Raw genomic sequence first — 65,787 nt, forward strand, 5'->3', positions numbered from 1 at the left:
CAAATTGCCATTTAACTCACTATGAGAGAATCATTTTGGCAGCAGAAAATGTTTCCATTAAGCGATGTAATACACTAAACCCATCTTACCTTTTGCCGAATCCAGAGGGAGATGATGAGGGCAAATTTTACCACAACTGTGCTAGCATTACCAAGTTTTTGCACAAAACCGAGACCTGACAAACTAGATGTACCGAATCTGACCGCACTCTTTTTGTTGATGGGTCCTGCCTAAGAGACCGACATGGTATCTTAAGAGCCGCTTATGGTGTATGTACTCTGATTGGAGTCTTGGAAGCGTCCTACCTGTGCCATGTAACTTCTCCACCAGTAGCCAAACTGATTGCCCTGACAAGAACTTGCTGTAATTAAGAAGGTTCACGAGTCACCATTTACTCTGAGAGTTACTATGGGTTCAGAGTGTGTATGACTTAGGATGTCTGTGGTCACAGCGAGGTTTCATGACCTCTTCTGGTTCTCCTGTTTTGGCACTGCATAAGTTGATTGACTGGCAAACAACCCACAGTTCCACGCACAACCATGTAGAATAATGACTTGGAACATTGCTGGATTAAGGGGCAAAATGGGGAATGAAATCTGGATTGACTACTTAAAAACTTTTGACATTGTGGCCTTACAGGAAACATGGGACCAATCGAACTGTTTTTCGCTCGACAGATATGTACATTTCTTTATCCCTGCCCCAGGTAGTCGGGCGGGAAGATCTAAAGGTGGTCTACTAAGTCTGTTTAAAATAGAGTTAAAAGGAAAGTTGACTCAGCTTGACTCAGGATGTAGCAATTGTTTAATTGTGGAAATGAATACTCCAGATTCTACTAGTATTTTATTTATAAACTTTTATAATGCCACTGCAAACGATAGCACCAGACTTAATCTGGACCAGCTAGATACATTTTTGTCAGTCTATACAACTACGGTAATTTGCTTTGAGATAATTCTCTTAGGTGACTTCAATACCCACCCGTGTAATTACCCATGTGCCAATTCAGTAGAAGAGGGTCCTCCATGTTCTGCAGTAGCGCATTTTGAACACACAAAAAGGGGGGAGGCTCTTGAAGAATTCTTGGCAGCGTGGAACCTGTACGAATCAAGCTGCAGGGGGGGTGATTTGATTGTCCCTACTTTTAAAGGTATAGGTGATGGTACAGTTATTGATTTTATTTTTATGTCCTGTTATATTTTAGGAAAGGTATTAAAGTACAGAACACAAATCTCAGTCTTTAGCGATCATGATCCAGTTTTACTGGAGGTTCTGTCTGGGTTTTTTTTATCATTTAAAACAGCGTTGCACAAGGGTGGTCAGGAAGTGATCCCGACAGATCAGGGTCGCAGATTAAAATGGGCAAACATAAATCCAGAGGCAGTTATACAGGACGTATTGAATAAGGTGGATGATGATGTAGCGATGTGTTTAGACTCTCAGGCTGCTGCTGAGCAAGTGATTAGTTCATTTGACAGTATTTGTAAACAGATCAACCAGAGCTTAATGGTGGTTAAGGGCCACCCACAAAACCGGGCCAAGAGATGGTTTGATCGCTCTTGCTCAAAGGCACATGCTGACCTGTTAAAGGCCCTAAAGTCTGATCCAAAAGATTGCGCATTAGTAGCCAAGCTAAGAGCAACCTATAAAAAGGCTATACAAAGCAGAAAAAATTTGCTAAAAGATAATGCTTGGTCACAGTTACTAGATCCAGAGGTTTTAAAAAGTAGTTCTCAATTCTGGAAAGTAGTAAATCAACCCCTATTCGCTCCGGTAGAGAATAGTGCCCTTGAATCCAACGTTGCTGACGAGGCTTGGATTATGCACTTTAGTAACATATACTCTAGTACCACTCCTCAAAAGTCATTATATATGACTAAAGAGAGAGTTGAGGGTTATTATGTTACTTTTGAGGTCACAGAAGTAGAAAGGGCAATAGACGAAACGCAGAAAAATAAGGCACCTGACCCCGATGGAGTTCCTGCAGATATTTTTAAGTGCGACTCAAAATTATGGTCAAAAATCCTGAGCAAGGTCTTCAATGTATTAAATTATAGGAATATTCCATCATCCTGGAAAGAGTCTATCATCGTCCCAGTATTTAAGAAGGGGGATCGGTCAGACCCAGCGTGTTACCGCCCAATCTCTCTAATAGATTCATCTGTCAAAATCCTGGGGCGGGTCATCCTGCGCAAATTGCAGAATTGGCTCGATGAGAAAGGGATTTTATCTAATGTCCAATATGGATTCCGATCCAAAAGAAGTACTTTGGATCAGTGTCTCAACCTACAACTGTTAGTGGACAAATACACTGTTGCCAGGGAGGGGTCCTTATATTTAGGTTTTATGGACCTTTCTTTAGCCCTTGACCTCGTGAATCGCTCGAAACTCTGGCAGATCCTAATTGACCTAGGCCTTGATCCAACTTTGGTAAACTTCCTGGCGGATTTACACTCTGGCCTGCGGGCCTCCGTTAGGGTGAACACAGAGAGGCGTTGTTCTAGCCACTTTCATTCAGAAAGGGGGGTCAGGCAGGGGTGTATCATGGCCCCTCTCTTGTTCATGATCTATATAAACGCCCTTGAACCGGTGCTTAAGGAGGTGATGGCACATGCAGGAGATCTGGGTATACCGGTTCTCTTGTATGTGGACGACGCTGTCCTTCTATCGCAAACTGGGGTGGGGCTTCAACGCTTGTTGGATGCATTTGGAGTTTTTATGAACTCATTAGACCTTAAAATTAATGTAAAAAATCCCAAATCATGATAACAGGGAAAGGTTGTCAAAAGAAAAACGTGAAAACCTTCTTCTGTGGCAGAGAGGAACTAAGCAGAGCATCCACATTCCAGTACCTAGGTATTATCTTTGAGGAGAGGTGGAATTGGGGCACACAGATTAAAGCAAGAAACACTGTCTTTGCAAGATCCTCTATGGCCATTATGGCCTTTAGTAAAAAGCTCGGGGGAAGGCCCATTGAAGCCCTGTTAAATATTTATAAAGCAAAGTGTTTGGCGGTAGCGACATATGGTTGCTCACTATGGGGATACAGTGCTACGGACTGCTTGCAAATCACTGAAAATAAATTCATGAGAACAATTTTATCAGTACCGCAGTCAACCCCCTCTTTTTCGGTGCATTCAGAGCTGGGCGTCGGTTTTATTACGGATTTACTAAAGGTAGCGTCGTTAATAACCTGGCTGAATGCGGAACTCTCCCTGAATCACTCCATACTCAAGGACTGTCTCCGCTTAGACAACGCAAACAAAATTAAGTGGTTATCTTACGTTAAACAAGGTTTTCGGAATATCTGAAGACCAGAGCTCTTCCTTGTGCCAGAAAATATAACCGTAAAGGATGTAGATTTAACAAAGGTGGCAATGCTACAGAGGTTGTCTTTGTGCAGAGAAGAGAAGGAGCTCAGAAAAACAACCGTTAGATCCAATTTTATGGTTTTAAATCCCCCAGGTCCTGAGCCCTACCTGGTTTTAGTCAACAGACCTTATCATAGATTTCTTTTAACGCGTTTCCGTTTAAATTTGATTTACCTGAATCTAGGTCCTCCGATCAAGCGCCTCCGTGCTCCTGTGATAATTTTTCAAAGCAGGATACAATGCATTTTTTAATGTTCTGTGGCCATTATATGGCTGCAAGGAGGAAGTTTCTTGTCCCCATCCTCAAGGAAGCAGGGTTTATTCAGGTAAGGCCTGCGCTCTCCTATATTTGCAACTACTAAGCAGTCCCAGGGTCATCTCTCATGTTGCTAGTTTTTTGGTGGGGGCTGCCAGGGAGAGAAAAAAGATAATGAAACTTCACACTTGACCGTATTTTTATAATTCATGCACTTTATGTACACAGTGTGTTTTTTAAATATGGATGGGATAGTACTTACTTTGTATATGTATTGACCTTTTTTCTAATATTTTTAATATTTATGAAATTTGTGAACTTTTTAATAATGTAACTGTAATTTATATATTGATCATCTCTGTCTTTTTATGATATTGAATTATCGAATAAAGTAATTTGACTGACTGACTGACTGGCACTGCATAAGTACTTTACACATTACCCTAAGGTATGCCTGCCTGCTCTGTGCCACCACTACCAGGGGGTTGAGTTCAGGTTTATTTAGGGACTTTATGGTTTACCCTAGCCAGTTACTGTCATTATTCCTTGAAATGGGCAGCTGCCCTCCTCAAATAATAATTCACTTCTTATACTAGTCTCCTGAGGTGATGGAGCATCAGAAACATCTCTTTAAAGGTTGTGCAAGTGTACTTACATAGTATGGTAAGAGCTTGTCAGTGGCGGTTAGCAGTGATAATGCATTCTTACAAGGGAAGGGAGAGGATCAGCTCATCTGACCACTTTCAGTTCCAATTTATTAAACAAAATGTGGGGTCCATCAGATTTATTAAACCACTACCTGACATCTTGTCTGCCTTCTCAACTTCCCTCTGGGCATCCCTCTGCATACCTCCCAAAGAAAAGAGAGCTCGTACCACCTTCTTCTGTTTGACGTAGGTCTGTAGAGGTCTGCCCATTGTTGGACAACTATTATGTACATAGGTCTACAGTTGAGAGGGGTCTTACTTACAAGGATACTGGTACATTAAGAGCCCACTCAAAATGGTCTCTGTGCAACAACATATGGTTAAAACAAATTTATGGGCATGTGTGGAATTCTGCATGTGCAAGCTGAGACTAAGAACCTGTGTGATCTTGTGCTGTGATATGCTGTCAACCTATAAAACCCATGACCATGGTAAAGTATTAGAACCCAAAGCTGTTGACAAGAATACCAAATTGACCTTGTGGGTGCTCGCTCATTCTAGGCGCAGAACACCACCAATTGCTAATTTTTTGTACTTGGATTGGGAGTCCCAATCAGATTACATGGTTGGACCGAGCTTTCCTGTGAAGATGGAAAACGCCATTGGTGAATGATAACATCAGCAATCAAAGCAAAGGGGATGAGGCTAACACATCAGAAGTGCCAAGGCACAACCTGCAGTCATGTCTGATTTTCCCTATAAGGGGAGAGCAGGTACTGGATGCCACGGTGATTCTCAGCTACACTTGGCTTTTCTCCTCTATTCATCTCACTATCTGATATGTGATGAACATCTGTTTTCCCTAGGTGAGACTGCAGCTGGGCCAATTGTTCTCCGATCATAGAACCGGAAGTAACACTGGCAAGAGGTGCAAACATGGAGAATCTAATACTTGTTTTTGGCTGTGTTTCTTGCTACTGTTTGAGTTTTTGCTTCTTTTACGACTGACGTGACTTGCTCAAAGCTAGTAAAACAAGCACTGAGAGACATTCTCGAGGGACGAGTCTCAGTCATGACACCCAAGACCAAAGAGGGAGCATTTCTATTGTCTTCTCACGTACTTCAGCCAACAATTGGCACTCCAGAATTGAAATCATGTCGAACAGTGCAGATATGATGATCCAGCCTTTTGACATACTCTCTTGCTGGAACATCTCGATAGCTCATTTTAAAAATTACCTGTCGGCTAATAAAGAGAAAGATTTATCCAATAGGTCTATTCTACCACCAAAAGGCCTATTCCACTTCACAAATGTTCTTCACTCTTCCAAACAAACGCTGGGGTAATAATTATAATGCCACAATAGTAGCCATAAATGGGCAGCACAGCACACAGTCAAAATCTGACTGCGAGAGGTTCATTGTCAAACTAAGCAAGGTCTGGACAAAACTATAATCTCATTCTATGCTCGCCTGTGCAATCCTGCCAGCACACCTGAGCTAGACCACACAGATGAAGAAATTGGAGCTGAAATAATCCAGGTCTGTTAATCGCAAAAACTAAGGAGAGAATTCTACACCAAGTGAAAATGACACTACTGGCTATGCTCACTCTAGAGCATTCTCTTGAATTATCAGAGGTGGGTGCTGCTTACATGGTAGCCTCTCTAGCCACTGCCCCATCAAAATAGAACTGGTTAATCAGTGAGCAAAGAAAGTGATGTGTTACTCAAGATGCCTATCAAGTAACCTAATATATTCTGCAGTAAATATAGCAACCCTGAATATAGGAGGTGACCTGCCAGCACAAGGAAAAAGTGTTTGCCAAAGCCTGCCGATCATCAAGTGGCAGCAAAGTTGAGATGGACTTTGTGTGTTTGCCTTTGCTGGTGGTTTATTGTTTTCTGGTTTGTTTATATTTTTATTGGATGGGGGTCCTCTCTCCGGTGAGCTTTTTACTTGTGGCCCTTTTGGGAGGGTCCATCCAGTCACATCTGTCTGTGTGGTCCCTTCCATGGTCTGTCCCCCTTTCTCGGCTCCATAGCATAAGACATATATCTCCATGGTTCTTTACAACCTGATGGAAGTTAAGGTAGTCAGCTATAATGTCGGAGGCCTTATCAATCCTACCAAGCGGAGAGCAGTGCTCTCCTTACTCGAGCATTCGGAGGAGGATATATTTTTACTTCAAGAAACCCACCTGCTTCACAAAGATAGACACCGTATGCAATCCAGGGGGTTACCCTTGCAGTTCTGGTCTTCAGGGAAGAGTAAGAAGGGTGGGGTGGCCATCCTGTTTTTCAAACGCTTTAGAGGTTCCATGAAAGGCTCAGTGGCAGAGATTAAGGGGCATCTCTTTGCGATGAGGCTACAAATCAGCACCTATAACCTCACAATAGCCTCAATCAATTCCCCAAACGAACATCAGGAGAAGTTCCTGACTGAGGCCCTGGCCGAGGTTCTCCACACGTCCGACTCCTTGGTTGTGGTGGGTGGCAATTTAAATTTGGTCATGGATGCAAGGATGGACCGCTCTAACCCGAGGACTGGGGGGGCAGGATCTATGTCAGGGAGTGGTAGGGAGTGGTAGGAGGATTGTGGGATCAGGGACGTATGGCGGAGCCACCACCCCAGTGATAGAGACTATACACATTACTCAATAGCTCATAAGTCTTACGCCTGATCGGACCACTTTCTTGAAACCCAGGCCCCATGGGTATGCACATCTTTTCCGCGCCCCAAAAATAATTTTTTACTTGAAGGTTGGGGCTGCTGAATGCCAGCTACCATTTGTCATGTGTGGAAATATGGAAATTGGTGCTCTGTGATCTGTCAGGAAAAGAGATGCAGGAGTCTGCCTTGAAGAATGCAGCAGGCTGACTGCTGAGGAAGAGTGGTAGAGGTACTCTTGCCTGAAGAAGATCATACCTATAAGGAGTGAACTGTGAGGAACTGGGAGTGGAACAACTTGTAGCTGTGTGCTGCTAAACAGGGAAGTATCTGCACCTCAGGCTGTGTGGAGAGGTTTCGAGACCCCAGCATTACTGCTTTGTGTCCAGGAAAGTATCTCCTGTAGCTGAGACATGCCCAGGGATACCACAAATGTATTTTGTGGTATCCCTCCCATGAAGACATAGAGCCTGTGATTAATTGGACTGAGAAAACCGTGATCACATTTGACAGCCTTATCTGAAAGTGCCCTAGGCAGCTTAGCACTAGGTCAGACCACTCTCCAGAATCAGTGGTGGCCTCAGTCTCTATCTCCTGGTCACTGCTGCGACATATGGTGGGCTGGTTGTTTGGGTGACTGGGTTGTGTTTGGGTCCGAGAAAGATTGCCCCAGTGAAAATTCAATGGAGCACAACCAGAGAGCAGAGTGCAAACTCCTCATCGTTGATGGTGGTGCTGCCTGTCTTCGTCAGGAAGGGGCAGGTGCACCACATGCAGAAGACTTGGTCTGAGGCAACATCAACTGGGCTGAGGCAGAGCAACTGGCACTCACAGCCTTGGTCTGCCTGAGGAACAACAAAGATAGAAATGTAATGTCACCCAGGGAGAATTTCATTGGGTACTATCCACGATCCACCTTACCACAGTTACTTGAGAACGAATAGATGGACTTAAAAGAGTACAAATAAGAATTGTACCCACCACTTATTCAATAGGGCTAATGCCCTAACTTTCATTTTAGAACTATGTTATACCTTTCTCAGAGGAGCGGCATAGATTAGTTCCATGAGTCTCAGCACACAGCGATTATTGCTTTCACAACTTTGTATTATTTGTTTGCTCTCAATTGTATGAACTGTTTAGATTTCAATGTTAGAACTAGGACTTTTCATGTGCACCCACTGCTACTTTACCAGCCACGGCACAAGGACCAGCACACCAACCAGCCCTACCCCGAACACATCACAGACACCACCTGTACAAAACACCAACTCGCATGTGCCATTCTCAACCCACGCTTACTATGCAAGCATTCTTTTGAATTATGGGACCTCATCGCCACCCTCACACTGGGCATCCATTATCCACAACAAAACCATACAGTGTACTAGCACCACCGACAACACCACCACTCCCATGGAACATCTCAATTTCATGCTCCACATGGATGACAAGACAACTATCAGAGGTACCCTCACATTCCGACCCATGGCCCTGCCTTCAGTTTCTGCAGCACCATCCCCGACTACAATGAACCCCTCTTCTTCGGCGACCTAAATTTCCACGACTCCAATGACAAAAACACTGCACCCCCCGAAATATGAGCAGCCTCAGATTGACCCAGATTGTCCACCACCCTACACACACTGCTGGACACACACTGGACCCAATTTTCACCTTCAGCAACCGTATCAAATACAGCCATGTCATAGAATTCACATGGACCGCTCACTCCATCATCCACTTCAGCATCTCCAGCCCCCGCACCATCACCCCCAAGATGACCAACACCACCCACTGGAGGTAGAACAAAATCTCTGAGACCTGCTGTGCAAATGCCCTCAACTCCTCCAAGCTTACTACCGACACCAACCTCGCACAGTGAGTGAAAAACTTTAATGCATGGATCACAAATTCCACAGACAGAATCATCCCTCTCAAGAGCAAAATCCAGAGAAAATCCTCCAAAAAGGCCAGATGGTACATCCAAGAAATCAGGACAGTGAAATGAGACAGCAAACAGTTGGAGAGAAGATGGTTCAAGGACACCTCGGACAGGGCAGCCTTCAAGCCCTCCCTCAACCTCTACCACCACCTGCTGGGGGCAACAAAGGAGACAGCTCTTGCCGCACACATGGAAACCAGCATCAACAACACCAAGGAATCTTTCAACATTATTAACAAATTCTCTTACCTGTCTGCCAGCAAAAACAACATCACACCATCACAGGAGCTGTGCAACAACCTCGACCACTTCTTCATTGACAAGATCGCAACCTTATACAGGAACTGCAAACCCCAACCCACACCTACGGACTTCCTTGACAAATACAACACCACCGTAACTGACACAAAACACACTCTGACCATCTGGAATATCCTCTCAACCCATGACACCACCTCCACCATGAAATCCATCCACTCAGGAGCTCCTACGGACCCATGCCTGCACCAAACCTTCAACCTCATAAACCAAAGGTTTAGCCAGGAACTCACCATCTTACTCAATACCTCTATCACTTCCGCAACATTTCCCGACACCTGGAAACACGCACATGTCAGACCACTACTCAAAAAACCCTCCACTGACCCCAGCAAACTCAAAAACCTCTGGACAATCTCTCCCATCCCATTCTCAGTGAAGGTACTGGAAAGGATTATCAACAATCCACTCTTGCCACACCTGCTACTCGACTCCTCCCAATCTGGCTTCCGCAGCAATCACAGCACAATTGCAAGCACTGATGACATACGAACCCTCCTCAACTATGGAGAAACAGCAGCTTTGATCCTCCTCGACCTCTCAGCAGCCTTCGACACCGTATCCCACCACACTCTGATCAAAAGGATCTAACATATCGGCATCTAAGGGGACGCGCTCAGATCGATCATCTCCTTCTTCACAAAAAGAACCCAGAGGATCCACCTCTCACCTTTCACCTATGAACAATGTTTGCACCCCATATGTTTTAAAGGAAAAAGCACCCTCTCAGAGGCTATTTGAGATAACCAAGCAGCCATATTAAGATAACAAACATTGTGTTTTATTGAAAAACAAAAATGTGTTTTTCACAAAATTGTTTCGGTTTATTCCTTGATGTGTTTATCACAAATTTGTTTTTGTTTATTGCTTGATTTGCATTACTTTTTTGTTGGTGTAAACAGCATGATTTATTTTCATTTTGTTTTCATTAGCAGATCTGTTTTTTCTAAGTTAGTTTAAGAATGATTACTTAAGTCACATGGTTTTCACACGTTAGGATAGTTGCACGGCAGGTTTGAAAAGGTTGCACGTGCGGTGTTCACAATGGGGCTTTGGGGGGGTGGCTGTCCAGTTTTTTTTTGCCATGGGTGCAGCCCGGGCCCAATTTTGCTCTCTTTGGGCTGCATTTGGGCTTCGGGCCAGACATATTAGGGGCTGTGTTACCATTTTGTAAGCTGACACTGCAGCAGCAGTTAAGGACAGTTTTCGATCACAGTTTCCAAACGTTGAGATCTACTGTTTAGTTTTATGGTAGTGAGGCAGAGTGAAATCAAGAGTTTCTGGTAAGGTTGTATGAGCGTATGGGTCAAAAGTAGGGGCCCCAGGCAAACAGGAGGGGTACTCTGCGGGAACGAGTAGAGGAGGTTTTAGGCAGACGGTTTGGGGGGCAGGGGTGTGAGGGGGCACTGACAGTTACCTAAAGAGCAGTACAGGTCCAGGGGGTATTAGCAGTTGTGCCCGTCCCAATGGGAGACAGGGACGGATAGGGATACTAAACCCTGTCCGCCGGACCTTGCCATTTCATTGTAGGATCAACGGGTGCGAGAGGCACACACCTCGGGTGAGCCAGATGCTGCTCCGCCTTACCAAGTGGAAGCGATGGCAGGGTCTTGGAAGGCCAGCCAGACCACGGCCAGGGACTACGGACTCAGTGATAAGTGGAGGTTTGATATGGTCACGTTGGGGTGACAGCCCGGTTGGGCCGATGCGGCCTCTAGCTCCGCGGTGACATGGTCAATGCAGGGACAGCAAGAGGTGGCAGAACGGCAGCGAAAGCTCCCGCCACATGTGGAGCACAATTTGGAGGAATTTATTCAGCGTATGCGACAGTGTGCAGAGGCACATTTGGGGGAGCAAATAGAGCAAGATGGGGGCTATGGGAAGAAATACCATTGGATTATGAAGACGATAACATAGAGGAGGGGGAGATAGTAGATGAAGAAAGGAGGGGACAAGTAATTTTGTGCCTAGTATGTTGCAGGACACAGAGCAGGAAGTGGTTGTCCCGGCCAAGCCTCATGCAACTCAACCCTCTGCAGGACTGGTTAGGCAGCGGGATCCAGTGAGGATGACAACCTTGAAGCCTGTTAAGAAAGTGGGGAAAAGGCTGGGCAGTTAGTCCAAGATGGAAGGTGTCCACGGAAACTGATGCATGAGGGGAGGACGGGGAGATCAATCTGCGCAAAGGACAATGTGTGCAGGACACAGGGGTAGGTACAGAAGGGTGGAAGACAGAGGGGGAGACAGGGTCTAGTGGAAACACAAGGAAGGTAGACGGGAAGGCTCAGACAGCAGTGACAGAGATGGATGACACAGGAGATGGCAAAACAGATGGAGGAAAAAGCCAAGCGATGGGGGCCAAAGAGAGCAAAGAGGTCTGATTGCCTAAAATCAACTAAACCAATGAAACCAACAAAACGTTTGGGAGCATACATCATGTTAGCCACAAAAGAAAATATTTGGAAGGGAGAATATGGGGATATGTTGAAGCTCCTGCATATGGAATTGCGGCCCAAAGAGAGATCGAAAGAGGACCATAGAAAACTGGACAGCAGCTTTTCTGATTTTCGCTAGTGTATATTGTGAGAAATACCCAGAGAGGTGTGTGTTCTTGTTTAAATACATGGACGTGGTTAGGTGGGCACAGTTGACATACGGGGTTATGCATGGTCGCACTACTACAAAGAGTTCCGAGCCAGACTAGTTTGGGATCCCGAGGCAAATTGGGAAGGTATTGTATCACCAGATGATGGGGGCAGTCAGCTTTGGGAAGACAACGTATACGGCCAGTGGGCTACATTTAGTTTACCGCCCTTTTCAAAATCGCCCCACCAGGGGAGGGGTAGGATACACACCGAAGGAGGTGGGGGGGTCCGGGGGTATGTTGGTATTACAATAAAGGAACCTGTACGCGGGTATATTATAGATTTTGTCATGAATGCTCAAAATGCGCAGGAAGGCACCCATTGGTGCAATGCTTCGGGGCAGGATATGCAGGAAGGGGACAGCAAGGGGGGCAAGGTTTCCAACAACAGAATGCTTATAGTGGACAGCAGGGACAACAGGGGGCTGAGAGGCAGGGGAGGAAGAGGGGCGCAGGGTTACATGGGGAAATGCTCATACATCCATTAAGAATGACTGCGTGGATGCCTGGCTGACATTCTACCCACGGGAGCAGGATGCATAGTTACTGAGTAAGGGTTTCAAGGAAGGTTTTAAATTGGGGTATGAGGCCCCTCGGACAGCAAGATAGGCAGAGAATCTGAAGTCAGTGGTGGCTCATACATCAGTGGTTTGGGGAAAATTAAAAAAGGAAGTTGAAGCAGGGCGCATGGAGGGCTCATTCACTGTTAATGGATTTGATTATTTCTCCGGTGGTAGTGGTGCCAAAGAAAGAACCAGGCTAGTATTGGTTGATTCAGAAATTGTCATGACCACAGGGAGGGTTAGTGAATGATTTCATATCGAGGACCTGACATTAGTTTCTTATTCATCAGGGGACAAATCGAGGGACCTAGTGGAACACGTTGGCAGGGGTGCCTAGAAGGCAAAATGTGACATTAAGGCTGCCTTCCATCTGATGCCAGTATACCCAGAGGATTTTCAGCTGCTGGGCATCCAAGTGGATGGGAACATCTTTGTGGATAAGGAGTTTCTCATGTGCTGTTCAATATCATGTGTCTTGTTCAAGAAGTTTAGTTCCTTCTTGCAATGGGTCTTCCCTTGGAAAACGGGCAAAGAGACGGTGACACACTACCTTGATGACTTCTTCCTGTTGGGATGGCCTGGTTCGTTAGACTGTCGGCAACAGTTGGCATATTTCCAAGAGCTCAATGGGGCACTAGGTGTGCTCCTGGCACCAGAGAAGGCGCAGGGTCCAAGCGAGGTTGCCGGCGGATAAGACAATGCATGTGAGATTATTTATTGATGACATGTTTGCCAAGACAAAAGGGATGGTGAGGATGGTACAGGTGCTGCTAGGGCATCTGAACTTTACATGCACGGTAGTTAGGTCAGCAAGGGCATTTTGCAGGAGATTGGGCAGGTCATTAGCGGGACTCATGTTGAAACACAATCACATGTGACTGTCCGCAGGGACGAAAGAGGATTTACACATGTGAGGCAAGTTCTTAGAAGAATTCAATGAGATTCCCATGTCCGCACCAGAGGAGTGCAAATGGGACGTGCAGATATTTTTCGACGCTGTCCGAGCATGCCGGTTTGGGATGTACTGGCAGGGCAGGTGGTGTCCAGAGGTACGCCCGCAACAATGGAAGAATGGGGGCAGGAGTATTGCTTTCTTGGAGATGTTTCCTTTAGTCATAGTGGTCACAGTGTGGATGCAGAGCCAAGCGCATAGAAAGGTTATTTTCGGGGTGGTTAACATGGCAGTGGTGCAGGTGGCCAACAAGCAGTTAGCAAGAGATGAGCAGGTCCTGAAGTTGATGAGAGTATTCATTCTAAGTTGTCTGAAATGTGATATACAGTTGCGGCCGAAGCACAACCCAGGAGTGGACAATGACATTGCCGATGCTTTGTCTCGTTCGCAGTGGGGGAGGTTCCATGGACTGGCCACGGAGAGGGAGTTTCAGAAGACGCTGGTGACTGCGGGAAAGTGGTCCAAAGGAGACAAAGGATGCTGCAACTGGTGGTAGGGTCATTAGAAGTTTCTACGAGATGGGCATATGGCCAGCATCTGGCAGGCCTTTATAACAGGAGGGGCAAGGAGGAGGACAGGGACTTGGGCCAGAGAGGAGAATGTCATACAGTTGATTATGTCTCTGATAGGGGTTTGGTGAAGTTCACTGTTGCTGCCAAGCTAGCGGGGATAGCACTCATGGACAAGTTGTGGTGGGGATATGCCCCTTCGGCAGGTGAAATAGGAAAGTGTATGCTGGAAGGTTGGGCAGGCAAGCAGGGAAAGGACAGCGGGCCAGGATGCCGGTGTCAAAAGCATTATTAGGCAGGATGATAGAGGAGCTACCCAGGATATGCATTAGCTTACAGGAAGCAGATTTATTTGCTGCCTTAATGGCTGTATTTCAGAGCATTCAGCGTATCAGAGTTGTTGAGGAGGAAATGGATTGCAGGCCTTCATTGAGGGAAGTACATGGAGTGAAGCGGTCATGATCCTCCTCACGCACTCGAAGACGGACCAAAGGGATGTGTAGAAGACAGTATTACTAGGGGCCAATGAAGAGGCTTTGATATGTCCCGTTCGATGGGGGTACGTATTACAAACATGGACATGTGTCTTTTCAGGTGCAGTAGCAGGGCCAGAGTCGGAGGCGATAGCCATTTGCATAGTCGGGCATTCATTCGTCAAGTTAGCAGAGAGACACTAGCTTCAAAAAGGGAAAGGTGTTAACTTAGGATTGGAACCTGCCTTGTTTAAAATAAGTTGGCATGGGAAAGGGGGTTTGCGCTGGCACAAGCTCAATCCCAGTTTGAATACATTGATGCCCGAATGTTCTAATAATTAATTTCGGGGAGAATGATTTAGTGGTTTGCAAGGGTTTGGCCCTACTAAAGCAAATGAAAAGGGACTTGAGGGAGATTAGGCAGCAGTGGTCGGGGTGCTTTGTCGTTTGGACTGAATTCATCCCTGGAAGACAATGGAGGGTGCCGCCATTGATAAAGCCGGGAGGAAGATAAACAGGGACATGAGGGTCTTTTGTGGTGAGTCAGGTTTCGGTAGAGTGGAACAACCAGAACTAAGATATGCTGCAGTGTACTTTTTCAGGGTTGATGGCGTTCATTTGTCTCACTACGGGATGGAGATTTACATGATATATAAATAAAGGAAGTTTTAGACAAAGCACTATACATACGAAGATACCCAAGAATAGCCTAGGTGATGGGGGGGGAGGGGTTGGCAGGAACGTTATAGGGACTGTTTCTGAGTGGTGTCTGGTAGCTGGTTCTGTACAGTTTTCCTGTTCACTTTATGGTTGGGAACAGGTTACTCCAGGAGCAGATAATAAGGGTAGGATAGGAGATACTCAGGGGCATATTATCAAGGGGGTTTATCTCCGCTTTTTTGGCTTTAAAAGCCAAGAAAGCGGAGATAAAATGATCTCCCTATTACCTAGCTGTCGCTAACACCAGTTAGCGACAGCTAGTAGGAGATAGCGACCATCTTGGGCCCCACTTTGCATGTCAGTGATATTTATCACTAATGACATGCAAAGTTGGCGTGCCAAGATGTTAGCGACTGGAAACAGTCGCTAACATCGCTATCTCCTATTACCAACTTTTGGAGATATTCGCGCTAAGCGCGAATATCTCCAAAAGCTAACACCTGCCCTGAGCAGTTCTTAGCCATGTTATCCAATGGGAGGTGGATAACATGGCTAAGAGCATTAGCTCGGTAATGCATGAATATCGCTGACTTTTCAGCGATATTCATGCATTGCGGCCGTTTTATATCGCATTTGCGATAAACCTTGGTAATACCAAGGTTTATCTGCGATAAAAATCGCCGCAGCGCAGCGGTAAATTTTTGTCTCTAACCAAGCAATAGCGATAATTATCGCTATTGCTTGGTAATATGCCCCTTAGTTAGGTACATATTTAGACAGGTAGAGAAGATGTTACAGGATTTAAAGGGTCACCAGTTATTGACTGAGTTGGGGTTGTTAAATAGTTGCAAAGAAAGGAGAAGGGCGGGGAAACTTTAGGGGTGGGGTGGAGGATATGTAAATGAAAGATTTATAGCGGGGTTTAGTCTTGTGAGGCATAGGACAAGGTTATGTTTTTTGTAAGATGCCCCCGTTTTCAATAAAGTGTCCTTTTTCACACATCTTGAGATTTGATTGTGGTCCATTCTGGGCATGTGGCCCAATGGGGCTTTGGGGAGGCTCGCACTCCCAGGGTTTTTGGGCCATTGGTGCAGCCTGCGACAAATTGGTCTCTCTATGGGCTGCACTTGGGCTATGTGCTTGGGTGTTTAAGCTGGAAAATTTTGGAGGCTGTGTTACCATTTTGTAAGGTGACATGGCAGCCGGCAGTTAGGGACAGTTTCCGATCCCCTCCTACCGACCCTTTAGAAGGTAAATGGGGGGTTATTTTGGTTATTATGGGATGGATGGCCGAATTTGTTGGGTACAGGTGCATCGGGGGAGTGAAAATGCATTGTAATTGGTTGTCACTTGAAGCAGGTTCATGGCGTCTGGAAGCTAGTTCTGTTCAATTTTACAGTTCACTTTATAGTTGGGAACAAGTTACTCCAGGAGCAGGTAATAAGAGTAGGATAGGAGATACTTCGTTAGGTAGATCTTTTGACAGGTAGAGAAGAGGTTACAGGGTTTAAAGGGACAACCGTGATTGACTGAGTTGGGGTTGCTAAATAGTTGCAAAGACAGGAGAAGGGAGTGGAAACCTTAGGGGTGGTCGAGGGGGATACGTAGATGAAGCATGTATACAGAGGTTTAGTTTTGGGAGGCAAAGGCCAAGGTTTTTTTTTTGTTAGATGCACCTGTTTTCAATAAAGCAGCCTTTTTCACACAGCTTGAGAGTTGACTGTGGTCCGTTCTGCGCTTGAGGCCCAAAGGTTATTCTTTCAATTCGTTACAGGCATGTACTATTTAACAAGCGGCTCCACTGAAGGTTGTAAGGCTGAGTCAGAGATGACTAAAAACAACGTTCATAGAATTCTTGAGCTGGGTGTTTGGGTTAGGTTTTTTATAAATAGTGTTTGATTTTAACACAGGGTTTATTCACTTTTTGTTTCATTCACTTTTTGGTGCTTTATTCATTTTGCGGTGTAAAGGCACATATACATATATGAACAGCATGGGTAATTTTTCACTAATTTTCAATGCATTGGGTGGACTTTAAATCTGGTTACTCAAATTGAAATGTGATACACGGAGCTGTTGGACAAAGCCCAGATGGGCATTCTTGGAGCGTTGAAAGATTTTAAATCACATTCTCTCTGTCTGAACTTTAAATTGAACACAGATAAAATTATATGAAAAGGATTACTCATAAGATTACTGAATTTTTTAAGTGAGAAGATTGATTGTCTGTATGCAGTGCAGCTGTAAACTGGTGCATGCCGATGCCCCAGGTACTCTTTGTAATTGAATTTGTGACACCTGAAAATCTCATTGTACCCTGTAACCATTATAGTCAATGAATTAATCGGGGTAGGAGTAACAAGTGAAGTAGGCCTGCTGCAGTCTTAGTTCATGAATACATATGGTCTCAGCTGTCAGTAAACATTTATAACCTCTTGTAGAATGTTCTTGCTGACCACTAATTACTGTTGGTCTCTTGCTAGGTGAGAGGTGTATTCCACTATAGCTGGTCATTGCTGACTGCTAGCATTAATAGACTCACCCACCCTGGCTCCATGATATGTGGTAACCCTCCCTGGTATTACTTTGTGAGCTCTGAATATGCTAAGAGAAGCTCTTTGCATTAGTAAGGATGATTTTGGGCAGGTGTAATAGCAAGTGATTTTTTTTCATCAGGTGTTACTGTCAGCTGCAGCTACAGCTACTCATTAACGATAGATTTAACGAGTGAAGATGTCCCTATAATGAATGAGACCTCTTCTTCTGTCAGCAGGATCTCTATTCCCTGTCAAGTAGATAGTAACCACAGGGTGCATTTTCTGTGGAATATTTACTTCATCAGCCACAATTTAGTAACATTCAGGTACTGGTTCTTCTCTCAGGTTTCTTTTGTATCTGTTACACTTAAAAAGCCCTAAGGGATAAGGGGACTTGATTCTATGGAAGATTTATAAGTACACATGGGTCTTCCAAACACATTAGTATGTCACTCAAATTTGAAATTTGTAGCAACCAGTGAACTGGCCAATATAGGGTACCACTGGTTCATATCACTCCTTTCTAAAGGCACACCTGGCTAGGTTTTGCTAGTTCCCAGAGCTGTAGGAATATGTGTGCGTTACTGCAGGTAAGGGAAAGCACACAGTCATCTCATACCCGTCCCCGAGGACCATACACATTAGAAGAAAGCCCATTTGTGAGCACACCTAACAGAGTAGTTGGAGGAACCATGATGTGCCTACCCCAATTGTGTCTACTCAATTCATTATACAGGCAATAGATAATTAATATAATGGGTTTTTATTAAATCCTATCCTCTAGTATTATCTAAGTATTACAACAGTCATCTCAACAAGACCAGTACTAACAATGTCACAATAAATTTGGGATAAAAGAAGAAAAATACTAAATATTATATTTTGTTAGTGAATTCAAGCCTACCATTGTTGTCAGATCAGTAAAGCTATGTAAAACCACCTGCACTCCTTTTTACCACCCAAGAATGGCCTCTACCTCATCAGATGGGATGTCCTTTGAACAAGTACTGTTCCCAGTTCTCTAGAAAGCCGTTCTCCCTCTCCTTAGGAGAGAAAGGGTTATATTGTACTTTTGCCTGGTTATGGCTGTTTCCTATTTGAACGGCATGAAAACCCATTGTTTGGTGAGTGAGCCTGGCAACCTGTTGTTGGGTGAAGCACTTTCTTTTCAGTTGTATATAGGGCACACTTGACCCAAAGGTATCAGAGCTCCTCACATGAACACCAGTTGCATTACAGAGGGACACATTCATTTTTTAAGGCACAGGGAGATTAAGTGAATAAAAGTAGCACTATCATATTGTTATGACAATTTTCACACAATCAAATCTCCTTAGGCCTTCAAGACTTGTACCCCAATAGTCAGTTAGTAAAGGCCTTTAGTGAGGCACTATACCATATGACATGAGTTTTCATGTATCAAGTAAAGACGAAGTAATGAGGGGCATCATGAGGAAAGAAATCCCTCCAGAGATTGCAGTATTAAGCCTGCCATAAAAAGCACCAAACGCTCATCCTGCTTATCTGATCCCATCCCTCCCACTTTTGCTAAACAACAAGCAAATTTTGAGACATACATTTTGAGACACACAGTGGCAGGGGTTTGTTTTATAATTATCTCGTCTGTGACAGAGAAGTCATGTGACCCTGAGGTATATATCTTCCTTCTTAGAATGAGTCAGGAGTAGAAAAAATAATTTGGGGTAAAGATCTCATGCAAGTTAGGTGCTTGTGCACAGATCCACTTTTTTAGCTTTGTCCTTTATTTATTTCTTTAAGAAAGATGTATGTTTAAACAGTAAGATTCTTTTTGTCCGTTGAACACCCCAAATTACGATGATCGTTGAGAATAGCCAAAGAAGATTCCTAAATGTGATCAACATGGAATTTATTTTTATAGTGGTTTGTGTAAATGCGGTTTCCTAGATTCTTAATGGCTGGCATAAGCGTTTTCGTAAACAAGGGACAAAGTAGGAGGCCTGGCCAGAGTTTGCGGAGTGACCAAAAAACTCTCCATGGAGTTCCGCAAGCGATGGAGTGAGGTAAGTTGCACTGCTGATTTTTAGCTCAAAAGGGTGCATCCTTCTGCCACTTGAGATGTTCTACTCGAGTGGCAGCTTCCTCAATGCAAGTGGCATGTTTCTCAACATGAGCAGTAATGATCTACCGCGACCCCTCGCAATGAGAAATCTCGCCGGGAGATAGTCTAGCATTTGATTTTCCTAGCTCGCTCTTCCTAACTCAATATTGGCGAGCCATGAGAGAGGAAAGAATCTGCTGCACACCTCTATGCTGAGTTTTTAGAAGCTCTGAGGTCCATGCGGAGTGCAGAGTTAGAAAAAGTTCACAAACTCCTCAAGGGTAGCGGAGTTTACCGCCCAGGCCTACAAATTAGTCTAATGAACAGAATTGTTTTTTTCATATTACTTCCCTTGCACAGATCTGAGCCAAGCGAACTAATAGACAAAGACCAGTGGGTCTCTGTGTTTCAAACTTTTGAATGTGATTGAAGAAGCATGTTCCATCCAAATCCTAAATTCTGCATAGAAAAACATTGCTGAGAGTGATTTTTCAAGAGTGATGCATTGTGATGCAACATGCCCCACACCTACTTAGTTTTGAAACTCTGTCTTGAAGGATTATGCCAGTCATGTAACCAAGAATATATGAGAGTCATCATTAAAGACAAGAGTGATTTAATTTTTAAAACATTTAAATTAAATTAAATTACATAAAATAATGTACAATGTTCACATTCCGAGAGTTTGCACAAGACCATTTGCAATACAAACATGTTAAACAGTAAGATTTACATTACAAATAGTAAGCAATTTAAAATTCACCATGGCTGTACAGTGACTATTGAACAACTGCTTAGTATTGCTCGTTATTATGAACTAACATTTCATGGATGATATTGGTGAATGATTTCATGTAGGAGCACCAGACCAGGGGGAAGTAGTGCTTCGTTATCATTCAAAGTGATCCTCAGCCATACTCCTGAGATGCGGTTGTCGTCCTTCGCCAAATCACAAAAGTCAAATCTTCATGTTTCTCTATGGCTGGTGTAGCTTTACTGTTCAATGATTTCTAATGGTTCTCTGGATGTCCTCTGGTGGGATATTGTGTTTCAGCAACAAATGTTTATGAGAAAGGCAGATGGTTAGGGATCCTCAATACATTTTGTCAGTGGTATCAGTCGCAGTGGTCGAATCAAAGGCCAAAGAAATGGTAAGTAGGTTGAAACCTGAAAGTTGAAAAAGTACAAGGTCAGATAGGTCAAGTAGGCAATTGCCCATCCTCACAGTCCAGCAAGCAATGGAGGCACCAGGAGCTCATAAAATATATTTTGCTCTGTGTTCAACTTTGGCTTGCAAAGAATTTGAATAACGTTCACCAAGGTGACGGGGGAGTCAGCACTGAAGAGACTGTGACTCTTCAAACACGACAAGAGGTAAGGCAGTTTATTAAAATGTGCTGCCATACAATATTGTACTCCAGCAGGTGCCTCTTGTCTTCTCCAGTGTCACACCCTGTTGTTTTGGAATCATACAGATTATTTTTACCAATGTGAAACAGGCCTGATAAATGTCAGTCCTAGGGGTCGATTACGATCTCGGTCGAAACGGAAGCTTTCCGACCGAGATGGTTGGTTTCACTATTGACCCCATAAATACAATTTCAGTTGTCGGAAATGAAACTGGCCAGTCATTCCAGCTGGCTTCCAACAGGCTCAAGGAGCCAGTCGGCCTGTCGGAGTCTGGCCCTTAATTCATATGGATGCATTTTTATACTGTCCATATTATGATTAGGGTTCCCTGATTTCCGCTTTGTCTGATTTTTACAGATAAACACAGACAGAAAACACTGCCTCCCCTGTCTGTATTTATTTTTGAAAGTGGAAAAATACAGATAATTTAGCTTCTTTTGAGTGATTCATCATGCTGAGATTAATCACTTTCAGGCCAGTAGCTGTACATAATGACAGCAAGGGGAGCTACAAAACTCAATGATATGTCCTTAAATTACTGCATATCTCAACATGTATGTGTGTTGTTACACTATTTCTTTAATGTGAGTTTATTATGTTTATATTTTTTACTGTGTAATGTGCTAAAACCTGACAGGCATTTAAGTATGAGTCCACATTTATCTGTTATATAAATGCATAAATACACCAGTTATCACCTCATCTATTTAAACAACACAAATTAAATATGGATAAATACCAATAAGCTGGCCAAAAAAGAAATATGGACAAATACAGACGGAAATGTTCAAATAATAAATACCATAAAACCGTGAGACCTAATTATGATGCACGGTTTCCGGGGCAGACTTTCCATGCCAAGTTCCAAGTTCTTTGGACAACCCTACCCCGAAATCTCTCCTCCTCCAGCACCAATGGGATGTGATCGCTCAGTCTCGCTAGTTCCATTGTTGGTTACATATTTCCCTAGGCTCTTGAAAACCTATGTATTTCGTTCCTTTTCAACCCTCATAACTGTAGTGTAATTTAAAACAGTAACCAAAGTCCTTATATTATAAGTGGCTCTGGAATTATGAGACTAAGAAGGGCCGATTGTACTCTTGAACGTCTAGTACAAGAATATCGTGACACAGTAATACTTTGGACAAAATATCGAGGGACAAAATATTAAAGGGTAAATGCACAAAGGGACATATACATTTGCCATTCTTTTCTCCAAATAAATAAAGATATATGTATATGTATTTTGGTACACATATGTTGAATTAGGTACAGAAAATCTTTACATACTTACCTTTTGATATTTTGTCTCTTGATTTTTTTATCAATGATATTAGTGTCCCACAATATTGTTATTCATGAGACACATAGGAAGGCCAAATTATGGAACACAGTGCAAATTATGCAGCATAATGTAGTACATTCTGTGACAATACTATTTTGCTGTTTTATCAAATATTAATGCTGTTTTCGCAAAATGTTTTGCCTCTGTAGTACCAGTATAACACATGGGTGATAAATTCAGGTGAGTAGTTAACATTTGCCACAGAGCAACACCATGTGTAATTGTTGATTCTTCTAAACTAGCAAAACATTTATTTGTAAAAAAAACTGTAAACTATGTAGCATAGGGTGGATTGTTTGGCAAGTATAGTAAACCCATTATTGTATGGAAGAAGTGCCTGGAGACCCTCACGGGTGACAAGCAGCTCTCTACAAATCCACCCTACATTTACATTACATTCCAGTGACCCCTATCGATAAGTGATGGTTTGTTGTGTGATCCTTTTAGTCTGATAGTACTCACACTCTCACTCACATTGACAGGAAAAAAGCATCAAAATCTTACCTCACCCTACTTAGAAAGTATGAACTCGCACAACCTGAGAGTGCTTTTCATCATTTTGATCATGTCCTCAAGCTGGTAGATAGAGAGAATGGAAACAAGAAGGCTATTTAGACATGACAACATGTATAACAGTTGACTTATTGTTCTAAAAAAACTCAAATTGTGGGCATTGCCAGTAAATGGTTGACCCCAAGGAATAGGAGCTTTTTTCTCCATTGAGTAAAGCCAAGGCCAGCCAAATTCTTTGTCTAGTCTAGAAGTGAGGATAGAAAAAGCTAAATTTGCTCCTATTGTGAAAGGGAATTTTTAGCCCATGGATCCTTGCTCGCCCACAAATTGGATTAACCCCAGTGTATTTTGTTTCGCAGAAGAGGTTAGTCTAGTAGTCAGAAGGGTAATTGTTTTAAATAATCTCTTTTTCCTTCAGGAGATAAATTCCACCTCTGTACATTTACACTGTACACTAAAACCAGCTTTGAAGTTAAGAAATCAGCTCTAGCTCTCTAAGGGTACCAGTGGATGAGAGACGGATTGAGTTGCTACACCATTCACTCCTTGTTAATAACGTAAAGAATTCCTTGTGTTTCTGAGAATGGAGGATAGTTTCCATGGGAAGTTATTCGTGTGATATCATGTGGATGTACTTTGTTTGTGAAGATGGTATGGAAGAAACAGAATTTGAGAGAGAAGGCACATGAAAATGATGGTATTGTATTTTAAAGAAAACTCACATGTTTCTCCGGTGAAAAGTTGGGGATGTGGAAGTCATCCCTGTATTCTGGTGGTGGTAGTTCTTCAAGCAGATTGTCTGGATCCTGAAAATATAATAAAAAAGATCAGCATTACCAAGACCGTTGTAAACAAATGTAGACTGTCATGAGTCTTGAAGATGAAAGTCATGAAAGGCTGCACACCTCAAGCAAATAAAAAACATATGTACAAGAAACAGCATACTATGTTCACTCCTATTTTGGCATTTCACATCCTTAGCACCTTGTACTCATCACCTAAAAGCAGAACATATGTGTGAGTGAAATATTGCTTATGTGAGTAATGGATCAAAGATGCAGTAACAGTGAATAATAGTGATTTGGTAGTGTATACGTGTGCTGCTACCATAAGTGCTCACTCTGCTCATTACCTAAGAAATCTTGTATGGCTCTTTCTAAACAATACAGTTTCTACCTTATCTGATAGATACCATCCTGGCTCCCAAAGGGCTCGCCTACCATTGACAGATCACTCACCTCCACTACATTGTAAAGAAATCAAGAAAGAAATTATTGGAGGACGTGGCCAAGCAGCCGAAGATGGTAGCCGCATTTTGAGCGAGCTACATGCCAGCTCCTAGAACCTTGCTGAATCCGAACGTTAGGTGACCTATTTTCAGTTGCAGGCACCAGTGCAGGGGCCCTATAATCACCCCCTTTGGCCCACCCAAACCTATCCAGGGAGCCCTGGATGAGAGAGCCAATTTCTGCAATCGACGGCCTGGGTGTGCATACGGCCTACCTGTAGATGGGAGGCAAACACCACCTGGAGCTGTAAACCCACAGTGGCAAACCCTCTCTGCATCGACTCCTGGAGCGTGAGAGGGAGAGAAGACAGGCGCGTGGCTGAGGTGTGGCACATTGCTGCTTTCACTTCCAGGTGGTGGCCCGTAACAATGTAATGGGCACCTTAGAGTGGAGGAGATGGACTGGTCACCACACGTGGCTAGGACTGAAACTGCAGCCTGGTTGAGCCAACTATGGGGCAACCTTTTCTTGGATGCAAACATCCATGTGGTGCCCGCTACACTTGTCCCCTTTGGCCAACCTAAGCCCATGTAGGGAGTCGGGGATGAGAGAAACTTATTATGCAAACAACGACCTGCCGGGAGATGGACATGCCGCCAACAGACACAACCTGGAGCTGCAATCTCACTGCAGCGACTTACCTCTACCTCTGCATTGACTCTTGACTCGCAAGGGAGAGGATACAGCCACATGGGAGGGGAGTGGTAGGGACCACCTTTCATTTTAAGCACCCCCATGGGCTTGTGACAGCCCAGCTGATTTGGTGGCCCAGAGTAGAAAAGAGGGGGTGGGCAACATGAGAGAAATTCCCCACAGAATACTTCAGAACCTGCATTATGGATTGTGAGCTATCCTCCTACTTCATTCTGGAAAGGGCGCACAGGGCACTGGCCCTAAGGCCATAGCCAGGGAGACCACCTAGAGGCATTACCATCAGTATACTGTACCTTATGGACAGACTATATCCTGCGGCAGGCACAACAACATCCATTGCACCAACTCTATGGTTACGCTCTCCCCCGATTATGCAGGTAAAGTGCAGCCCCTTCTTACATCTTTCTTAGAGGTTAAGTGAAAAGTTAGGGCTAAGGACATTCAATATATGCTGATGTACCCTGCCAAACTGAAAGTAATGTATCAGTGGAGAACCATTTTGTTTAAGAGTCCGGAAGAGCTCTGGGACTGAGCGGCTGAGAGGAAATAACTGCCAATATCAACTAAGGAGCCAATGACAATTTGGGAGGCCGAAGGGGATCAACCATCCCACTCTAGGAGGAAACTCAGCAGACTGATAGGAGGCCAACTGTGGTCACAACTGGAGGACAGACATAGGGCATCCTCCTCAGAGAGCTCTGGTGATCATGGGGGAGGGGACGCTACCAGTGGATGATGAGATGTTATTCAGTGGTATAGAGTTTGGTCCCTTTCCTTCCTTTCTTCCATGTAGAGCTACAAGTTTATTCTCATTCGCTGACAAAGAAGAGACACATTGCATCTGTAAAGAGGGGCTGTCTTGGGGCAAATCACTCCCTGCTACACAAGACTATGGTGATTTCTTTATTTTGATAGAGTACTATGTTGTATTGTATGTTGTTCCTATTCAGGTTGCTTGTTTTTGGGGCGACAGATGCTTCCTCTTTAGAAGTGTTGATTAGAGGGTTGTTGGGGGAAAAGTTGGGTACTTTAGGGTTGAGTTAGGTCACAATACTACGTCTCATGCAAGACACATTGCACAGGCCCTAGTCAAACGGGCACTTTTTAGGCTCTATTTATTTACAGCACTATTAGAAAGTAGACATTGCACTTACTGCTTTTTGTGCGTGACAGTCCGTCTCTAATATACGTCTGGGGTGGGTGACAGCTACACTTTGTGCATTCAAGCAAGACCGCCACAACACATAAAGGATAGATGGATCTGAGTACCCATCTAAATATGTCTGCATTCTGATGGCCTTGCTTGGGCGGGGTGGAAGGGAGGGTCCAACACGTCACTTGAATAGGCAGTCTCCTGTCCTCACTAAAAGGACAGATTATCCCTGATGGACAGGACTGAGTCGAAAGGAGAATCCATGCACTTCAGAGGGCTGCTTTGAAGTCACACCCTCACATCAAAGGCACTTTTGGGTATAAGTACTAGGTCTTTGACCCCCACCCCGAAAATCAGACACTTCTAGATCTTGAACTGAATCTATCAGAAGGACTGTTGTGGTGCTCAAATGACTCATTTTAGACTGCAAGCTTGAAAGGCCTGCTTCTATCTTGCATTGCCCTGCTGTCTGCTGTTCTCGGACTCTGCTGAAGGAGAGCTTGACTCTGCCTTACCGCCAAGTGATCTCCAGGTGCTTGTGGCTTGCCTCCTGTTGCTTGAGAATCAGGGATATCAAAGTCCTTACCCCTGCTCCTGTGCCTGAACTTACAGGAAGTGGTCCGGTTAGAGGCTACACGCAGGTATCGAACGGGTGCCAGGCGTTGCAGGCGGTGTGCCATTTTCGCCTCCACCCCCCTCCCGAGACCTATGGGGCGTGGATCTTTTATTTTTCAAACTATACAGGTTCCTCTGATTATGAGGTGATTTTCCCACAACTTGTTGGTTTGTTCATTTTGCACCTTTTTTTACACTGATTTTTAACTTTCACGTCCTCTGGTCAGGGTGGGCCTTAGCGTGCCCATACCGCCGAGGTACACTCCCCATGGTCCTGACGAATGCCCAGTAAATCACACATCAAGGGCAGAAACATGTTGACCCCACTTTAAGTGGAAATAGCCAAACAATTAACTTGGTAGTTTCCTAAACACATTGCTTTTAATATGTCAGATTGGCCACAGAATAACGTTTTTATGTGAGACACAATCTGGACATTTTTAAACCCTTTTCACATTTACATAATCTTCACAACTAACCAGCTCCGCAGTAATCCTGGCGTTGTAGCACACCGGGGAGGCATTCAGCTTCTCCCGGTGGGCCCGATAATGAAGCATGTCACCAACCAGGGTGGTGAGTGAGGGCTTCCTATACAAATCTAATAAGACTTGCATACTCATCTTCTCTCCTTTTGTGCTTCTATACATTTATTGATTTACACTCTTTTGTTGTTTGAAGCTTACTGGAAGTGGCCCAGATACTTGCAACATGGAATTTGGCGCATCTCCTGTCTGTGTGTAATAGAACCGGCGATCAACAATGTTGCTGGAGTTTAATTGCCACATCACATTTGAACCAGCACTTTGCCTCTAGAGATTAATGCATCGGACAGCGCATCTCCGCCACTGCAGCTTGGTGAGATCGAGGCATCCCCTCGACTGTGTGGCAGAATCTGGTGAGGCACATCACTCAACACCTCTCGACTCAAGCACCCATCTTCCGAACTGACACATCGCCATCACTACGTGGAACAGATCGACTCATCTCACTGTTTGTGACCAGGAAAGGTAATTTGATCACTTGGTCCTGCATGGGACCTGTAGCTGGCCTGCCCTTCCACGCGGTCAGCCTGAACGTTGACTTTGACCCGGTCCAGCACGATGTAAAGTAACTTTTTTAATGCTACTTGCTTCTAAGCGTTTCACTGCATGTATTCCTTTAGCATTTAATATCTCAACTTCTATACATTGGATTTTTGTCATTTTGGTCTTGTTTTGTTTATAATAGTGTTAGTATTTCTAAACGTGTATGGAGTCTTTTTGTGGGGTATTCTTTCTGTTGCTGTGTGTTTGTGTGTTGCACAAACACTTTACACATTGCCTCTTTATATAAGCCTCACTGCTCTGTGCCAAGCTACCAGAGGGTGAACACAGGTTATCTTTTAGTGTGGATCTAGCTTACCCTGACTAGGATTACTGCTTCTGCTTGGACAGGCTGCATTCTTTTGCCAACCAGAAACCCAATTTCTAACACATGAGACCCATAGGAAAGCTGGGACAGGAATATGACCCCGTTGACACGCAAAATTAAGGGAAATATGGTGAGATAGATCTCCCCCCGATCATAATGGAGTATAGAGCCAGTCAAGTCAAGAATAACTTTATTTCAACTCAGAGAACCATGAAAAAATTTACAAATTAATATGATTAAAATACAATACATACACAATTCATCATAAAAAGGTAAAATCTCTGTTCAGATTTTACTCCTAAGGCTATCTGATCGCAATGGAGTCTCTTATGTAATTAGCTACTGCAATACAGATTTCAGCCGTAGCCAAAGACGGTAAGAAATTAAAACCATCAATACGAGCAAGAGTGAGTATTTCTTAGTAATGGCAGCAGAATCTAGTTCTCTCTGATTTATACAATGTGCAAAATAATACAAAGTCCATAGTTCTTTAAACTGAGACATTATCACATGGGCAGAGCATAACCTTGTTTGATCACCCTCCTTGGCGAGGAAATGCCGGCAACTAAGTGCACAGTGCATAAACAGAACCTGGTTAGATAAAATCAGAACTGGAACTTATTAGAAATAAATAGATAACATTGTGCAGGGGCAGGAAGCAAACAGGGGACTCCAATATTGTCATGTTGGTAACTAATAAGCCTATTGCCCCTGGAACAGTATGCCTCCTTGAAAACTCCTTTGACATTTAGAGGAATTCCTTCGGGGTTTTCAATAAAGTATTCCAGACCAATCTCATGGTAAATCCTCTCTAAATATTAAAACCATGGAACCTTTAAAACATTGTCTGATTTTTGGGAATCTTTAATAACATCACATGAAAGTATTAAATCCTCAGAGGTCCCTATCTTGGCCTATAGAAGAAAAGGGGCACTGCCTATACGGTCTTCCATAAATTCTAGTTAAGTTCTGTATGGCAAAAGAGGTAGGAACACTTTTTGGGAGCATCAGTAATCTTTTCATGAATTTATTTTCGATTCCTACAAACTGTTGGTTTTTAGCGTAGCCCCAAACCCCAGCTCCATACCTGGCAATAGAGAGACATTTGGCTATAAAGGGTAATTAGTTCCTTCACAGGCTTGTGCCCCAATGTATGGTTTAAATCTTTTATTAATTTTCAAACAGGAAAAAGAACAAGACCCCCAGCTCCCTAGGGACAATGCAATAAAGACAAAAAGTTGTCCCCAATTTAGAAGCAAAACGGAATAGTACATCCATCACCCTACTTGTCTGCTGTGCCCTTATGGTTAAAAGAGGTTCCCATCTCAACAGTTTGCTAAAAAGATTGCCCAAGTATGAGAAGTTACTTACCTTTTCTGTGTAATGTGCTAAAACCTGACAGGCATCTAAGTATGTGTTTTTTCTCCTTTACTGCCATATCTTACTATGACTGTTGTACCGGAGTGACGACTGGGGAGTAGGGTTACTAACGCTTTTTCCACACCCATACCTTCCAACATAGCCCATAATTTATCTCGGTTGACAGTGTCAAAAGCACCAGATAGGTCCATGAAGGCCAGATGGATAGAACTCTTCAAGGACCTTCTGTGCTTATTAATGATTAAAGATGAATTAAGATATTGTTCAGTTGTACCCCGCCCTCTCCTAAAACCATATTGAGTATTGGACAGAATCCAATTTTCTGTTGCCCAATCTTTCAAGCGTGCAAGGAGGACTCTGCCCAAAACCTTATCTGTGGCATCTATCAACTAAATGGGCCTTTGGCATGCCAGGTCACGTTTTGCACCTTTCTTTAAAGATTGAGACCACTGTTGCTTCCTTCCATGATGAGGTTGTATAGCCCTCTTCAAAATGGTGGCATTGCCACAGCTGTTGCATGTTTTGCCACACTACCTCCAGAAAATCCTTACCCTTTGGTTTACAACCCTACAGTTCAACATCAATAGCTACAAGTAGGGAGGACCGGTGCCATGAATCTCTCATAAGGAGTGCATTCAATCCTTTGTGATGGCAGACTAGGGGCAGTAGACATCAGACTATAATACTGGGCAGCTCAGCTCAGCTGCTGGCGGTTAATGACTGGATCTTTGGGGACCGGGGGACCCAGCCACGAAACTTAAGCAGACTCCCTTTACCGGGTAAGCACCAGAGTTTTGGCTGTATGGGGAGTTTCTCCTGCCCACTATTCCAGCCATTTTAGCTGGTACAGCCATTCCATTGATTAACTGGAGGTTGCCTACTAGGAAGAAGCTGTTGTGCATGGGTACATGCCCAACGGAAACGGTAGGGCTGATGGGCCCTGAGATAAGTTTGGGATCTGTAAATAGGGAGACATCTGGCAGACATACCATATGATGTTCTACGACCAACTTGAAGCTAAAGAGGATTTACAGAGATCCCAGTTATTTATTCACCTACTGTGCGGACATGCACTGGTTAGGCACACAGGCCACATAACAGCGCTCACAATAGTACAGTCCATTAGAAATCTGACTCATGATGTTAGCTATTGGTAGGAAAGGCAGATCTTGCTTATACAGAATTCTGGTGCTAAATGTCCCAGACCGGCTAAACAAATTGCAGGAAAGATATGAGTCAGACCTGCAGCCCTTGGATGATGACAAATGGATTAAGGTAAACAATGGCAGCCGAAAATGGGTAATATTGCCTCACCTGAGATTAGACCAGGTTAAAGAATATATTAAACCCCTGAGAGGCTGTGAAGGATGGGGAGGGACAGCTGCCCTGAATATTTTCGTTATGGACAGACCAGAAGCTCCTTCATGCATGTGGTATGGAAATGCCAGGTGATTCAGGTGTACTGGATCCTGCAATACCCTAACCTACAAAGGGTATGCTGACTTCTGATAGAACACAATCCCACATTGGCTATCATGGAAGTATTTCTGGGATGGGATGGGTAAGGGGACAAAAACTGATGATTGGGACCAGTTGTGTTTTTGCTAAACGTCACAAAGCGGGCCATTGGAGAGGCAGGCCCCCCACAATCTCAAAGTAGCCAAGAGGGATGGTATAACTGCTCTTTGGCTGTGGAAGCAGTGTACAGATCCAGAGGGTAACCACAAAAGTATGATTGAATCTGGGGACAGTGGAAAGTACAGCCCAAAACACCCAGAGCTGGCCACCCATAGGAAGTTCTTGGTGGAATGTGCACAGTTGTCCATGGCACATATCCATCTATAGTGAACCGGATTGGTAACAGCAGACTTAACTGACATCTACTTCATGGTATTCCAGAACTAAATGGGATGTTGTGCAAGGGGGGCATGGGATGGAGTGCTATGCAGTGATACAGTAGTGTGATCTTAAATGTGTTGAAAACTCAATAAAAAGAATTTTAAAAAAATAAAGAAATTACTATCCAGCTACAGGAAAACTCAACAAGAATTTCCTCTTGCGCAATAACTGCTCTTGAACCAGTGTGAAATTGCAGCAATGTAACTCAACCAATCTGTTCACTTCGATGTCAAAGCTGACCCTGCAGTTGTGCCAGCTGGACTTTTCCCCAACTTTTAATATTATTGACTGAAGTCCTACAACCTATTATGGGATTTTCAGGCTGTCAGAAATCCCTCAATACGGTGAGCTGTATGGCTACCAGGTCAGTGGAGTACATGCTTCCACTGTCCTGCCCAAATGGAGTTCATTATTTGATGGGCTGGCCCATCTATCAACACTCCAATATTTCTGAAGTTCAGATTATAGAAATATCTATGCATACATACATGCAATACCAGTGTAAAGTGTTAGAGTAACTAGCTAGAGCTGGGACTGCTGTTGTGACTGACATATTCTCAGACACCTTTCTTCCCCCTTTTTTTGGTGCTGGTGCATTTCTCTAAACTATTCATCTAATCTGAGCCTTTCATTGTCTTGCTTTTGTTAGCCACTGATCAACTTAATCACCATTGTCATACCCCCAGCCAATGAGCAGAGACCTTCACATATATTAGCTTGCATGATTTTACAATAGGTCTTGAATTTGCACGGGTTAGAGCTATAGACGTAAATGACAATGTCTTTTACTTATGTTTTTTGGTTTGGAGTGTAGTGGATGTATGTGGTGTCCAGTGGAATTATGTTGGTTGTATTCAAGTTGTTAGTTTTGAAATGGTGTGGGGTGGAAGTGTGTGGTGTATTTGTGTAGTGGAATTGCGGTTCATTGTGAATAGATAGGGGTGAGAGCACAAAATAGATAGAAATGGATGATAGAGAGGGATAGGTAGTTTGTGCAGGAAATGGTGATTGAATTTGAGATAGAAGAGCAGAAAGAGTATGTGAGAAAGAAGGGGAGAGCAGGCCACAGATGCATAAACGGGAACACGTGTATGCGGAAAACACCTGAAGAATAAGAGGAGAGTGTGGGTTTGAGGGACAGAAATTTGAGATAGAGGAGCAGAAAGTGTATGTGAGAAAGAAAGGGAAAGGAGGCCATAGATGCATAAAGTGGGGGCACATATGTATGCAGGAAAGTAAAACAGTTAAAGAATAAGAGGAGAGTGTGGGTTTGAGGGACATAAATTTGTGAAAAGGCATGGTATGGAAACTGTGCTTGAGAACTCAAGTGAACCGTATGAGAGAGGCAGGAAGAGTGCATGAGAGAGCGAGAGAGAGCAGTGAGAGAGAGTAAGAGAGAGAGAGATAGAGGTACAAGTGGAAGGGGCACCAATAATAGGGGGGAGGCGAGAGGTGGACCAGTGAAGAGCGTGAGGAGGTACAGGAAGGCAGCCGATGTGAGCAGGCAGTATAGAGAGAAGACAGGGAGCGTGAGGGAGGGAGAGATCAGCGGTATTGTAAGATGAGAGGGGGTATTGGGAGTCTGAGGGAGAGATGAGAGAGGCAGTGGGTGTGTAGGGAAGTGATGACAGGGTTGATGATAGTGCAAGGGAGTGAGTGATGTGTTAGATTGGAATTGTTTGTTGTGGAATTGTATGGCATGGTGTGAAGCTGTGTAGAGGAAATATGTGGCATCGCGTGCTCTGGAATATGTGGATATAACTGAAGAGTGATGATGGTGGCAGCAAATTGGAAGCCCATGGGCAGGCTAAAGCCCATCCAGTAGATGCAGCATGTCTCGGTTTGAGACAGCCCATATGCTCCGTCTAGAGCTGAGGCCTAAAAAACATGACTTTATCCAGCTGCGTGGTTTAGCATCAGAGAGATACCAAATAGTGCTGCAATGCTTTGCCTGTACAAGGGCATATGTGTTCTCTTCCGTGTTCTCAGAGTGAGACAGAGAGCAAGATTGAATGAGCAAGCAGACATTGTAGTTTATGAATTGGTGGTAGCAGCATTCCCGACAAACAAAATGGCTGTGTGTGTTTTGACCACGGTGTGGGGGCAGTTGACTGATTTGTAGATGCAGAAAATATGGGTGTCACTAAATGTTCAATATGTCATCCTGCCCTTGGAAGAATGCCCACGAAGGTAATCCTAGAAAAATCACATGTAAATGCAATTACGGTATAATCAATATAATAACAGAAACATAGGGGCGTGGCCAAGCAGCATGGCCGACAGGACGTGAGCTCCTCCAGCTCCGTCCCGAAGACCAGCATCATCCTGTCGCTGATCCTGCCCTGGCTCCCCTGGTCGCTGGACAGGCTTGTCGAGTGGAGCTGTGACCCCGCTGGGTCACTTGAGCCTAAAAAAACGGACCCACGACCGGCGCCCCGCTTCAAACGCTGACCAGAGTGCTCCTGAGGGCGGAGTCGGCGTGGTGAATCACGCTGCACCGGGGTCTGGGCCTGCGTGGTGAGGCCGGAATACGGGTGCGCTGCCCGGGGCTTCTGACCGGGACGAGCCCCCTGGTGCCCGCCGAGACCCTGCCTGTGTTCGGGGAGCGGCAGTGCTGTGACCCTGCTGCTGCGTGGGGCGGAGGAAGCCTGGACGGGGGCGCCGTCCATCCTAAATACCGGCCCTGGGTCGGAGCTCTGGACCCCCTCCCCCCTGTCTCTCCTACCGTTGCCGGGTGCCGCGATCCGGACCTGAAGTGGCGGCACACCTGGTGGGGGGAGGCTGCGAGCCCCACCTGCATTTGCCTTGATTTGCGGCGCTTGGTGACCGCCGGAGCCCCTGAGCGGCTGTGTGCCTGGCTGGACCCGACGTCGTTGCGGACCCTTGCACAGACTGGGGGCCTGCTTCCCTCCCCCTGCCAAGCCCCGACCTGTCTGCTCCTTTGGCTCCTCGCGGCCCTGCTGCCTCCGGGGGGGGACTCTAGGACAGCGTCGCTGGGCCCATTGTTGGACGGGGCCCATCCCCCCCCACACACCCGCCATCTTGGGGCCTGTGCCGAGCTGCCTCTGGGGAGTTTGCGGCGATTGGAGGCGAAGAACGCCCCTGTTCCTCTCGGCCCGGATCTGCGGGGCCTGGGGGATCCCCTGGTGGACTGCCAACTGTGAGTACTAGAGGTGAGGCGACGCTGCAGCCCGTGTTCCTACTGGCCTTGCCCATTGCTCCCTGGGTGGCATCCCATATCCTGACCCCCGTTGCGGGGCGGTGGCCGAGTGCTGCCCCTGCGTTGTTTGGCCTCCCGGCTCCATTGACCCACTGGTATCGTGTTGCCTGTGTGCTGCGGGAGACGTCTGCCATCCCTGACTTCGCCCGGTTCGGGGGGGGCCCTCCTTGCTCGGCTGGACTGGGAGCGCGCACTTTGGGCCAAACGGACTTGAGCTGCTCACCATGGCGGGCCGCACGGGTCGGAGCTCGAAGGCCTCCCAACCCAATACGATCGTCCAATACACCACCCCCCGCCATCTACCACAGAGGATCACGCGGCAGACGGGCCCTGACGACGGGGGTGAGGAGCCGCCGGAACCGACCAGAGCTGAACTCCTAAAGGCTATTCAGGGTTCCCATGCGGCCTTGGAACACCAGATTGAGACAGTCTCAATCGATGTCAACCTCCTGAGAACGGACCTTCGCAACGTCGCGGACAAGGTCTCGGATGCGGAGGGCAACATCACTCAGCTGCAGGGGGAGGTCGCTTCCCTACAAAAGTCACTTGCCCAGCTCTCCTCTACTACCCGGGCACTAGAACGGCGCGCTGAGGATGCGGAGGGACGGGCGCGTCGGAGCAACATACGAGTACTGGGAGTGCCGGAACGGCTGGAGGCGGGGAACCCTGAGCGCTTCCTAGAGACCTGGATCCGTGAGCGCTTGTGTCCGACTGGATTGTCCAACGTCTTCATTGTGGAACGGGCGCACAGAGCCTTGGTGCCCCCTCCGAGGCCGGGAGAGGCTCCTAGAGCCATCATTGCGAAAATTCTGAATTACAAGGACCGCGACTGTATCCTCAAGGCGGCGAGGGAGACGGGGCCCCACATGATAGAGAACTGTCGCATCTCCATATACCCGGATTATACCCAACAAGTGCAGGAGCAGAGGAAATCCTTCTTGGGGGTTAAACAAAAACTCCGCGATATGCAGCTTCAGTACATGCTCCTGTATCCTGCCAAGCTGAAGGTGCTCGCCCAGGGCAGGGCACATTTCTTTGAGACGCCTGCGGAGGTCTGGGAGTGGCTGGAGATCAGAGGGGATGACCTGCCCCCGGGAGAACGAGGGGGCTCGCGTGACACTTGGGGTACCAGGCCGCAGAGACGGCGTCGTGGTAGGAGAAATCGTCGCTCCAGGTCCCGGAGCTCCCCTGAGGCTCGGCCCACGGTGGGTCCGGATGGAGCCATCCTCATGAATACCTCGCCGGCGAGGGCTGGCTCGAGCCCGTCAGGGGCGGCTGCTCCTGGCGACGTCCTGGTGCCGGACACTTTGCAGGACATACTGCGGGACACGGCCTCTACGGCCTCGGTGGTCCCCGAGACTGCTGCATCGGCGCGGGAGTCGGAATGATCCTTGCTTCAACTAACTGTGGCGCTTTTCTGTGTTTACTCGGGTGAGCGGGGCTCCTCTCACCTGTGAACCTATGACCCGTAGCGGTCCAACACTGTCATCGGGACCTTCCGATCCCTGGTCGGTACCTTGTGATTTACTTTGGGTCATGTGCGCTGTGGGGGGTCTGAAGTAGACTTCACTATTGTCATGTTTACCTTACTGTTGCGGCTGGGGTGATGCCAGGGTGTTCTTCTCAGATACCTTGGTCTTTCGGGGAGCTGGGTGGTTGGGTGGGTGGGGTTGTGTTGCTTTGTGTGAGTGAGTGTGGGATGTGTGGTGTGGGGTGGCTGTGCACGTCCTGGCACTGGCGGGGGAAGGGCGGGGTGGCGTTTTTGGTTGTTGCTATCCTATTGCTCGTGGGTGGTGGGGGGGAGGGTGTTCTTGCAAAAGTTTCATGTTTTGGGGTTGTTGGGGGGTGGGGTTGGGATTGTGAAACGGATGACATTTACATTATGTGCGTATTGGTTCCGATTTGTGGGAAGCTTGATCTCCAAGCTGCTTCCCTGGAGTTAAAAGTGGCATGGGTCGCTACGGGGTGGTCTGAATTGCGCCTACACTGTAGCCCGTCTGGGCGTATGCATTGGCCATGGGATTTAAGTTTTTAACATGGAACGTGCGTGGCTTGGGCACGTGCACCAAGAGACACAGGGTCCTCACCTTCCTCAGACGCCATGGGGTTTCGATTGCTTGTTTACAGGAGACACACCTGGATGAGGAAGGCGCACAACGCCTAGCTAGGAAGTGGAGGGGTCAGGTTTTCCATTCCTCATATTCTACATATGCTAGGGGGGTTCTTATTTGGGTGGCCCCAGGGATACCCTGTGCTGTTCAATATATTGACGCTGATATTGAAGGCAGGTACATCTTGGCGAGAATCAAATTAGATGACAAAGACCTCCTGCTTCTGAATACATATGCCCCGAATATTGATGATCCGGCGTTCTTCTCCCAGATGCAAGATGTTGTGGCTCCGGGTTTAGACGCGCCCCTCCTTGGTTCGGGGACTTTAACTGCGTGTTGCACCATGAGCTGGACCGTCACCCGCCCAGAGTGGGCACTAAGCCCCGCATGACGGCGCGCTTACGGGAAGTGATGCACAATCTTGGGGCAACGGACGTGTGGCGTACTTGCCACCCCGCACAGAAGCTTTACACATGCTATACTCCGACACACGGTACACACAGTAGGCTAGACCGGGTCCTCGCAGCTAACCTTCCTTCCTCGCTCGTATTGACGGTCACACACCAAGCCCGATATCTGTCGGATCATGCCCCGGTTACGTGCGTGGCGCAATGGCCTGATCGAGCGTCGCGGCCACGCACGTGGCGACTGCCGCCTGATCTGCTCCAGGATCAGGTGGCCAGAGATCATGTGGCTACATCGCTCTCTGACTACTTGGAACTCAATTGGACGGGGAATGACCTGTCCTACTCCACCCGATGGGAGGCTCTTAAGGCAGTCGTACGTGGGGCGTGTATGGGCTTATCGTACGGGGTCAGGAAGCAGTTGCTCTCTGACTTGCGAACCGCGGAGGATGCACTCCTGCGCGCCCAATCCCAGCCTGATCCGACCGCGTTAGATCAACGGGCGGAGGGTCTTGCCCTGGTATCCATCCACGACGTATTAACGCGACTTGATAAATTTACGCTGGGCCAATATAGGCAGCGCCTACACCGTGAAGGGGACAAGTCGGGCCGATTATTGGCCTGGATTCTACGGCGGGAGTTCACGCCTGAACGAATCGTGGCCCTACGGAACCCCAGTGGCACTATGGTCCACTCGGAGGCGGATGTTCTTACAGTCCTTCGCAGTCATCTGCAAATTGTGTATGCCGCTGATCCGTCCATATCGGCGGACACCTACCAATCATATCTTGAGGGTCTCCCCCTACGGACCCTGCCGGAAGCTGTCGCGAAGGAACTCGATATTAAACTGACGCTGGGTGAGGTTGCCGCGGCGATAGCCGCCCTCCCCCGAGCCAGGACGCCTGGTGGAGATGGATACCCGGCTGAGTTTTATCAGGCCTTTGGAGATATCCTGGCCCCCCCACTCTTACAAGTCTATAACGAGGCTCTGCGTACTGGCGACCTCCCGCCTTCCATGAATCAGGGTGAGGTGTGTATGATTTTGAAGCCGGGTGGTGACAAAACGGACCCCGCGGCTTATCGGCCTATCACATTGATCAACTCGGATGCAAAAATCCTTACTAAAATGCTGGCCAATCGCCTGGCCCCACACATGTCCCACCTCGTCCATCCCGACCAGTGTGGTTTCATACCGGGCCGCAATACGGCGATGAACCTGCGCCGTCTAAACCACATTTTGCATGAGGTGCGAGGACGTGAGGGTCCCTGCGTACTGGTCTCTGTTGACCTGGCCAAAGCCTTTGATACGGTGCACTGGGATTATCTTCTCCACGTGCTCCTGAAACTGGGGTTCGGCCCTGGATTTTGCAACTGGATCCGGATACTCTACAAGGCGCCCCGTGCCTCGGTGCGATTGGGGTCGGCCCGATCCAATGAATGGTCATTGGGGAGAGGTACCCGTCAGGGTTGCCCCCTTTCCCCCCTCTTATTCGCCCTTGCCATTGAGCCCCTCGCAGTTGTTGCCCGTAGGGACCTCCAGGACTGGGGCATAGTGGTGGGGGATACTACGAATGTTATCTCGCTTTACGCGGATGATGCGCTCTTTTACTTGACTTCCCCGGTGAAAGCCCTCCCCGTCTTAATGAGACTATTGGACCATTTTGGTGCGGCCTCTGGGCTGCGTATGAATGTCAACAAGTCTCTGGTGTTTCCTTTGACGGACGCTGTCCCGGTCCCAGACATGGATCACCAGTATTCCGGCCTCAGATGTGAACGGGTGGCGTTTCGCTACTTGGGTATTCAAGTAGCGGCTTCTGACGAAGCCCTCCTGGCGCACAATATAGACAGGATCCTTGCAGCCCTCGGTAAATCCATTGCCTTCTGGAATACACTTCCCCTCTCCCTCATGGGGCGGCTGGCAGTCGCCAAGATGGTGATGCTCCCCAGAGTCCTTTATGTGTTGCAGAATACTCTGTGTCCGCTGCCGCCCCGAGTGTTCCGTACCCTGAACTCGCTCCTCGCCTCCCTACTCTGGGCGGGTGGCCGAAGCAGGGTCGCTTTGCATACGGTGACGAGGTGCTGGGACGAAGGTGGTCTCGAGGCCCCAAAGTTTGACTTGTACTACTACGCGGCACAGCTTCTCCCGGCCGCCCGGTGGTTTGCTGACCACGAGAACTGGGAGCTGGCACTACTTGCAGGCGTGGCTCCTGCAGGGGACCTGCAAGAGGCCTTGATGCAGGGTCGGGGCGCCGACGATTCCCTGCCCTATGTGGTGAAGCACACAGCCGACATTTGGCAGCGCTTCGTTGAGAAGATTCTGCGCCGCGCGCCGTTCCATAGGGAGCTCCCACTTTGGATCCTGGCCCCGGTGCTCGCACTGGAGAAGAATATGTCTTTTAGGGAATGGCGCTCAGGCGGCTGCGAGACCCTGGCAGATCTCTACCCAGACGACTCCTTCATAACTTTTGAGAGAGCCAGGGACTCCTTTAATCTTGTGGAGGGCCAGTATCTACACTATGGCGGTCTTAGGGAGGTGGCCAGGACGACGTGGCCCCCATTCCCAGAGGCGCCCCAGCTCACTCATACACTGGATGTCATCTTGTCGTGTGGGAGAGGTAGGCGCCTGATTTCCCTCCTTTACTCCGCCATGCGCCGTGACTCGACTCCCCCATTGGCGCCGGCCTGGGCGGCATGGGAGGCGGATCTGGGAATCATATTGGACCCGGCTCAGAGGAAGCGGATTGGATTGTTGACTCGTAAAGTGTCTTGCAACGCCCGCTTTAAACTTATACACTTTAATTTTGTTCACCGTACTTACATGACACCTGTCTCCCTCCACCGTATATCGTCAGATAGACGTCACACTTGCCCTAGGTGTGGGATGGCGAAGGCGGGGTTCTTGCACCTAGCGTGGGAATGTCCATTGGTTCTGGATTTCTGGCGCAGAGTGGTGGTATTCATTACCCGTACCACCCATATTAGATTGCAGCTGGACCCACTTCCCTGCCTGCTAGCATTAGTGCCCAAGCCAAAAAAGAAAGGTCTGTCTTATAAACTGCTGCAACTTCTGTTGGTGTTGGCAAGAAGGCGGGTGGCCATTACCTGGATGGGTCAGAGGGCGCCTGAATTTCCTCATTGGCTGCGAGATGTCAAGGAATGGACCTTGGCGGAGGAGACGCACATGCAGCGCTCTCGCAGAGACGAGAAACTCCAGGATGACTTACTCGCCTGGAGAACTATGTGTATGGAAGGGATGAGGGAGGACGACTCAGACGCCACTAGCGCTGAGCTGTTTTCCTCTGCGTCCTCGGAGTCTGGTGAGGGTGAGGGGGGGGAGGAGGGGGGCCTAGAGTGAGGTGTCTGAGCAGGTGCAGCGTCCCCTTGTAGTCACGCCGCTGTTCCCTGACAGCTATGTTTGGATTAGATGAGATTCCCCGTAGGACACACAACATTCTAGTGACTGCGCCCTAGCTGGCCCCTGTATATTTCTCCTTCTATGTTCGGACCTGCACTAAATTGTCATCTTTGGGGTAGTTCGTTGAAGTTCAAGTGGTTATGTAGTGTAGGAATGCGACACAAGAAAATTGGCGTGGACATGGACAATGTTTTATTGTTCTTTGAGGCACAATTGCACTTTCTCCCTCTACATATGTATGTTTACTCCTGCGCCGCCCTGCCTCCGGGATGTGGGCCATACACGGCTGTGTATTGATTCTGGGGCTTCTTGTTCCTGCTGTTTCCATGAGACCTGAGTCGAAGACTGTATATTTTGTGCCTTATTCTTATCTTCGCCACAATAAAAAACAATTTATAAAAAAAAAAAAATAACAGAAACATATGTAACAGGATTCATTGGATCAGATAATGAGTGTAAAATGACTATGACAGTTACCAAAATGTTTATTGTGTAGTACCTTACAGTTTGCCACTCATTTCCATACACATACTAACCGTTTGACCTACATTTACTTTCTGAGAAAAATAGGCAATGCTCATGTTTTATTGACCAGGCAGTGCACGGAGTGGGAGGTCACTTCAGTGCGGGCCACACTTTGCAGGAAAAGGCCCTACCTGCAGAGCCCAGGTGGGCGGTGGAAAGGGACAATGAAATGCTCACACTTTCAATTCCACTGCAGTGTGAGGGGTGCAAGGCCACAGGAGTTAGAATCATAGAATAATGAACAAGACTAGCCTCAAAAAATTTGAAACAAAGAGTCCAGCAATTTGCGGCAGCCCCGGCTGCCAGGGCGTGTTATACAAATTTCGAACATGATACGACTAATTCTGAATTACCATAAACATAAAAGTCTACCACAGTTGACAGCTCATCATGCTCAGAAAGAAAAAAAATTAAATGTAGCAAGTTACTGTTTGTAGCATGCTTCATTAAATAAACCCTGGCCTACGACGAAAGACCTATGCAGGGCTTCAAGTGGTATGAAAAAACTGGTGGGTCCCTCAAAGGGGCGTGGCAAGAAGATTACGGATGTGGCTTAAAACATGTAAGCAAAAAATATGTGCTTCTGTATAGTGTGCCTCCCCACTAGTATTTTGGAGCTGCTGTCATTGCACCCAGATATATAATACAGCAAGTTACATGGCTGATACAACAAGCCCAGGTTGTCAGCTTTGTCAATGGTGTGTATTTCCATTGGCTATATCTGAGGGTGAACATTTCCATGCCCTTTTCAAATAATTTGTTTCCTTTTAAGTCTTTTCTCTCTCAATGGGGGCTGGTTATCAAAGGGAGGATTTGAAAAGGTTAGTTTAAATAGGCCATCTCCTGTTTTTGCTGAGTTTAACGCAGGATATTCAAGTAAAGCCCTTGCCTTTCTCTCATAACTTTTTTTCCTGCACAACTTATTTTTAACAACCTTGGTGTTTAACAAAATATATGCTTCAATACCTCGATTACACACTCAAAGCATTTCTTCCTGCAGAACAGTTGTCATGTAAAAATATATGGTTTACATGTAAAGCCCTTTAGTGCCCTAGGGCCAAGTTTACACTATATAAACTGCCAGAAAAAAAAGAAAGAAAAAAGCATAACGTGACCTTGGTGTGGCCTGGCAAGTCATATGTCCTTTTGTGCAACAACAGCATGTAAGCATAATCGTTGCCTTAATTGCAGAAGTATACAAGCACATGAAGGGCAGAAACCTTCCCTAGTAGAGGACAATGACAGTTAATGTCATTTGTAGTGAACACTGTAATAATATACTCTGCATTATATTGCTGTTCTGCAGAGTATGTTGCAATGATAAAAGACCCATGCTTCCCTGTAGCAAGGAACTTCCCCTAAGCAGCGGGATCAGAGCAGACATTCCAGCAAAAAAGAGGAATCAGACAAAACAGAGGTTTCTGCCTGGAGGGTGCGGGCAAAAATGGAGACCCCGTTAAGGACACGTCCCGGCACTTGCTTTTTAGAACTGCTGGGCGCACCAGCAATACCCAGCCCACTTAAAGCCCTCGGCCTATGTGATATCTATTTGTGCCTGGGTTGTTAAAAACATTATCTGCAAGACTTGCGGCAATGCTATGAAACTACAAAAATGCAGTTACATGAGCTATAAATGAAAACATACATTATTACTATTACGGTGTTCAGGCTGTTAAACATGAACATGTGCGCAGAGTCAGAAGGAGGAGAGCAGAAAGAAAGTATACGAGTAAACTGAATGTTTCTGCTGGGTGAGAACGAAACCTGCAGAGAAGACTGCAGCCCTATGCAGCGTGTACCCCATGTTTTCACATCTTGCTTGGTCCCATCTATGATCTTACTGCCAGGTCCTATAGGCAGGCTTGCTTCCAATGTGATCTGACTGAGCGCTCCTATTTGATTTTCACAACTTAGAAGCGGTGTTTTAGCCAACACAGCATTGGGCATTGTCAGAATTATGCTCTCACTACAGAAAAACAGCTTTTTAGACGACAGGCATTGTGCTGTTTAAATTCCAATTTCTTTACGATACCCCTTAGATCAATGAAGCAGCTGCCATAAAGGGGTACCTGCTGAACAACGGAAACACGACAAACGGAAAACAAACCTGAGCCAATAATGTGTTGAGATAAAAGCACAAGATAACAATAAAAAAACAAGTATTTCCAAGATCAACGAGAGAGTGCGCCTGTAACCACCGTGCACAGTAGTTCTAACCAATGGAAAAAGTATTCCCAAAATGAGTACCTAAAATGGCCACTGTGTTAACAGATAAGTAATTGGCTGGTGCTTTCAGGGGGGGTTCAATACAGGAAGAGGCATGATGTATTCATGCCACGGACGAATGGAGTGACGATTGGGGCAGCTAAAGGGAAGCCTATGGGCAGGCTGGTTAGAGCAGCGCACACGCGCTGTCTAGAGCAGAGACCTATGAAGTAACCACTTTTGTAAGTTAAGAGCTTTGCCAGAAAGCGGATCTTTAACCTGTCGGAAAAAGTAATTTCATCCATCTAGTGACGACTTCATTCAGCTTCTGGGCACTGCTAAACTTCAAACGAAAACCTAAATTTCAGATATCGATCCATCACACTTAATATCATTTATAAACTTATACAGCTTATTTTTATTTCATTTAAAGGGTGCAGCTCATAGGTTTCATGCCTTAACAAACACATATTTTGTCATAGCTATTGGCGCATTTATTGGAGTGCAGCTTCCACTTGCACTGGTACGCAATGTACTGTGAAATAAGTGAGGGATGTGTAATGGCTGTTGGTTATGATAAAGTTTAAACACAATTCTTTTTCTGTGCTATACAATTGTGGTGGCACAGGCAACATAAATTATTCACTCAAAGTTGAATTATGGTGTCAAAGAACTTTTGGGCAGCACTACCTCGTGCACCTGTCTGCTCAAAAGACACTTGTCCCCTGCCAGTGGTATTTAGGTTAAAATTTAGAAATTAAATATAGAGGAAAAAAATACAAAAAGAAAAGTGAGAAACTGATATTTCAAATGTTAATGCTGTATAAGTATGTGAAAATAATTTTGTAGGATTTTATTCTTGTTGTAAGGTACACAAATCCAAAATCCTATGTCTAACCATAATGCTATCACTATCACTTGCCCATTACTATTATGTACTATAACCGAAACCCAAACCCCCTAACACTAGGAGGATAATATACCCACCACTTTTCACAGACCTGAACCTAGTTCATTCCAGCAAAGTATGCTGAACAAAATTCTTTACCCTAACCCTGTATCATGCCCATACTTCATCTCTAGCCATAAAGTTATCCCTAAGACTAACATTAATCAAGAACTGTTCCGTAACTGGCACAATATACGCAACCTGAAGTCAATATCTATCCTTTATGCTTACATTAACTCTACACCTAACTTTAATGTGTTCCATTACCCTTACCCTAACTCTTATTCACACACACACACACACACACAACCTCAAAGGCGGCAGGAACGCCACGAAGAAAATGCCCTGCAAAACCAATGATCCAGTGAATATTGCCTTACCCGGCTGCCTAAATCAACCCTGGCCTCAGTGTCACCCAGCCCCTAAATACAATGATCCTCCCTGGCCTTGTCCTAGGCATAGAGGATATGTGTGGTTCTCTGCCCCTACAACGCAATCACACTGCCTTACCCATGTGTCAGGGTGGGTTGTTCACGTTGGCCTCATGAAGGCCCATCCTCAGACAGGAGAGGTAGTCCTTTAACACAACACACCAGTGCTGGTGCCGGTTGCCTCCTGGCCCGGGCCAGTCACCATTTCAGTAGGAGTTTAGAGCACAGTAAGCTGTGTGCTATAGAATATGGACTCAGCCGCATACCTTTCCTCAATGTAACTGTATTCTGTAGATACAGAGCCCCGCCTTTACACAGGCCTGTTGTTTGATATCGAGTACCACTCCCCCCTTGAGTCCAGGGCCTGGTCTTAGACCTGGTCTTGTATTGAACACCCACATTCCTAAATGTAAGTTGTCTTGGAGGGTGGCATTTCCGTTGGTGCTCTATTACTTCTGAAGTCATGAGTAAATCAAAGGAGAAAGTAAAGGTTGAATGACTTGTTTTTATGGTAAATTTAAGAAAGTGTTGCATTTGGTATCATAAGCCCCTTCAAAATAAATTTTCTAAACAAATTTCTAAATTTCTTCAACAAATGTTATATACACATGAGGAATGGAAGCTGCACTGGCCATTTATTTGATACAGTTTTGTTTTCGGAATTGTAGACTGCCTACGTCTTTAGACATATTTTAGCTTTTCTTTCTCGTAAACTTTTATCTAATTGTAAAATACATTTAATAAATGTGAACCACCACTGCTGAGGAAAGTTTGAAATATGAGACAGAAAGAGATGCATGGTTCTTACCAGCTCAATATCAGAAAGACAACCCTTGTACGCTTCAAGTACCTGCCGGCATGCGAAAGGATGAACCTTGGCACATGTTTGGAAACCAATTACTATGCCCTGCAAATAAGGAAAGACAACTCACAGCCTCAGGGAGACAATAGACATTAACCAAACACAGACATTTAGTACAAGAGATTTCATATTTGAAAGAAAGGATAAAGCTGGTTCTTGATTTCACATTCAGTGTTTACAGCTGGTATTGGTGAATGATTGTCAACTAGTAAAGCAAGGGAAACGGCCACTACAACGCGGCCGTTTCCACGAATGCATTAACCACGCATGCATTACAACGCATGCGTGGTTAACACGAAAGCCTTTACCATGCATACCTTTATTAAGAGATAAGTAGTAAAGGCAAGTGTGGTAAAGGTTCAAAATAAAAAAGGGGGGCTTGGGGGCTCTCCCCCCCAAACAAAAACCTCACCTGAAATCAAGTAAGAAAGTGCAGGAAATCAGCGTCGTTTAAGAGGAAACGGAAAGAAACTTCCGCTTCCTCTTAACGATGTACAACGTCACCACGCAAGAATTAGAGGAAAGGGTTATGCGTTGAAAAACCATTCCGTTGTAACGCATGCGTGGTAAAGGCATGCGTTGCAACGGAATGCGTTGTAAGAACATACAAACATAAAGCAAATATATTCAGTGGCCTGAAAGCATGATTTAAGGATACCTTTATACAGCTATGCTGGAGGGCCTTTACCATGCTACTTAAAAAGCATCTTTGGACAATAAGATGAGAGTTTCGTCACTATTTGTTTTCTGTCACTTAGTGCGATTTCTTTAGAAGCGGTGCTTATCCTTTTTTCCTCATGTCTACTGTTGTCTATTTTGAAGGCCTTTCTGAGAGAGTCATTTCAAAGCCTTCACATAGCTTTATGTCTTTCACCACTTTATCTGCAACATTGATTAAACTTGATTTATCTTGTTCAAACACTGGCTTCTATCAAGAGAGATCACCTGAAGAGGCTCCTAACTATCCGTGATGAAATGCATTATTAGTCACCTGAAAAAAGGAGCTCTACATTTAGTTTCTGCTAACTTAGTACTCATCTACTCTGTAGAGGGGTTTCACTCTACTATAATTTGGCTATGCACGGAGTACAAAATCACACTTTTGGGTGAGAGGAAGTACTGAGTGAGGAATGTTTCACCGGTCATCAATAATTTACCATCAAGCTCTATGAATGAAGTTACAAACCTACACAATGTACATCCAGATGCTCCACAGCCCATATGACTACCTTCTCAACTTGTTTTTGTTGTGGTCGTACAGGGTGAAATACCCTAGGGAAATAAATCTATGATAATTGTAAGAAATGCACTTGATACTTACTGCATGGTAAGGCGTAGCGATGAACCTAGTAGATTCGAACATGCTTCGAAGAAAGGGTAAAATCAGTGCAGTATCATCACAGCTGGCCATGCACTTACCAAGGCACTGGAAAATAAAACCCTAATATGGGAGTGAATTAAAGACAGTCTGAGTTAAGAATAAACAGCATCTCCTGCTCACTCTATGAAAGTCTTACTTATATTGCAGTATTCATCTTTGATTCACTCTACACACATATTTGTCTCCCACTTTCAAATAGCACTCAATAAGTTGAGTGAAATGTTTGTTATCTTATGTATAGTATAGTTATATTTTCTGGACATTGTAGAGATTTGTATATGGCCTTAATATGACTCAAAACAAGGAAGTGAGGGGTAATGTGAGCCAATGAAGGTCCAGTACCAAGGCTCTGAAAGTGCTAATGCAGAAACCAGTGGAAATACTGCTCCTTTCAGAAAGCAAAGTAGAAAGAAAGGCGGACAAAGAAAGGGGAATCCTAAGGATTTTTTCTTGGTGCCTTCACAAATCCATGAGCATGTAAAGTCTCATCATCAAGGGTGTTCTTCATAGGGCTGGCAATGCAATGCCCTATGGGCCCCACGAAGGGTCGCTTTAGCAGAGATCTTTTTATTTTTGCCATCTGATGAAAGTGCCAGTGTGAAGGCGTTTTGAATGTGTGAGGTTGAGTGAATGTGTATAGTGAAATGAAGAGAGACTAAAAAGAGGTATTCAACTGGACTTTAAACTGATGGTTTCCTTGGCAGGTTTAAAAAAAAAACATAATTTGGTACGGGCGACTACAGGGAGGTAATGTATCCAAGTAGCCTAAATCTGTGAATGTGGTCAGGTCAACGTGTTTCTTGCCTGTTGGCCCAAAAAGTATCTGTACCACTTCTTCAGGACCTAAAAAAGGGAGAGCTAACCCTACCCCACATCTAAGATGTGATATAAAATGTAGGTAATCCCCTAAAAAAAATACCTTTGTTCAAAAAGTTTAAAATTGATCGTCCAACTTAGAAAAAAAAAGAGAAATTGAAGAAAACACACAGTAAACAAATGTTTTGCATGTATGGGCCAATGTGTCTCCAGGATCGCTTTTCCGGGACACTGTATGTGCATGCTATTGTTATGGTTGATTAGTCGCCACAATGTGAAGGAAGTAAAAAACACACTAGTACATGCAATATAACAGAACAGGCAAGTGGACATACAGGCAACAGATAACATAAAACCAATCGGTGTTGCTGTTACACAGTGTATCACAAGTTGTCCTCAGGAGTGAGTGAAGGGTCTTACCCTTTGGATCAGTGACCCATAGGTCAAAAGCAGAGTGTAGCACTCAGCTGCTAACTGTGGAAAGAACAATGATAGTCAACATAAAGAAACAGCAAGTTCAAGGGGACCCAAATTGCCTTGGGGTGAGAAAAAAAAGAAAAACAGAGTTTTCAAGAGATGCAACCATACTCATGTGGTTTCTGTGCAGAGAGCACTGGAGACCTACCATCCTCTGTTCATTGGATTGAGACTGAGCAGGGGAGAAGACCCGTCTTTTAAGGTGCAGGTAATTGTAGTGATTGTCCTTGGATGGGGTGCATGCGACCGTGGGAAGGAGTGATGACGCACTGGGCCCCTTGAGATTCCAGAGCCATGATTCGCTTTTAAGTGTACCCAGAAACTGAAGGACCTCCTGGTAAACACCAGACCTCATATTCAACAGTCCCACATGCAGTACACCTTGTGGGCCTTACCACCTGTCACAGGGCACTATCCCTGTGGGTCCTACGGGGTATGCCCACTGACTAAACATTCCTAAGAGGTCAGGTTGGGTCCCCAATTCGCCTGGAAACAAAAAAGTCACAGTAACTGCAGTACAAAAAACTGTGTTTACCTGATCACCTGCCTTTGTGGCCTTTATTACGCGGGAATGACCACGAGCTCTATCGAACCAAGAATAATGGAGCACTGGAGCAACATATGCTGCAGACACAGCACTACAAAAATGTGCCATCACTTTTCCAACTCCAACCACTCTCCAGATGACCTCCGGCAGATCATTTGGGAAGCTATTAATTCATGGAGCCCTTTAAACCTTTTCAGAATGGAGCAAGGGTGGATTTTATGCCTCTCCACCAACAGCAAAGGTTTGAAAGATGAATCCTCTAGTGCGAGGTGTAATTCAATCCCCTGTGAAATCCGATACTCTCTTACTATGGCTGGATTGACATTTTCTTCATACATGGGACCTGATATACCATATCACCATTGACACCATGTCACATATGGAATGCCCGGCTATGGAGTCCCAGACACCACACTAAGCAGTGCTTATGATAAGCATTTTGCGACTTGGCATTTGTCTCTTCTTCAGTAACACAAATGATTCTGTTGATACCAATGAGGTGGTACCCTCCAATAAGAAACCATGTAACTGTCTTAGTCTACTGTTTGAGATGAACAAGTTACTTACCTTCGGTAACGCTTTTTCTGGTGGATACAGTATCTGCCTGTGGATTCCTCACCTTGTGAATATCCCCCTGAGTCAGCAACGTTCGGAAAATTCTTTGTAGCTTGCCGGCGTGGACGACGTCACAGGAACGCACGACATCGCGCGCGGCTGCGCTGACGTCACCGACTCCATAATAGGCCTACTCCGGCGTGATGACATCAGTTCCGCCCTTTTTTCCGTGCCTTCGAGGCACACGGACGGACCAACAACAATAGATATATACACAGTATACACAGTACAAACTAGTCCAGTTAACACACATAGTGTGAATATAACATAGTAAATCATGTACAAGAACACACTTCCTTTGAGGATAACATGTATACATTAAAAAAACATTACCAGAAATTCAGGTATAGAAGAGTGGACAACGGGGAGGCGGGTGGGCATGTGAGGAATCCACAGGCAGATACTGTATCCACCAGAAAAAGCGTTACCGATGGTAAGTAATTTGTTCTTCTAATGGATACATCTGCCAGTGGATTCCTCACCTTGTGAATAGATTCCCACAGCAGTCCCCACTCCTGGAGGAGGGTGTCTACTCCTCTATACCAGAAAGTCCTGAAGGACAGAACGTGCAAAGTGGCCGTCCAAGCCGTAATGCTTCGCGAAAGTGTGGAGGGAGGCCCAAGTTGCCTCTCTACAAATGTCCTCTATAGGAACACCCCTAGACAAAGCAGATGTTGATGACTTTGCTCTAGTATAATGAGCTCTTATACCCTCTGGAGGTTCCTTACCAGCCAGGGCGTAGCAGATCTTGATGCATAGAATAATCCATCTCGAAAGTGTGCGCTTGTGCACAGCTCTTCCTTTTCTACTGCCAGCAAATCCAACAAACAACTGGTCATCCACCCGATAGTCCTTTGTCTTATCAAGATAAAAGCTTACCGCCCTCTTAGGGTCCAGACGGTGAAGCCGTTCCTCCTCCTTGGAAGGGTGAGGGGGAGGATAGAAGGTAGGAAGGGTAATAGACTGTCTTAGATGGAAGGGAGTTACCACCTTAGGCAGAAAAGCAGCCCTGGTCCTAAGAACCATTCGTTCAGCATGAATGGTCAAGAATGGGGGCTTCAAACTAAGAGCTTGAAGCTCACTTACCCTCCTTGCCGAGGTAATAGCAACCAGGAAGACCGTCTTAAAAGACAAGAGTCTCAAGGGACACTTGTGCAAAGGTTCGAAAGGAGAACCCAGTAAGCACCAGATTCAAGTCCCATTGAGGTACAATAAAGGGAGTAGGAGGAAATGTATTCTAAGGCCCTTTAGAAATCTTAAAACAACAGGAGACTCAAATAAGGACGGCTGATCCGGCAGGCAGAGAAATTCCGACAAAGCCAAAAGATAACCTTTGACTGTAGGAACAGCAAGCCCTTGCTGCGCTAAAGAAAGAGCAAATTGAAGTATAGATGATTAACGAGCCCTCAAAGGATCGATGGATTTCTCCCCACACCAGGAAACAAACCGAGACCACCTATAAGAATAGATAGACTTGGTGGAGTCACGTCTGGCCGATAGAATGACATCCACCACATCATGTGGGAGAGAAAAGGAATTCAGATTTCCCCTTTCAATCTCCAGACATGAAGGTGTAAGGTCTGGAGGTGGAGGTGTAGAACCTGCCCCTCCATCTGAGAGAGGAGATCTGCCCTGAGAGGGAGACAGAGCGGCGGGCACAAGGAGAGGTGGAGAAGATCTGTGTACCACACCCTTCTTGGCCAATCCGGGGCGATCAATATGACTTGGGCCCGGTCTTGGCGAATCTTTCTCAGAACCCGAGGAATTAATGGTATGGGAGGAAACGCGTAAAGGAGTTGTGAGCCCCAACTCAACTGAAACGCGTCCCCCAAAGCTCCCAGCATCGGATACTAAAGACTGCAGAATGACCGGCAGTGAGCATTCTCGTGAGTGGTGAACAGGTCCACCTGAGGAGTTCCCCACGTCCGAAAGACGTGACAAACTACCTCTGGATGAAGCCTCCACTCGTGGTCGGCCAAGAACTGCCTACTGAGACTGTCTGCACGCATGTTCAGAACTCCGGCCAGATGATTTGCCATCAGACAAATCTGATGGTCCAGAACCCAGGACCAGAGACGCAGAGCCTCTCTGCAGAGACACTGCGACCCCACTCCTCCCTGTTTGTTGACATACCACATCGCGGTGGTGTTGTCCGTCAGGACTTGAACCGACCACCCGCGAAGGGAAGGGAGAAAGGCCTTGAGTGCTAGACGTATCTCCCGCAACTCTAGAAGGTTGATGTGAAGCAACCTTTCCTCTTGATCTCCAGATCCCCCAGATGAGCACCCCACCCTAGAGTGGATGCATCCGTTATCACCGTGGCAACCGATGGAGGTAGATGGAAAGGCTTTCCTTGAGACAGATTGCCTTCCACGCTCCACCAAGATACATCCGCTGTAGCTTCTCTGGAAATCCTCACAGACTCCCTGAGATCCCTGTTGTGTTGATACCACTACCTGCGGAGACACCACTGGAGTGCCCTCATGTGCCAGCGTGCATGGTTGACCAACAGAATGCAGGAAGGCATCAGACCGAGCAGGCGAAGGACCTTCAGGACTGGAACGACCGCTCCATTGTGAAATAAAGGAATCATTCCCTGTATGTCGAGAATCATTTGAGGTGGAGGGAATGCTCGACATACAGTTGTGTCCAGTACCGCACCTATGAACAGGTTGCGCTGGGAGGGCACCAGGTGAGATTTGGGTACATTTATTGAAAAACCGAACCTGTACAACAACTGGGTTGTGACTTGCAGATGATGGAGCACTGTCTCTGAAGATTCTGCTTTGATCAACCAATCGCCCAGATACGGGAATACAGGTATCCCCGACCTTCTGAGATGTGCTGCCACCACAGCCATCACCTCGGTGAAAACTCGAGATGCAGTAGTAAGACCAAACGGAAGGACCGCAAACTGGTAATGTTGCGATCCCACCGTGAAACGGAGATACTTTCTGTGCGACTTCAGGATAGGAATATGGAAATAAGCATCCTGCAAGTCGATCGACACCATTCAGTCCTCTTCCAGCAGCGCCTGAAGAACCTGAGCAAGGGTGAGCATGTGAACTTCTCCTGTTTCAGGTAAAGGTTCAAGATCCTAAGATCCATGATTGGCCGAAGTCTGCCACCCTTCTTGGGAATCAGGAAATACCGGGAGTAGCATCCCTGACCCCTTTCCTGCCCCGGAACCACCTCTATCGCACCCTTTCGTAACAGTGACAGGACTTCCTCCTGCAGGAGAAGTAGGCGGTCCTCTGAGCAAAATCCTTGGCAAGGAGGGTAATCTGGAAGAAATTCCAGAAAGGGAAGAGCATACCCATTCTCTTCAAGATTGAGAACCCAAAGATCTGATGTAACCGATTCCCAATCCAGTAGAAAATGGGTAAGCCGACCCCCTACAGGACCCGCATGATCCGGAATGGCGGATCTAGGGCTGCTTTGCTGATGGTGAAGGGGGTTGGGAAGAGGAGGAGGAGGCTTGACGTCCTCGAGGACAAGCTCTTTGTTTGCCCCTGTAGGATTTATATATTGGATTTTGCTTTTGCTGCTGCTGTTGAGTTTGACGGTAGGGACGAAAGGACGAACGTCCAAAACCTCTATACCTCTTAGTCGCAGAGCCTCTGGACTGCAGCCCCAAAGATCTGGCAGTAGCCCTACTGTCCTTAAATCTTTCCAAAGCTGCATCAGATTTTTTGCCAAATAGTCCAGCACCATCAAATGGGAAATCCAACCAGGCTGCCTGAACGTCCTCAGAAAAGTCAGATGACTTCAGCCAGGCAGCCCTTCTAGAGGCAACAGAAGTTCCCATAATGCGAGCAACTGAATCAGCAGTGTCAAGACCACTTTGAATCACTTGATGTGCAGCCGCCTGTGTATCGGCCAACACCGCATTAAAATCCTTCCTGCTGTCCTCAGGAATTTTAGGAGCCAACTGCCGTACAGAGTCCATCAGGGCATGTATATATCTCCCCAAGAGACATGTGGCATTGGTCGATTTTAGAGCCATACTTGCCAAAGAGAAAATCTTCTTCGCAGTCTGATCCTGTTTCTTGGACTCCTTATCCCAGGCACTTGAGGGAAAGCACCAACAGTCTTCTTCAAACAGGCTGCTTGTATAACCAGACTTCCAGGCAAAGGATGTGAGGATAGAAACTCAGGATCACCAGGTGCTACCCTATACCTCCTTGCAACACCCTTAGCCACTGCAGGAGCTGTAAGAGGCCTGTTCCAAACCTCCAATATAGGCTCAGTCAAAGCCTCATTAAAAGGAAGCAATGGTTCCACAACTGAAGATGGGGAATGGAGGACCTAAGTCAAAAGATTAGACTTGTATTCAGCTGTAGGCAAAGTCAAATTTAAAAGATCCGCAGCTTTTTTAATGACCACATGGTATGGTGCAACATCCTTTGAAGTGGCATCAGATACAGAGGACAGCTCCCATTCAGGGCAAAGCTCCAAACCACTAGCATCCCTCAAATCATCAAAATAGTCCTCCTGAAGCTCACCTTCTTCCACCTCAGCCTCAGCCTCTCTAAATCTTTGCTCCTCTATAAGGCGCTGAGCTTCTCGCCTCGATCTCTCCTTCAAGAGACGCGCCATCGGATCCGTGACCGACTCCGATGGAGCCGGTGCCCGCGTCGAGATCGGATCTGGAAGCCCAGGTCGCTGCTCACGAGGTCGAGTCGGAGCCGGCGACGATGGAATCGGCGTCGATTACCTCGGAGGCGCCGAGAAATGCCAAGGCGGAGCCGGCGCCGGCATAAATGGCATAAAAGGAGCTGAAGCATAAGAGTGGGGAACTACTAAATTATATGCCAATGGACCCATGGGACCCGAAAGTGCACCAGAGGGGTACAAAGCTCTCGAGTAGACTCCATACATTGCGTTTAAAAACGAAGTAGGGTCTTGACCTGGAGCTAGGAAGGGCGGGTAAGGACCCACAGGATGCTCTCTCGGAGGTTCCAGATTCGCCTCCTCTTCCACAGGCGGATGGACTGGAGTCATCGAGCCCTCAGGTAATGGAGCCTCTTCTTCCTCTCGAGCCGGGGACGGCGTGGAGAGGGATCTGATACTGGAGCCGGAGAACGCACTGGCAACTTCAAGGGCGAAGCCTCACCTTCTGGAACACCATGTGAAGGAGACACCTCATCTTTTCTATGCCTCCTCTTAGGCGACTTCGGTCTCAACTCCGAGTCCTTACAGGAGTGATGTCGAGATCCATGCCTTCGCTTCTTATGCGTCTTCTTCGTTGACCTCGAAGCATGACCAGGTGACGACCTCGAAGGCAACGCCGAGCGGGACCTCGACCTCAACTTCGACCTCGCCCTACTCGAACGCGATCTCAAAGTCTTCTTCTCATTTCTACCTTTCAACTTCACCACCAGAAGTTTTGCTTCCCTCTCTCAAAGAGCCTTCGGGTTCAACTTCTTACACGAAGAACAGCCTTTGACATCGTGGTCCCAACTCAGGCACCAGATACAATCCTCGCGCGGGTCCGTAATCGACATCATCTTGCCGCACTCCCCACATGGCTTGAACCCGGTCTTCTTAGACGACATCTTCAGCGAGAAACAAAGAAGCAAGAAGACACCAAACAGAGAAAAACAGTAACAAAGTTACTAACAGCTACAGAGGTTCTCCGAAACCATTAGCGTCGACGACGTGGAAAAAAGGGAACTGATGTCATCACGCCGGCGTAGGCATATTATGGAGTCGGTGACGTCAGCGGAGCCGCGCGCGATGTCGTGCGTTCCTGTAACGTCGTCCACACCAGCGAGCTACAAAGAATTTTCCGAACGTTGCTGACGCAGGGGGATATTCACAAGGTGAGGAATCCACTGGCAGTTGTATCCATCAGAAGCCGCCTTACTAATACCATTGACAACTTTGGTCGGCCTGCATTTGACCGCTACACACTCCAAGATGTCCACCACAGAGGGATGATACTTTTGCTACACAAGCACATGAGGGGCTTGCTCCTATTGGCTCCAGCCTACCTCTTCTCTTTCCTCTTCTCCTCATTTGACAATTCCCAATAGTGCTCACGAAGCATCCTAATCCATTGGGAATAGACCACTTGGCCGCCTCGTGTTACTTATTACATGAGGTGGCCTAGATTTCCAACATGAACACAGATGGCAATATGCCTAGATTCCACCATGAGGGATCGCTAGGAGTTATGTGCACCTGATTTGCTCTCCATCACTGTATATGCAAGAGTACTTAGGTTTACTATACTTTTCTCTGACCATTACCTTTGATTAAAAAAACATTCAACTGTCTTAGTTTACTACTTAGAGGCCACCTTACAAAAACCATGGATGACTTTGGCATGCCCAGCTTTTAACCACTACACACTCTGAGATAGGCGCCACTGAGGCATGATACCTCTGTTACATCAGCACGTGAGAAGCTCACTCCTTTTGGCTCAAACTCGCCCCTCCCCTCCTCTCCTCTCCTCATTGTCCACTAGGTCATCACTCCTTCCAGCTGCTGCCCACACCACACCTGAGGACAATCGCTCCAATTGCCCGTACCTTCAATGACAGGTCTTCTCCTCTGCTCAGTCTCGAGCCAGGCGAGCAGAGGAGGGTAGGTCTCTTGTGCTCTCCGTGCAGAAACCATGTGAGTATGGTTGCTTCTCTTGAAAACTTTTTCTTATTCTTTTAACACTAAGTCATTTGGGTCCACTTGATTTACTGTTTCTTTTTACTGACCATCATAGCTCTTTCCACTGTCAGCAGCTGAGCACTACCCTCTGCTTTTGACCTATAGGGCATAATTAATTGATCCAAAGGGTAAGACCCGTCACTCACAATGGAGGACAACCAATCACTTATGATACGCTGAGTAACACGAACACAGATTGGTTTATTTTGTATGTTCCATGTATGTTCACTTGCTTATTCTGTTATATTATATGTACTTGTGTGTTTTTCACTACTTTCACATTGTGGTGACTGGTCAGCGCCAAAAATAGCATGCACATGTATACCTTTAGAGACACTATGATACAGTGAGTTGGAAAATCGATTCTGGTGACACATTGAACCAAACATACAAAACATTTGTTTACTGAGTGTTTTCTTTATTTTTTCATTTATTTTCTAGGTTAGATGATCAATTCTAAACATTTTGAACCAGGTATTTTCTTCTAAAGGAATACCATAGCATCATATCATGTCTTAGGTGTGGGGTCGGACTATCCCCCATATTTTTGGTCCTGACGAATCATTGTGAAACCTTTTTAGGCCATCGAAACATGACCACACTCACAGATTTAGTCTACTTGGGTACATCACACCCCTGTCTTAGCCCCAACCAAATTATATTTTTTTAATCCTACCAAGGGAACCATCACATTACAGTTCAGTTTGGTATCTCTTAGATAGTTTTAGTCTCCCTTTACTTCACTGTACACATTTACGAATCTCTGACAGAATATCGAGGCTGAAAATATCGACAGACAAAATATCGACGCTGGAATATCGAAGGCAAGTATATCGACACCCTATCTACAACATGGTAAGTACAAAAATATCGAAACAAAAATATCGATGGTAAAAATATCGTAATTAAAAATATCGTTTTTTAAAAAAAAGATAAAATTAAGTAAATAGTACTTATATATATTTTAAACTTATGTTAAAATGTGTTATAATGTTTAAATGAATAAATAATACATATTTACTATTAAACATTTAATTAAAATTAATAATAACATATATAATATATACTTAATTAATTATAATATATACATAATTTTTTAAATAATTATAAAATATTAACAAATACTACAATTTAAAAATACATCAACACTCATAAAATAATAACATAAATAATAATAAATAATTATATTTAATAAATAACAACAATTAAATATACTTTCAATATTTTTAAAATTAATTAAATACAACATTATGTAACATCTTAAATACATAAAAACAATATAAATAATATTGAATAGCATAGGGGTACAAATTACTATTCAAACTCCAGAGGGTGCAACAGTAGATAAAGCGTTGGATAGCGTAAGGGTAAAAATTACTATTCCAACTCCAGTGAGCGCAACAGTAGGGAAAGCGTTGGATCGCGGGTATGTAAAAATGACTATTCCCACTCCAATGAGTACAACATTAGGGAAAGCGTTGGATAGCGTAAGAGTAAAAATTACTATTCCCACTCCAGAGAGTGCAACAGTAGGGAAAGCATTGGATAGCAAGTGGGTAAAAATTACTATTCCAACTCCAGTGAGTGGAACAGTAGGGAAAGCATTGGATAGCGGATATGTAAAAATGACTATTCCCACTCCAATGAGTGCAACATTAGGGAAAGCGTTGGATAGCATAAGAGTAAAAATTACTATTCCCACTCCAGAGAGTGCAACAGTAGGGAAAACGTTGGATAACGGGTGGGTAAAAATTACTATTCCCACTCCAGTGAGTGGAACAGTAGGGAAAGCGTTGGATAGCGTATGGGTAAAAATTACTATGCCAACTCCAAAGGGTGCAACAGTAAGAAAAGCGTTGGATATCGTAACAATAATATTTAATATTCCAACTCCAAAGAGTGCAACAGTATGGAAAGCGTTGGATAGCGTAGATCGGAAAATTACTATTACAACTCCAGAGGGTGCAACAGTAGGGAAAACGTTGGATAGCGTAGGGGGGAAAATTACTATTCCCACTCCAGAGAGTGCAACATTAGGGAAAGCGTTGGATAGCGTAAAAGTAAAAATTACTATTCCCACTCCAGAGAGTGCAACAGTAGGGAAAACGTTGGATAGCGGGTGGGTAAAAATTACTATTCCAACTCCAGTGAGTGGAAAAGTAGGGAAAGCGTTGGATAGCGGGTATGTAAAAATGACTATTCCCACTCCAATGAGTGCAACATTAGGGAAAACGTTGGATAGCGTAAGAGTAAAAATTACTATTCCCACTCCAGAGAGTGCAACAGTAGGGAAAACGTTGGATAACGGGTGGTTAAAAATTACTATTCCCACTCCAGTGAGTGGAACAGTAGGGAAAGCGTTGGATAGCGTAAGAGTAAAAATTACTATTCCCACTCCAGAGAGTGCAACAGTAGGGAAAGCATTGGATAGCGGGTGGGTAAAAATTACTATTCCAACTCCAGTGAGTGGAATAGTAGGGAAAGCATTGGATAGCGGGTATGTAAAAATGACTATTCCCACTCCAATGAGTGCAACATTAGGGAAAGCGTTGGATAGCGTAAGAGTAAAAATTACTATTCCCACTCCAGATAGTGCAACAGTAGGGAAAACGTTGGATAGCGGGTAGGTAAAAATTACTATTCAAACTCCAGAGAGTGCAACAGTAGGGAAAACGTTGGATAACGGGTGGGTAAAAATTACTATTCCCACTCCAGTGAGTGGAACAGTAGGGAACGCGTTGGATAGCGTATGGGTAAAAATTACTAGGACAACTCCAAAGGGTGCAACAGTAAGAAAAGCGTTGGATAGCGTAAAAATATTATTTAATATTCCAACTCCAAAGGGTGCAACAGTAAGGAAAGCGTTGGATAGCGTAGATTGGCTAATTACTATTCCAACTCCAGAGGGTGCAATAGTAGGGAAAACGTTGGATAGCGTAGGGGGAAAAATTACTATTCCCACTCCAGAGAGTGCAACAGTAGGGAAAGTGTTGGATAGCGTAGGGGGAAAAATTACTATTCCCACTCCAGAGAGTGCAACATTAGGGAAAGTGTTGGATAGCGTAAAGGTAAAAATTACTATTCCAACTCCAGTGAATGGAACAGTAGGGAAAGCGTTGGATAGCATATGGGTAAAAATTAATATTCCAACTCCAAAGGGTGCAACAGTATTGAAAGCGTTGGATAGCGTAGGTGGGAAAATTACTATTCCCACTCCAGAGAGTGCAACAGTAGGGAAAGCGTTGGATAGCGTAGGGAGAAGAATTACTATTCCAACTCCAAAGGGTGCAACAGTAGGGAATGCCAATTAATAAATATTTACAAAATATATTACACATAAAAAAATGTAATTAATTCCAATTAAATTACTTCCCACCCTATTCCCCTATACACCCACAACCCACTCTGGTACTAAAACATTACATTTAATAATAATTAACATTAATTACCAATTAAATAAATATTTTATCAATTAAAATAATTAATTACCAATTAATAATTACATAAAAAATTAATTATTTACAATTAAATTACTTCCCACCCTATTCCCCTATAAACCCACAACCCGCTCTGGTACTAAAACATAACATTTAATAAAAATTAACATTAATTACCAATTAAATAATTAATGTATCAATTAAAATAATTAATTGCCAATTAATAATTACAATTAAATTACTTCCCACCCTATTCCCCTATAAACCCACAACCCGCTCCGGTACTAAAACATATAATTTACTTAAAAATAAATGTATTAATATATACAAATAATACACATATAATTAAAATTAATTTAAATACTTAACAAAAACATATAACACATACATAATAAAAATCAAAAAAATAATACAAATATCGATATTAATAACATCGAAATTAGTTACATCGATATATATGCTATCGATATTACTAACTTCGATATTACTTACATCGATATAAATGAATTCGATATTACTTACCTCAGGGTCGATATTCTGTCCTACGATATTCTTGACATCGATATTCTGTACCTTTGAAATTTTAAACACGATATTTTGGAAGGTCGAAATTTTCAACTCGATATTTTGACTGTGTACCCACATTTACATCACCCCTCACATACAAAATGCCCTTACACAAGCACTTCTAATCAGACATCAAAAATAAAAAGATCTCCCCTAAAGTGACCCTTCTAGGGGCTCGTAGGGCATTATAGCGCTGGACCTATGAGAAGCAAGCCCACTATGAAGCATTACATCCTCAGTGATGTGTGAGGGCACCAAGAAATAATCCTTAAGATTCCCCCTTCTTTACCCGCCTTCCTTTCTTCTTTGCTTTTTGATAGGAACAATACCTCCACTGCTTTTTGCATGAATATGGCCTCACATCCCCTGAATGGGGATTGGCTCTAACATGAAGACTACCTATTGGCTAAAGGAGATCCATTAGGGAAATGAGTATAGCCCTGAAATGTTGTGGCTTTTATTGATTCAAGTGGAGAGGATTACCTCAGGGAGTTCATCTCCATCTGCTTCTTAGTAGGTCAGTCCTTCCAGGGAGTGGGAGAACCATACCTGATTTTCCCAACAGGCTAAGCCCAATGCTGTGTACCCATATTATAAAAATTACCTTTACTAATGGAATACACAGTTCTACCCTTCTCCGACTTTGTGTTAAATTGACTTCTCCAATGGTTCAATACTGACCCTTGAGAGCACTAACCTCCTCATTCACATGATGGACAAAACTGTCAATCTGTTCGGTGAGTTCTTCCATAAAAGAGACATGCCATTCTCTGTGTGGGGCTTGTTTTAGGATAGTCCCCAGGAACTGCAAGAAAAACAGTGAGAGACTTTAATGCAGTAATAGAAACGTAAATGCAGTATCCACGGCTGACGTCTGCAGTGATTTTGAGAAGATAAGGGTAAACAAACTTCAGCTAACAACCTCTGTAATGAAATTATATTTGGACATAAGAACCAGAGAACACATACAGCAATGCTTAAATAGTGTGGTGTGATATCAGTGCTGAGAAGAAACAGGAGGCCTTGACAGTGGCCGTGATTTACACAGAAACACGTGCAACAAAACCATGCTGCCCACAAATTATAGTGAAAAGAGCAACAGTGCAGCCATGCAGACAGAAAACACATTGGGACTATGCAACAATATCACATACTTAGAAGCAGAATGCAAAAACATTTTGGGTACCCAGCAAGGGAGCAGAATGTAAATTTAGTGTTAACAAGGGTGAAGACTGAACACAAGGAACATAACATTTCATCTCAGGAGCACAATAGAAGCTCAGTGGAGTGTGATGGCCCGGCAATAACATACAGTGACAGAGTGACAATTCAAATGAAGATAGGGAGCATGGATCATGTGCCTATCCGATTGCAGAATATGAATTTACTGATAATGTGGAATGCAGTGGGAAGAGTGATAGTGTGACAATCCAGGGAAAGAAGAACGTTGTGCTAGAGTGACTATCCTGGGGGATAAAAAAGAGTCGGAGGAAACAATTACCAGTAAGGGGCTACATTTTTAGCCCTGTGCAACAACAGTCAGATTTATGAGTAATGCAATGATCACTGTGGAGCCTGTAATTTACCTGGGTAAAACATGCAGATGAACTCTGATACATGTAGGACTAGGTGTCGTAAGCATGCAATTTCCAGTTTTATGAATGTCAACTTGGGCCAATAAGGTTTTTAATGCCTCTGGTAAACATTACATATTAGGGAAATGTTATGTACCGGGTACAGCTGCTCCCCCTCTGTGCCCAATCATAATCAACATCATAGTAACGATCATAATCCATAGAAATAATAGGGATATGGTGAGAATATTGCAACCTCATAGCAGAACAGCACTATGATGGGGTGAATTTAATATCTGCATATATTCACGCTGAATGAGTGGCTTTGGAAAACAAAGAGACAAGCGTCATGTGTGACATTCATTAACAATTCATCCTTACTGAAACAAGCGTGCATTTCCACTTTGCCAAGTCAAAGTTTCTTTCCGTGGAAGCTGAAATAGTAGTTGGTAAAAAAGAAATATATGTAAGTAAAAGTGAATAGCAAGCAACATTTCAAAGGCAATGTGCTTACATACCAAGCACTAGCAGAAGTAGATTTACACAATTCAAAGTGTGCAAAATGTGTTTGTTGGCTCAGCCTGTCCTGGGAATTGAGTTCAAGGTCATTAGTTGTTCATGTGCCCTTGATGTCACTCTTAGCTCCTTATATCTGGTTGTGATTTTAGGTTTATATATTCTGGTTTCCTTTCTTATATAACAGAAAGGTCACCACACCACTTGTTTGCAGAAAATCAGTTTATTACAGAGCTACTGCCAATAAGCATTTCAGCTGTCAGATTAAGCCTTGATCACATAGGGGATCGCCGTTGTGGTTCAGAGTAAAAAAGTGCATATGTGCTCTAAAATTACATACACATAGAAAAATACTCCTTTATTATATCAAAGACCAAAATATTTTGTAACACTTCTTAATTTGCTATAATACCCAACGTACTCCAATATAGTCCTAGGTAGTCGCACAAGCTTTTACCAACATTTGTCCTACCTTGCTCTACATAACAGTTCTGGCCCTGACCTTTTACCTAGTTAGGTGCTGCATAAATGTTGTGTAGTTTTCTCAAAAAACTAGCCTAATTTATTATGCATGAGGATTCTTAGTATCACAGCAGGATTACAATCTTGTGCATAATAACTCTGTATAAGGGTCACCACTATCGTCATCCTTGGCTTACATGCCCACAGAACCATGGCACATCTAGGTAGAACCCCTGATGGTACCTTTCATGTATATAAGTACCACATCTTTGCTGGGCAAGCCGGAGGAGAAAAAGATTCTATGCTGACATGCTGACACGAGACGCTGAAGTCCCTGCATGCAGACACTCCAGTTAGCAGTCGTCTGACATTACTTGTGGGTTGTCCACTCGAGACCAAGATGGGGTCCTTTGCTTTCTCACAACAGGTATTGGGGTTTGATCTTTCCTAGGAGGTTCTTGGCTATACTCCAACATACATGCTAGGTACACTTAGGTACATCTAGTTAGGGTTTGCATCGTAGGAGTACGCACTATTAACTTTATGTATTTATATGTCTGCATATATTCACTATTTTATCACCATGGTAGAATTCTACTTTTTATTTACTCTATTGGTGCTTGTAATCGTCTATATCTGTTTCTGCCTCGTGGTTGTTGCAGCACATGTATTTTATGCTAGAATGACTCTGGTTCAATAAATACTTATTGAAAACACCCCCACCATTTAGTCTGTGTATCTCTCTGAGATAAAGTGAGCACAAGTGACCAAGCAAAAAGTATTGTACTGTTTCCATGATCCCTGAGGGATCAGGGTTCTCATGTTCGATAGTTGCCAGAAACTATTCTTTCCTTGGTAAGGTTGTGGGGCTTATAGTGGCACTGTGAGCTAGCTGGTCTACATACTAACATATTCTTTGGGGGTGTCTGGAATCAGTCTGGACACCAATCCCTTAGTTTCTGTTGTCTAAAACGTGGAGATCCTTTATAGATTTGTAGGAACTACCCGACTAATTCACATAAGTGACATTATAATTTGCAATTAATTCTACCTTAAAAACACAATAAAACACTTCCGCATGATATCTGCTACACAGGCTGAAATATAAATCTTGTTTTTAAGAAAACAAGGGTGACTAACCTTACAGAAATATGTATCAATCAATTTATTAACAACATAATATCACCAACTTTTCTAAATGTTCCTCCATGTGAACTTCTCACATAGTAGGATTCAATTATGCAACATTTAAAACATTACTTTTAACTGCAACATATGGTTGTACCAGATTTCTAACATTTTCTTTCATATTAATTGCTGTGAAATACCCTGTTCATCCTTAGTCATCACACAAACAATGTTATGCCCGAGTAGTCTAATCTAACCTACCATGTACCCTGACTAATACCTACTTCTAATACAAACGCAGAGAGAGCGTTTGGTGTTTATAAATGTGTGTGCAAAATCTCTTCTGTATTGAGGCCACCAGGAGTTTTTGTTTCAAGTTTAGTCATTAGAAGAGTTGGTGCTACTGAGTTGTTACAATAAGTCACAATTGAAATAAAAGAAAAGGTGCCAAAACAGGTAGTGCTCTAAAATAATGTTGACCTTGGATATACTGAAGAAATATTTTTTTCTATGTTTATGGAATTTTTTGGCACAAATGTACTTTAAAATACTGAATCAAGATGCCGCATTCTTATGTTTTTTCAAGTTTCAAGTTTTATTTATTATGATAAAGGAACTCTTTCGAGGTCCACACAAAACAAAATATACATACAAAGAAAAATGCATAGAATGTCCTTTTAACACTAAACACAAATGAAGAATAACATATTAATAAAGATCCAAAAAACATTTAAAGAAGCCGTACAGTTTAAAACAAAACATTTCATTAGGAGGGTTAATCAAGGCCATCTGAAATGACAGGGCAGAAAGAATATTAAGTTGTAGGCAAATTGGACGTAACCATCTACGCCTGTAAGGCATCAGGACTGGACAAACAAAAATAACATGATTTAAGTCCTGGACATGCATCTGACAAAGATCACAGAGTGGAGAGTGACCATACCATCTGGCATACAGAACTTTCAGCGGAAGCAAGTTTTGTCTTATTAAGTACACTAAGCGACGAACGCCATGAGGGATGTTCCAGTACATATAAGGTTGCGCTTTCCGCAAGATGCATGACTCAATAACAGGAGTACAACCTTTTTTTAACAGCCGGGAATCTCTGTCATGACAAAACCCCAGTTCCCATGAAGAGGTCTTCAATAAAGATTTTAATTGATAAGAGGATAACGAAAATAAAGTTTCTTCATCCAATTTCAATTGTGCCATAGCAAATCTAAAGTTTTTTACAATCAAGGAATGTTCATTTAGATTTCCCAGCAATTCATTTTTTATAAGGAATCTCAAGGTGTTAGACTCACTTTTTGCTATGCCTACTACCCAACGAATGGAGCCAGCCAAACCTTGAGCCCAACTGCTGCGTAGGCCAAGTTCCTGTCTCATGGAAACAGTTGAATTTGCTGAACTAACAGAAAGTAAACTACGCAAGATTTTCCCTTCCGTGGAAGATAGAAAACTCCATTTATTTTGCTTTATTAACTCTAAACCGTATAACAAGGAGGCAGGGACTTTTGCTCTAAATACATCTAAAAGAATAGAGAAATGCCTTCTCCCTGTAGCTTTATACAAGGCTACTAAACTTTTTCCCTGTGAGATAGCCTTTCGGGAGTTATTGTCTATATGGGCTTTGTCACTTAGATTAGATGTGACAATTTTACCAAGGAAGGTATATGATTTCACAGTTTCCAATTTTTGCTCCCCCACACACCAAGGAAAATTAAGAAATTTAGGTTTCTTCCTGCCGGAGAAACACATCACTTTACTTTTTGCCGTGTTTATCAATAGGTAATGGTTTTCGGCGTATTCAGACAGTGCCTGCAAGCGATTATTTAAGCCCTTCGGGGTAAGGTCCAGAATCAGGATGTCATCTGCATACATAAGGCAGGCAATTGGAACCCCCCCCAAGGACGGAGCAATACCAGCGCACGCTGAAAGAGCAACAGGTAAATCGACTGTATAAAGGGAGAAGAGCAAGGGAGCCAAAAGGCAGCCTTGCTTTAACCCATTGGAGGTAAAAATAATTTTAGATAAATCGCGTTCACCTCCCAGTAGAACTCTGCACCAGGTATCTGAATAGAGTGCACGAATTAACTTAATGAGATATGAGGGCATACCTAAATCAGATAACTTTCTCCACAGTAATATCCTATCCACTTTATCAAAAGCGGTGGAGAAATCAA

General features: G+C 44.8%; 1 protein-coding gene across 3 annotated transcripts; it reads right to left on the reverse strand.

The window, feature by feature from the left end:
- Positions 1-20,224: 20,224 nt before the first annotated feature.
- Positions 20,225-60,709, reverse strand: LOC144798465 (uncharacterized). Of its 3 annotated transcripts, none has more exons than XM_078669361.1 (6): positions 60,622-60,709; positions 46,737-46,856; positions 45,362-45,460; positions 23,616-23,699; positions 22,890-22,956; positions 20,225-20,792 (listed from the first exon to the last, which is right to left on the reverse strand). In XM_078669361.1, exons 1-5 carry the CDS (start codon positions 60,673-60,675, stop codon positions 22,891-22,893), a joined length of 423 nt encoding a protein of 140 aa, XP_078525487.1. In that variant the 5' UTR covers positions 60,676-60,709; the 3' UTR covers positions 20,225-20,792; position 22,890. The 3 variants fall into 3 exon arrangements, with proteins under 3 accessions (XP_078525487.1, XP_078525486.1, XP_078525484.1); XM_078669360.1 differs by having other exon boundaries at positions 22,885-22,956; XM_078669358.1 differs by lacking the exon at positions 22,890-22,956.
- Between the last annotated feature and the right edge of the window lie 5,078 nt (positions 60,710-65,787).

This window comes from Lissotriton helveticus, chromosome 12, assembly GCF_964261635.1.
Source record: "Lissotriton helveticus chromosome 12, aLisHel1.1, whole genome shotgun sequence".
In the NCBI taxonomy this organism is placed as follows: Eukaryota; Metazoa; Chordata; class Amphibia; order Caudata; family Salamandridae; genus Lissotriton; species Lissotriton helveticus.

What these genes read in the sequence shown, in the direction of transcription:
- LOC144798465 (XM_078669358.1), bottom strand. Translation starts at nt 60,675, where the DNA reads ATGGAAGAACTCACCGAACAGATTGACAGTTTTGTCCATCATGTGAAT. An exon ending in TCGCTACGCCTTACCATGCA is followed by an intron (nt 45,461 to 46,736) that starts GTAAGTATCAAG and finishes CCTTATTTGCAG; the next exon opens with GGCATAGTAATTGGTTTCCA. An exon ending in GTCTTTCTGATATTGAGCTG is followed by an intron (nt 23,700 to 45,361) that starts GTAAGAACCATG and finishes TTATATTTTCAG; the next exon opens with GATCCAGACAATCTGCTTGA.